General features: G+C 38.9%; 1 protein-coding gene and 1 pseudogene across 1 annotated transcript; one reads left to right on the top strand and one right to left on the bottom strand.

Moving 5' to 3' along the window:
• Nucleotides 1–3693: 3693 nt before the first annotated feature.
• Nucleotides 3694–10040, top strand: LOC117418342 (ectonucleotide pyrophosphatase/phosphodiesterase family member 7-like; annotated as a pseudogene).
• Nucleotides 10041–14371: 4331 nt separating this feature from the next.
• Nucleotides 14372–51290, bottom strand: LOC117417845 (cytoplasmic phosphatidylinositol transfer protein 1-like). Its single transcript, XM_034925743.2, has 10 exons — nt 50665–51290; nt 46927–47113; nt 39893–40041; nt 33528–33616; nt 33404–33411; nt 32225–32296; nt 30972–31067; nt 29970–30125; nt 24525–24588; nt 14372–18169 (listed from the first exon to the last, which is right to left on the bottom strand). Exons 2-10 carry the CDS (start codon nt 46972–46974, stop codon nt 17904–17906), a joined length of 948 nt encoding a protein of 315 aa, XP_034781634.1. The 5' UTR covers nt 46975–47113; nt 50665–51290; the 3' UTR covers nt 14372–17903.
• Nucleotides 51291–72089: the final 20799 nt, after the last annotated feature.

The raw sequence follows: 72089 nt of genomic DNA, 5'->3' as shown, positions 1-72089 counted from the left end.
TGGGGACAATTTCATCCTCCAGTTGAAATGACCAAGGAACTGCAAGACAACCGGAAAGCTTGGTTTGAAGACTGAGGCCTAGCGTACTACCAGATATCATATACTTCACATTTTGAGACGTACATAACACATGGAAGCTCACAACAGACACAAAAATCACTTTTCAGATAAATTCACTTTCAGGTGTCTACAGTTATTTTTTGATATATCTCTAAATAGCAAAACCATGATTGTGTTAAAAAAATATTGCAGATTGTGACTGGGTACGCGTTACCAAGGAGACTCAGGGACCAGAAACGCTGCAGTTTTAGTGCTCACGCGCATTTATTTACATTTCAAAAACAAAACAACAAATCCACCACACTCCACAGCACCTATTTATACACCCATGATCACCCTATTAATACACCCATGGTTGGAGACTTAATTAATCATTTAATCACTTGTTCAATTTACGGCTCCAGCCACATTCCTACATGTTTTTATAGCGAAGGATTTAACCCCCTCCCTGCCACCCAATTCCCCCCCCGCCACACACACACACCCTTGCGCCTGTAGGGCTTTCACACTGCCACACAGATACAATGGGAAAATAATTCGGGAAATTAATTCATGGCCCTAACTAGAATAATTTGTAATCATTTAGTTTGAACCCTTACATCTGTAAACAGCCTTAACAATGTAATATTTAAAGGATTCATTTTTAAGTATTTAAAAATGTAAAAATGATAATCCTGAAAGAACTGTATTAAATCACATATTTAAATGTAGGCAGTTTTATCTGTTTTTTAATAGTTGCTGTACCCCCCCAACAACTATGAGGTATTGCAGGTGTTGTATTGTTTTTTATTCAACCCATGTAAATGCTGGAGCCACATTGACACACATTCACACCATATTTGGTAAAATGACTATGGAAGAGACACATTATAGTGCTGATTTATAAATCACGGATGAGAAATCAACCAATCACTGTTAACGAATTGTCAAAATTCCAATCCATCTTATCTTCTGTAGAGATGTCTTCCTGTGCAGAGAACATATGACAATTCTGAAGTTCTAAAGGTTATAAGTAAGTAAAGGCTAAGTAGTTTCTAAGAACAGTCTTCATTTTGGTGATTTTATAATAAGCTAATACATGGTGTCTCTTATAATAAAATAAATTAATTTACCAGCTTGTGCAGCCAAATACAACTGGATGTTGTTTCATATGAATTTAATATGCCCTAAAAGCAGTCATCATTGGGATGGATGAACTCAATCTAGGTTTGGGGTTCTGCATTCAGGTTCATGCACACACCTACGCATACCATCCCACGCAATCCGCTTCTTCTGTTATACAACGCCCACTAGGAACAGCACCACACCACTAGGAACTAAACAATATGTTCAAAACTGTATTAATTAGATTCCCACAATGTAGTTCTGTCTGGCCGGTTAACCTTGGTTTCACACATGAGCAGCTGCTGAACACTTCCCAACTCTCACTTTGTACCTCAGAGCGTTCCTCGCACTTTCACTGTTCTGGAATTCAAATGTTTCCCTTGCTGTTGTTTATTTCTAACTGTGACTTATTTATTGGCCCACCCACTGATCTACACAGATCAAATATGAAACATTCTGCATTTCTGGTTGTTTCCTCCTCCAGGATTTGGGTCCATTACTGCCACTGTGGCTCTGTCACAAGTCGCTCCCCAACCAGCTGGAAGATTCTGACTCATACTGTTATACAATTTAACTTTGCAATCAAATATCAGTAAGGTTCCCTAGCAGCAGAATGAGAAACACAATACCATTGGGGTACAAGTGCATTACCCTGAAGAAACTCTAGCAGAACCACATCATAACCAGCAATGGCAGCATTTTAGAGGCTGTTCAAAAAAAAGCATGCTGGTGCTGATATGCTACTGGTATAGATCACTGCTGTGTTTAATATGGTATAATTCACCCATTTGAGAATTTACTTATTCACTGTTAGGTCATTACAATGTAAAAGTCTTATATTTTCCTGCATAATGGCCTTTCACTGGTTCATCGTTTTTAATATATCACGTTTTTTTTTTTTATGTGTATATCGAAATAAAGAGATAGCACTGCTGAAACAAATTTCCATTTAGCATTCTAATGTAAGCATGTCTCATACCAAAGATTAACATTTTTTTAAATGTTATGCAAATAGTATATATTCATTTAAACGTTCAACTACTACCAAGATAGCAGCTGTAGCACAATGAAACATGCCAGGTGTAGCACTAAGTGTTGGATTTACTTGTTTACTGTAAGACACTGAAAAAAAACATTACCTGACTCACGTAATCTGCCCAACATGCACGGCACTGGCTTTCAGAACATAGCATGCCAACCAAAGATCATTTTTTCAGATCCAGCATATTTGGATGTGAAATTGCACCATAACCATAATGCCTACCTTATCTGTGTTTTGAATAACATAAAATATGAATAAAATATCTATAGTCAGCGTTATTTATGAGATTCTGTGATAGCAGTTTTCACTGTGCTGACAGAGATGATACAACTCCAATTTATGAGTCTATGCTAAACATTTTGTTTTGCCAGATGTTTATCATGAGGTATGGGAGAGACTGATTTGCAGTGCTGACTCGTTTAGTGAAAAAAAGCAGTGTTCGCAAATTAGAATGTATTTATTGCACATTGGCAGTACATCATTGAATACACACTGCTTTTCTATTGCATTAACCCTGCAAGAACCACTGTGGGGTGTATGTGTGTGTGCATGTGCGTGTGCATGTGCGTGTACAATATCATTCCAGGCATACACAATTCTTAGCAAACCTGACTTGCAAGGAAAATTGAGCCTGTGAATTTCAGCGAGAAGGTGTGGGAAAAGAAGTATGTGAAAAACTATGTTTCATTATCAAAATGTTGACTTTTGTGGCCATAATATGCTACATAGGGTGTCATTTTGCTCTATCATATTTACTACACCAATGGGAATTACATGGTTAAAAGGTTTCTCTATCTGTAGACAAGCTTCTGATTAATTTCTATGGGCTGGTTTCTTTGGACGTCATCAGATCTATATGTAGAAAGATAAAGACATTCAGTTTCCATCTTCCTTCTGCCAGTACTTTACCCTTTAAGTGCTTTTCATGCATCAGAAAACTTATCACTCTGTAACCCCCCCCCCCCCCCCACCACCACCACCACCACCACCACCACCAAATAAAATCCATTCTGTCCTCAATACACTGACCTTGTGAATCAGATAATTGATCAGTCATATTGTATTAGAGATTTTGCAAGGCACGTTTACCAGAACGAATACAGAACACATGTAAACAGCTGAGGGAAATAAAGATGATGCCTATACTGTAAATATTAGCTGTCACACAACATTAATCTTTTTTATGACCAGTCTGTTGAGATAATCAAGTTGAAGAACAGAACTTTGGCCTTGGACAAGAACCATTTCAGATATCTATACAGAAACACCAAGCACGAAGTGACATTGACTTTTGAATTAAGTTTAATAGCCAATCCGATAGCTGAACGAAGGATGTCGAAACTGTTGAGGGAAAATACAAGTGTGCACAACATGAGGCAATATTAAGCAACAGAGCTAAACCACATGTGCTGTTTCATGTGATAAACTGTTACACACAACAGTACATGAGTACAGCTGTTTATTAGCTGTTTTTAGTGTGTCGTAAAATGGGTATAAACAAAGATCAGTTTGAAAGAGTCATGGGTATGTAGTACTTACCTGGCTAGTCGGTGTTGCTGCTATTTCTGCTCTCTCATTATTTAACTAGAAAAGCATGGCATATAATGTGTCAGGGTCATGCTTTCCAAGTGTTCCAGGTGGTCCTGTAATCCTCTGACTATATCTAGAGGAATGGGGCTTTGCATTTGCTGGTTGTGGAATCAGAATTCTCACCCCTTCAATTCATAGTTCATTACGCCAAAGCCTGCACGGTGGCTTAGTGCAGTTATACCAGCGAGCCCAATCAGTTTTCAATGTTTCCATTTACTTTAGTCATGTGTAATAAAATGAGCTCCCTTTGATCGATTTGTCTTGCTTTCCTGATCTACAGCATCTAATCCCCATGCCACAGCCAGCAGTAGCAGGAGTGCCTGTTTAGGTCACAGACTGGTAAGAAAGCTTCAAGGGAGGATAGAGCGTGTGTGCTAGCAGCTGAAGCTATATTTAGAGAATGCAAACAAACTGACTTGTCAACAAGGTAGGGTTTCTGATGAAGTAGAGAGACAGGAATGGATAAATATGCAGATTTCAACAGCCTTTCCCAACAGTTCCTATATTAAAGTATGTACTTTTTGTTTTGTTTTTAAATAGACTCCGATATGGCTACTTTGCAGTCATGTAAATTATCACTGAAAACTGTCCAGATATACTGTAATCCCTTATGAATCTGAATGAAAATCATAATCTGGCATTGCTGAAGGCCCTCCTCTGATTTATTACATGCAGAAAGAGACTCTGTCATGCAATCTTATCTTTCTGACTATAAAAAGAACAGCAAAGAACAAAAAGCTATTTTAGCAGGATCCCAGCCTCTGGAGACCCCACCATAATGGCTCTAAGTTGGTTCCTCCTGTTTCGCATGGGGCTGAGGACAAACCCCTTGAAGTCAGCACAGAGCGACAGGCCTACAACAAGCTGTTAGTGATCTTTGATGGCTTCCGACTGAACTACAATCAGAATGTGGAGACGTCAAACCTAGACTCCTTGGTGCAAGACGGGGTGAAGGCAAGATACATCACTCCACCAATGTTGACCATCACCTCCCCTTCACACTTCACCACAATCACAGGTAGGGCCTCTTATACAGTTGGCACCACTTTATCAGATGCCTTGGGAGAAGGAAACATATCCCTGATAAGCGGCTGTCCCAATTAAATGAGAGGCAGTTGAGATGGCCTTAGTCACAACTTTCTTTGCAAAAGCAGCCTGAGAAACCACAAGAGGCTCCAGCTCCTTCAAGAGTTCAATGTGGTTTATGCAATTTACACAAGTCACAGCGTAATCACGTACTCACTGCACTCACTGTCTTGCTCTGAAAAGCGATCTCCATTCATCATTTGAAAATACTGTATCCCAATTAAACTGAGTGATGTCCCAATTAAACAACATAAATAGCATTTAGAAGAACCGTCTCCCAGAGTTGTATCGCATTTAAGCAGAAATCCCGATTATCTGTATCCCTCTTAGGCGGCGCTGACTGTACTGCATTACTATTATCAAAACAAATCTTCCTGGAACAATGGGGTTCCTTTATGAACCCAATAAGTCTAAAGTCTGGTTTGTTTATGAGTATTTTAGTCCACAGTTAAACAAGTTTAACACAGTTTAACTATGTGTGTAAGTAATTGGAAGTAATTTGTGCTACTAATTCAAAGCTATCCAGCACCAGTTGTTGTAATGAGTCATTTGTTGTTGGGGCTACCGAATCCCTCAGTACAGTATACATGTTTAGATTCGCACTTGTGTTCCCAGCTAATTCACTGAAAGGGGGCATAAAGCAGCTACAGGGCTTTAAACCAAACCTGTTCTTCTAGAAACTGTGCCTCTGTTTTGTAAAAGAAAAATGTTACTGCTCTATTAACTGACGTACAGGTCTACTGCAGCAGTGGAAGTCCCCTCTGTGCTCTGTTACATCTCAGGAAATAGAACGATTTGTTATTGAGATAAGATTTTACAAGAAAGTCAGTACCAAGAGCCAGTTGTTAATACAGCCCATTTTTTTAATCGACACTTGCAGAAACAAATCCAAAATATACCATGAAGATACCACTAGGATAGCAATGTATTCTGTTAAGCTGAAGGAACCATAAGCAGACCACAGCTTTACCACAGTAGTGGATTTTACAATGGCAACACACTCGTAATGCAATAGATTACCAGTGTATATTGTGGTACCGTTCTACTCCTGGCTCATATCATTGCTGCCCTTGACTTCTGTACCAAATCCATTGACTGTCGCCATTGTGCCCTTGCCCCTTTTGGTCTTTTGGTAAGGGAACATACTGTAATGTTTACACAGTAATGTTTATTAAAAGCAGCATGTTCCGACAGTTTGCCTTGTTATTAAATAACTTATCTGTAATTTATTAGATTTTTTATAGATTTTTTAGGCTGTTGGAAAGCTGTTAAGTAGTGAAGAAAGAATAATAATAATAACAGAGCCTCTAAACTCATATTCCCTGATCCTCCCTGTGGTTTAAATATTTAGTACCCTTGGAGCAGTAAAAGGCTCTGAATTCTCTGCCAGATATTCTTCATTAATTCCCATCAATATGTTGTTTGTAAATTTTGATTGCTTTAAAATTTTAAAAGTGGTAACTTTCTGTTAACGTTTAAAACAAAGATGAGAATACATTCCAAATTCTGTTTTATACATGTTTTAAATAAATGTTTATTGAAAATGAATACCCAGCATTCATTTATCATTCTTTGGTGAATAGGAACCTTTTTAATAATATTGTTGTTGGGTCTGGTTTGTGTTAAAAAAAATACACGGACAGCAGTGTGTCTGTGAAAAGATGCATTACTCTGTGGTATGCATTTTTATTCGATAGAAATGTTAGTCTGACTTACATTTTCTAAGAAACTCCCGTCTTGCCATTAATATCAGTCTCAACTGCCCCAGATTCAAACTGAAATCCTCAATTCCCATAGTTCACCAGCATAGCAAATAAGTGCATGTAACACTAATCCAGTTTAAGAAGTGTACATACAGTACAAATAACTTGCATTATATTATACTGTATATTAAATGTTTGCTATTAGAATAAAAACATGTTTTTAGAACAAACATATTTTTTACACAGTAAAATTAACCCCACAGTAAATTCGATCAATTGTGACAAAAATATAGATATACCAGTACTTGAAAGGTGTATTTAATATAGATATTTAAGTATTGTTATTCATAAAGCATCTGTAAATGGTGTGATAACAGTTTAGAACTTTGTATTGTCTTAATATTGCATCTCACATAACCAGCATCAAGGTAAATAAAATGTAAATAAAATAGTTTAGTGGAAGACATGCTTGTGGTAACTTAATTTTGAAGAATATGCATATTTGTTTATAGATAAAAAACATGTGGTTATTAGTAATAATAATAATAATAATAATAATAATAATAATAATAATAATAATAATATCTTCTTCAGTTTGATTCTAGATACTGCAATTTACTTTAACTTCCCCTTCCCCTGAATAAGTTTGTTGCTGTGGTCAGTTATCCAGCTGGTATTATTTCTTGGAGAATTATTTCAATGTACTTATTGTGCAGTTCCTATAGTGTTCCACGCTGCTATACCACCAGACCAGCATTAGCCTGCCCTACTAGAACACCAGCGTTGTCCTTACAGCTGGAGTAAGTTTCCTCACAGCTGGGGATCATATTCCCCCTTTTTTACTGAGACAAATGCTGTACAAGCTACAGACACTGTCACACAAATCTTAATGGGAACCGCATCCATCTCGAATCGGATGAACAGTATAAGTAAAGACAGTGCTTTAGAGATGGATCTCTTTGGTTTGAATTCCCCCACCACACAGCACATAGACACTGTTCCAGCTAATGACAGGCCCCCATCTATCGCAAACAGTTATGAGCATGAGAAAGATAAAGAAAATCTAATAAACAGGCAGTTGCTGACTTGGCTTAATTGCTAGTGCTGGGTAAGCACTATTTGCTGTGGAAGATTTGTGCTGAGACAACCAGTATATAACACTCAGTATATCCATCTTAAATAGAAAAACAAAAAAAGTTTGTTTTGGAAGTAATCTGTAGTAAATAACCATTTGCTCTTTTCTTTTTTTTTTTTTTTTTTTTTAAGAATTAGAGTTCAGAATGTCAGGATTGTCATTCAAGTTGGAGTGCTTCAGTCTCTAATGCAGATACTGCTCAAAAACACCTTTTAAAACCCTCTGCAGCTAGAATCGCCTGATAAGTAATGGTTTGTTATACCTAACTGTACTGTTTCAGGTAAGGTATGGGTATTACTGCTCTAGAAGACCACCCAAAGAATTGGAAATCAAAATATCAAAGCAATTGCAAGTATACTGAAGTATAGCATTTTAAAAGTGTGGTATTCACAAACATGCATGGTAAAGCACTGCATGCACATAAGTAAAGCTGTAAGTCAAGTAGACTGATGTTTCAGCTAATGACTTCATCAGTGCTGTGAATGGCTACTCGTTAGTCTTTTCAAATGATTGTTGTTGTACACAGATACCTTACTATTCCAAAGTTACAACTTTCTGAAGTCACTGCCCTCAGCCTCAACATGTTCAGTTTAATATCCACTAACAATTTATGGTCAGCTTCTGAAGATTTTTTTAAAGACATCCACTAGTAACAATAACTGACTCCAGAGTCTCTTTCAAAACTGGAACCTACCTGAACATGCACTACTGTGCAATGGGAGTGTTGGGTGCTGTATTTAATGAATACATGAATAATAGTGCCACCTGCTGGCAGACACTGGATTTGAGTAGATGTGTATTTAACCAACCAAGGGGTCTGTTTTCACAAACGGCATAGCTCTGGGTTAAGATTTATTTCTGAGCAAAATGAAATAACCACTCTGAAGTAAACCCGATTCCAGTACCCGCTGGCTTAATGACGGTAAACCTGGGAACTGGAGAAGAGGGATGTAGTCTTCTCCTTAACCATTAAAGGTAACCTGAAATCCAATGAAATCTCAGTTCACTATGTAGATTGAAGCAATTTATAACCTGCTTAGCAATTAAGAAACAAAACAATTTATACCATTACATTGTAATTCTATTTGAAGCCTGTATTCTTGAAATCTCTTCATCTTGCAAGAGGCACTAGGTAGGCAGGGTAGCAGTGTGGAGTAGTGGTTAGGGCTCTGGACTCTTGACCGGTGGGTCGTGGGCTCAAACCCAGGTGAGGGACACTGCTGTTGTACCCTTGAGCAAGGTGCTTTCCCTATAAATGGGTAAATGTTTATTTATGTATTTATTTATTTCAGGCAGATGGGTTGAAGACCCCCTGATGAAAATGACCCACAAGGTCACTCAGAATAGATCAGAATGATGGGACAATGGGGTAAAGTCATTGTCGATTACAGCCCAGGACTAGGTACTGTATAGCACAAGATATGCACCCCTCCCAAAAAATACACCTGTTCTCATCTAAATTCACATAATGTGACCTTTAACGTAGGCACTGGGTATGTTATTATAAAGCCACAGGCTTTATTTAGTGACACACTGAAATATAAGAAACAATGTAGTGAGCAGGAACAGCTTAAATTATTGTTTTATTACTTTTCAGACAACAATCGGGCAACTTTTGCCCTAGTTTTGCATTTGGGGTCTTAGATTCCTTGGGGTTATGTCAACAGCCAAGCCTTTATAAGGACCAAGTACCAAAGTCTGATCCAAGACAATGCTGATCAAATAATCTTCAGTGCAGGTGTGAATTACATGTTCAAATCCTTTGAATTTTCACAGGGCCTGAGAACCGGCTGATTCCACTGTCCTGGAGGGGGTGCCTACAGCGGTCAGTCAGTCTACCGGTCTTTGGTGGAGTCGCAGTCTCACCCCGATGCCAACGAGACGGAGTGGCAGGAGAACATCAAGATTGTCATGAACTGGTTCACCAAGGAGAACCGCGACTTCATCACACTTTACTATGGAGACCCAGACACCGTCGGGTACGGATCAGGTCTGGAGACTGAGGAAAGATGTGCTATCATTCCCCATTTTTAACCGGACCATTGGCTTCCTGCTGGAGGTCATTGAGCACCAAAATCTGAAGGACAGCCTCAACGTGATCATCACCTCAGACCGTGATCAACATTTACCACCTGTTGATTTCCTTGTTTATCCTGATTTTGAGACAGCAGCTTTAAGTTCATTTAAATATCTAATGCCATGTTGTTTTACAAACTTCTGTTTAACAGGAGCCAAGGCAATTCTAACTAAACAACAGGTTTTCTCAATGCCTCTTCTTGTTAATTTGCACTCCACAGCTTTTACTGCTGAAGCAGTTTGATTCTCATGTCAGGACTGATTCATATACAACACTGTCTTGTACAACCATATATCTGTTTGCTTGTAATTAAGCCTGATAAAGGCAGCTATTAATATTTTCTAATAGTTTTTTTTTCTTATATTGTACAGAGGGTAATATTTTATATCAACAAAGGAGACCACGGTTTTACTAACGTGGAGATGGACATGAAAACAATTTTCTGAGCTCTTGGGCCGGATTTTAAGAAGAACTAACTAGCTGAGCCCTTTGACAGTATCCACATCTATCCACTGATGTGCAAGCTGCTGGGTGTGAAGCTCATCCCTACAATGACTTTCACCATTGCATGCTGATGGGCAGCTTCAGTCAAAAACCCAGTCCTAGCAAGCTAGGGAGAAGTCTTTGGTTTAGAATTGAAGTAGTTGTTGCAAACAAATTAACCCCATCCCATCCTGCACTTGCATTCTCCCTTCAGGTGCTGTTTTAAAGAAGCATACTGTATATAACAGCAAACATGCATTTTCATTTTATATCATGATATCTTGTACAGCACTCGGTTCATGGAATCTACAGCTATGGCCAAAAGTTTTGCATTACTAAAATGTTAGGATCGAGACATAATTAAAAAATAAAATTAAAACTCTATGAACATAATTTAGATCTTTTAGTTAACATCATGTAATCATAGAAACTACTAAATGATATCGCAAAAGTGTACCGGAAGCCATAATAGTAGTACAGTTTCATGTTAGATTTCGAAATGTTAAATTTTTCAATTTTTGTCAGTTTTCCGTTAAGTATATGGAAAACTACAAGGCAGTATGTAATTCAAAATGTTAACATAACATTATTCTGCAGGTTTCATTGGACTTTATGAAGCAAAATCAGTTAATTGTATAGGGTGAGGCAAAACCTTTGGCCATAGCTGTATGTTTGCAAGCCTTTTCGCCTGGAGAGTTTAATTATCTCTATCCCTTCAGCACCTTCTTTCCACCAATCAGCTACTTCCTTGATTGGCCAACATGCTTTAAAGCAGAAACCTGACACGAAGACACTGCAGAGGCAAAATTAATGAGGCAGTAAAACTGTAACAGACTTCCTGAGAGTTAGACAAGCAAACTGAAAACTCTCTTTAACCCAGTGGAGTACTAGATATACAATTAAAATACAGGTTTGCTATATCATGTCTTTCTTTCAAAACTGCACATTTGAGACCTATTTAACCCTTTCAGTCTGGAATTATTTTTGATGAGCTGAAGAACTTCTTTATTGAGTACACATGAGATGAGGATAACAAAAAAATAAGTTGTACATATATTTTGGTAACTGGGACTTTAAAGTCCTGTCAGTACTTTAAGAACTCTAAATGACACTAAGATGGACGCAACTAAGAAAATGGGTAACAGTGGCGGATTCTAATACCGACACCCTAAAATGAATATACCTAATTTCAGTGTAATTTTATTGCATGTGGTAAAACCCAGGTTTTAGATTTGCCACTGCTTAGTTCCATAGAGATACAATATGGCTAAAAGAACAACATCACAGTGTGGCACACTTAGCTAATATAGTATAACAGGGAGGTCCAAATCAAATGACCTCAAATGAATGTTGATGTCACTACACAAAGACAGCTTCTCTGTATTGTCATTCAGTGGCTTTTTATCAAAGTGAAGAGGGGAGGGGGGAGGGAGAGTACTACAAATACATAATTAAGAATAAAAAGGAAAGATCCATTTTAAAATTAAAAACCTCAAATGCATTAAAAAATGTTTTGTCAAAAAGATGGATTTTAGATTTAAAAAGCAGCGACAGCAGCATAGTCAAACCTAAGTGAAATATTTAGTCGGTACACATATTTAAATTCAATCTAAACAAGATGAAGTACGTCCCAGTACTCAGGTCGGGAGATTAAATTAGATTCAGCCAGGAGTCAGGGCTCCTGAGGAAAACCTGAGATGGTTTTTCAATCTTGTGCGGTTGTATCTTATTTACAATATTTTAACGCTTAATGTTCAAGTACTGAATTTGACTGAATATAAATCCATCTTTTTGATAAACCGCTTTCTTTGCAAACCATAAAGGACACTAGTAGCGATATGGTAACATGGATCTGCAATGGATTGATTCAAACTGTACAACCTTTACAAACTGGTCATACCATTGTAGCTGCCCTTGTGCTATCATTGCCCATTAGTGCACAACCATTGCGCTCACTGTAGTGCCAGTGTAAAGACAAGTTAATGAAAAGGTAGCAACATGGAAAGGAGATCTGGTTTGTTGGACATAATTGCTTTTTTATACTACGTGTCGCTGTTGATAGGTTGGTGGGCCAAAAGACTCCTACAGCATTTCCCAACAGAATAACCCAATCTAAACTTTTGTCTACTCTATATGTTTATATGGCCAGTATTACTGGACCATTCACATCCCCAATAAACCTCTTCCATTCATGCATGGGGCTCTTTGGAAATTAGATAACTGCCCTGTACAGTATAATCGTCTTCACAGGAACTAACAAAAACATGAGCAGATTAATACTAATGTTACAAATGTTTCTGTTTATTAATACAGTTGAAAATAAGGACAAAGACGCAACACCTGCAAGTTCCCTGGCTGTCGTTGCTTTATGTGCCTTTATGGGCTTAATTTTTAATATCTCACTTTGTAATGTTTTGCTAGTGATCAGGCTGTATATTATATATTTATTAGCTGATAAATGATGTCTCCTGTGATAAGTTGATTACACCAGACCCTCCCAAGCCTCTTCTAATATGAATTCTAGTGATGGCAAATGAAACAGGAAAGGAGGAGCGAGTTAAAAGCTGTTTCTAGATATAACATCCCCAAACCAACATACATTATAGCTGTATACTCAACACCCAGAGAAAAACATATTCTAATGATACTCAATAAAGGGTCTAGTCACTTTGGAATTGCTATTTCCAGTGCACAAGAAGAGCAAAAAGTAAAGACTGGTATAACCAAGTTCTGAGTCACTTCCGAAGGCGCCCTCTGGACTGGAAGCGTAATGGTCTGTACTTTATACCAATAACCAATAACAATGACAAAGATGATTACCACAAATAGACAGATGTTAAGAAATGTTATAGTGGCACCTAAGCTTTTACTTCTTTCTGGTCAAACAAACATCCAGAAACGGCACCTGGTTGTCAGTGATGACCTTACTGAATTTTATTTGAGTGAAAAGCTGGATTGAATTGTGTAACTAAAGCTAGGACATTTCTCTTCATGGGTTTACAGCGCCCTCTGCTGTTCTAATTACATTATGAACCACTCAGTAAAGAGATCTCTTGTTGGAGAGAACAAACCCCAGGTATCTAGGTATAACCAAACTTGATAATTTTTCAGTGTCTGTTATGATTTGAAGGGCTATTAATCCATCTGGATAAATGTGAATAGCACCTCTCTTGCTGACCAGGGTCGAATATGTGTATGTATATATAGAGTAGGGTTGTAATTTTTTTTTTTTTTAAATGTATGAACTTTACAATAAAAATTAGTACGACATTTACTATATGCGTCTTGAATTTCATTGTTTTTCACCTACATACAGATACATTGAAGTACGTAAATAAATTACAATTACAACTGACGGGTATATCCTTGGAATACAAAGACAGAATTAAATGATAACGACTGGGTGCATCCAGTGTACTGGGTGAAGTCATGGTTATTACACTAGTGACGATTGTCTCCATGTACACTCGATCTGTCTTCTAGTTACACAGTAGCTGTTATAAAACAAGTGTTTTGATTTTTCTGTGTTATGAAATTGTATTAAATAAAGATAGTTACTGTAATGCTGCTTTGTTTTCTAAGTATGACTTTAATCAATTCCTTTTTTCAACATACAAGGATTTGAAAGCCCAATTGTACAATGAGTGTAAATAACTAAAAGTTATCATTAATCGAAATATGTGGTACAATTTTATATTGTTTATTACTTCAACCATTACACCAACTATAATAATGAAGTAGTGAAAAGAGATAAGCCACAAAATGGCGTTAATGAGTAAAAAACAATGGGCTCAAATCAGGCTGCAATGCACACATTTTTCAGTTAAAAAAATGGGGGGAGGGGGGGTGTCCATGGGTGTGCAGTAATTGTTCATTAAGCAGAACAAAAAAAGAAAGAAAAAAACTGCCTGGACACTGTACTGTAATCTTACAACATTTTCAAGAACCGGATATAGGGATAGAAAATACTTTTAATCCTCAGATGAAAGTGTGTTCTTAGTTGACAAACCACTCAGCAGCCAACATGTGATCTTTTACAAAATGTCCAAATAAATAAACAGAGATAAATAACGAGAGAAGGAAACGTAGAGCAGGGTGGAAAATATCTTTAATAAAAAAGAAAAAGTACATTCTGCAGTTAACTGCTACAATCCATCTGATTTCTATTAGCAGTGCCACAAGCTAGTCCCTCCTCTATGTAATTCTTCCTCACCAATAAAGACAGAAGGAAGTGTAACTACTGGTTGAGTTGTCTTGGAAACCAGTGACCAAATAGGCACCACTGGGGTTCATTGTTATACCGCAAAGTGAAATAACAATAGGTCAGTTTCATAAAGAAAAAAGGGAGGCATATTTATGAAATTATTACATCAGGTGGGTTTGTAAATTTCTTTAGTGCAAGCATTAAATATATACAGTAGGCATTAGTCTGTGCATCATTCAGTATTAAACATGTGCAATGCTCCCTTGTTATAAGGTCCCTTATTGGAACTTATTACATTCTGGTTGTGCCCCATTGCCCACATAATGTATTTTAATAGCATTCTCATTAGAGCAGAACACAAACAGCTCTATCTACAGCTTTATAACTAGAATTATAATGAAACAACACTGTAATGATATATAAATATACATTAATCTAATGGATGCTGTCCAAAATTTGCTATTAGGTTTAGCCTGGACTGTTAAAAAAAAAGAAATTATAATTATATATATATATATATATATACAGTACTGTGCAAAAGTTTTAGGCAGGTGTGAAAAAATGCTGTAAAGTAAGAATGCTTTCAAAAATAGACATGTTAATAGATTATATTTATCAATTAACTGAGCACAGCAACAAGACACAAGGTAGTTATACTGCATCAACAAGGTCTCTCCCAGGCAGAAATTTCAAGGCAGACAGGGGTTTCCAGATGTGCTGTCCAAGTTCTTTTGAAGAAGCACAAAGAAACGGGCAACGTTGAGGACCGTAGATGCAGTGGTCGGCCAAGGAAACTTACTGCAGCAGATGAAAGACACATCATGCTTACTTCCCTTCGCAATCGGAAGATGTCCAGCAGTGCCATCAGCTCAGAATTGGCAGAAAACAGTGGGACCCTGGTACACCCATCTACTGTCCGGAGAAGTCTGGTCAGAAGTGGTCTTCATGGAAGACTTGCGGCCAAAAAGCCATACCTCCGACGTGGAAACAAGGCCAAGTGACTCAACTATGCACGAAAACACAGGAACTGGGGTGCAGAAAAATGGCAGCAGGTGCTCTGGACTGATGAGTCAAAATTTGAAATATTTGGCTGTAGCAGAAGGCAGTTTGTTCGCCAAAGGGCTGGAGAGCGGTACACGAATGAGTGTCTGCAGGCAACAGTGAAGCATGGTGGAGATTCCTTGCAAGTTTGGGGCTGCATTTCTGCAAATGGAGTTGGGGATTTGGTCAGAATTAATGGTCTCCTCAATGCTGAGAAGTACAGGCAGATACTTATCCATCATGCAATACCATCAGGGAGGCATCTGATTGGCCCCAAATTTATTCTGCAGCATGACAACGACCCCAAACATACAGCGAAAGTCATTAAGAACTATCTTCAGCGTAAAGAAGAACAAGGAGTCCTGGAAGTGATGGTATGGCCCCCACAGAACCCTGATCTCAACATCATCGAGTCTGTCTGGGATTACATGAAGAGAGAGAAGCAACTGAGGCTGCCTAAATCCACAGAAGAACTGTGGCTAGTTCTCCAAGATGTTTGGGCCAACCTACCTGCCGAGTTCCTTCAAAAACTGTGTGCAAGTGTACCTAGAAGAATTGATGCTGTTTTGAAGGCAAAGGGTGGTCACACCAAATATTGATTTGATGTAGATGTTTCTTCTGTTCACTCACTTTGCATTTTGTTAATTGATAAATATAAACTATTAACATGTCTATTTTTGAAAGCATTCTTACTTTACAGCATTTTTTCACACCTGCCTAAAACTTTTGCACAGTACTGTATATATAAAATTTACATTATCATTTGGACAACCTTAAGTATAAATGAGATTTAGCAAGAATTTAGCAAGAGCTTTATTTCCTATTAGAACAAACATTGGGATGGTAGACAGATATAAAGAATGGGAGAAGATAAATCACTGAATTATAGAGCTTCAGTCTGCTGCGATGCAGAGTCAACCAAGAAGCATGCATTTTAAAAGAACAAGCGATTAGAGGTTATTTAAAGTGATGCTTACTATTCCTTGTCTACTGAACAGTCTTTGAGGGGAAAAGCAGTCAAATGTTGGTGGAAAATGCACACACAACATTTTGTATCGGGTGCCTTAAAAGACATTTTGCACAGTTGCATAAGAGAGGATGCACTTGCAATTTATTCAGTTACATTTTTTATCAAATAACTGTTTCTCCACATTATACATTCTGTAGGGCTATTCAAAAGTCCTGTATCACACTAAACTAACATTACTGAGCCTCTATGCTAACAATGTTTTACAAGACTGAAAAAACCATTTGCTACTTTTTTTTTACTCCTAATATGCATGTACAGTAGGTTAAAAGCAAACTACATTATGATGCAGGACTTCTGATTATTATTAAATAAAAAATAACGTTGTTTTAAAGGATAAAGCAGTAAACACCAAGGCTAAAGAGCAAATGACATAATCTGGAAAGTATTAAGATTAAAATACATCCAAGAAGTTTATAAAAAAATATAAAAAGTTTCACAAATGCTTGGAATTACACGAACAGAAAAAATCTTGGAAGGTTACTAAGGTGGCGCGTTTCTTATGGCATCATTACATGCTAGTTAGCAGAAGATTTAGCAATGAGAGAAGTACATTATTTTTTTCTGATAAGAAGTGTCTACATGGGGGTTAGATCTAAAGTTTGTCTTACTTCTTTGAAATGTACAAGCAGCTGATTCAGTCTTCTGAGAAAATACGTGATACGATGATGGACAAAACCAGAACTGCTAACCTCAAGGGCAACACAATCTTCCGGGGAAGAAATGTTTCAGCTACGTTAACCGTTCCCACCTGAAATGGAATCCTACTGGAAGGACAAGTTGTCCAGCTGGTTTTATACGTTTCTAGTGTCTGAGACAGCTTATTTTTAAAGGAGTCTCAGACTGGGCTGTGCATAAAGAAGGAGAATCTGGTAAATTACAGTATAAAATGACCTTCACATCTCGTCTTCCATAGCTTTCTAGTACTACCATCATGGACCTCCAAAATCTTTGAAATGTCCTTCAGTTCTGTTTAATTTATCAATAATGAACACAATAAAACTATTCTCGGCTCTCTGGTGCTGTCATTCTGCACGTTAATAAGCACGGAAACACTACTCAGTTCATCAGAATTTGAACCTGCAATAAGAAATCACTATTCCCTACACTCAAGTGATCAGTGATACCATCAACTAATTGAGCTCCGGTGCCCAGTATTGTTTTACCCTTAAAGTCAGCTATACCCAACTGTCATCATCTATCTTAAAGACTCTCCAACTGAATACAAAATAAAAACCCTTAAGGTTCAATTTTCAAAAGGTTTGTTTGTGTGTGTGTTTATTATAGTTTTTAGGTGCTGCAATACAAAACAAAAAAAGAGCGAGTTTTGATGGCACACCCAGTTGGAACTCTACTTGGGGTGTGAGCGTTCCCTCAGCTCCGGGAGGGTAAGCATTTCGGGAGCGGATTTCTTGCGCTGCCGGTCTTTGGGCACATTGAGGAAGTCGGGAGGGTCTCCGTTGACGGGGGTGGAGGGAGCGCTGGAAGGGGCACTGCGGGAAGTGGATGGCTTGGACACCTCACTGACGCAGATTGTGGGAGCCACCGGCCCAATCTTCTCGTTGGTGGCTTCCTGTGTGTCCCTCTCATACTTGCGGACTTCATCCATGGTCATATCTACCAAGGAAAGGAGATTAGAAAAGCATTTAAAAAAATAAATTACTAGACAACAAGTACTGCAATTCAATGCATATCACAACTGACCCCCCAGAATATAAAAAACTGGGACCTTGGGTCCTCACCACACAATCTCCCAAACTACAGGGAATAGAACTATTGTCCCTTCATCACTTTCCAAATTCAATTATTAGAAGGGACACAAGTTGAAATGTAAAAGAAAAACAAAATCATGATTGTTTACCATGCAACATAACTCAAACAAGGTTTATCAACCTCTTCCACCGACATGGTTTAGTCTCGCATTGGCCATCATACAGTAAAGAGCTGCTTTATACCATTACATTGGCACAGTTGTATTACTATTAAGATGAGCACATCTGTATTACTACAAAATAATAAATAAAAAAATAAAAAACTGGATTTAAACCATTAAATTAAATTGCAAAGAAAATGTGTCAGTTAACCTTTGCCATTTAAAATCAAATCTGAAGCCCAGTCACAGACAATTAGATAGGATTTAACAAGCAAACACCATTTTTAAAGCTTAATAGCTATTTAAATTAGTTTGAGAACATGCTTCGCTCAACAAAATAAGTATCAAGTTAATCTATATGTTTTCATTAGACTTCATCAGGGAAACAGATATGAAAACACATCTATTTTTAAGTGCTGTGCTTAAAGGGGTAGCTTGTGTTTTGAAAAAAGTTTCCCTATGTTTAATTAGGTTTAGCAGCATATTCAGCCTGACATTCTGCAATACAATGAGGAGTCTATTACCGCAAACTCACCACCACGTGACCCAATACAGCGCAACCCCACCACCGCGTGACCCAATACAGCACAACCCCATCACCGCAGGACCCCTTACCACGGGACACCTTTACAGCGACAAACCACCACCACGAGCCCCGTTGCAGTGCATCACCACGCACAACTTTGTAGCTATACTTGCTGCCTGCCCGAGATGCATTCAGGGTCTTAAGTTATTGTGAAGTAGCTACATGGTTTGTTTCAAGTTATTGTTATTTATTATAGGAGGCTGTTATTGTTATTTATTATAGGAGGCTGTGTGGTCCAGTGGTTAAAGAAAAGGGCTTGTAACCAGGAGGTCCCCGGTTCAAGTCCCACCTCAGCAACTAACTCATTGTGTGACCCTGAGCAAGTCACTTAACCTCCTTGTGCTCCGTCTTTCGGGTGAGACGCAGTTGTAAGTGACTCTGCAGCTGATGCATAGTTCACACACCCTAGTCTCTGTAAGTCACCTTGGATAAAGGTGTCTGATAAATAATAATAATTATTTTAAATTTTTTTACACATTACCTTACAAGTTGCTCTTCTTCAGCAAATATGTATTTTCCATGCAGAGTTTTGATAAAGGACTTCAGAAGCAATCCATGTTAAAAGCACTTTTTTAATTTTTTTATTATTTGGCATACAGTACCAATATAAATAAATAAAGTCAAAACAAAGTGAAACGACATTCTGCTTCCCTCTCTAACTAATATCTGCTCGGCTGTAAAACAAAATTAAAAAAAAAAAAAATACATAAATAATAATAATAATAATAATAATAATAATAATAATAATAATAATAATAATAATAATAATCCTGGCTTCTTTTCAAATAAACATGGTTCCTCTTTTTTGTGCTACTTCACGATATGCTATGGTAAATTAAGATTAGGCATTGAACAAACGAATAACGAAAACAATGTAAAAAAAAAAAAATCTCAGAAGAATTCTATTTAACTGATAACTTTAGCCTACCCTAGAAGTTTTGACGGTCGGTTATGCAGGATTTCTTTTTTTTTTTAATTGTTAAACATTATTTTGTTGTCCTTGCTTCTCCACCACTACTTTTAAGCCTGGTCAACCCATACTGTTGTTTGCTGCTAAAACGGAATTTTCCCATGTGCTCTTTGAAAGATTTGCATTTAACTGCTAGCTTGTCAAAATGACAGTGGATGGGTAAAGGTGCTTTTGCATGTGATGTAAAAGAAGTCACTTTTTTTAAAATAAGATTTTCAAATGAACAATATGTCTATAGTCTCAGTGATTGCAAATTTCCTAAACATAAATCATAAATTAATATGAAGATATCTTGTGGAAAAATAGATGAATAAAATAAATACAAATGAAACCAAAACATACATTGTGGAGATTGATAGCTATGGATCTTGGCACCCCAGTTTTTGGTTTGTGGCCACCTGCATCTGATTCACGTATTTTCGCACGTCCTCCAATGTCATGTCTGTGGAAAATTTTACATTAGCTGCTCACTGCCAATTTCACTTTCATCTGTATAAACATAAAACTTGGTCAAGCCCTTATAGTCATGTGTATGTCTGTGTGGGGTCTATCCAGTCACTGTTGATATAAACATCATTAAATTGGCACTATCAGAAGTAATTGTAGGGATCTTCACCAATGGAATCACTAGCCTGCGTTGCCCAATGTTTTACACTAGAGGGCACAGTTTACCTTGAAATTCACAAAGAAAACCAGCATCTGTAAAACTTTAAGGACTACATAAAAAAAAAAAACCCTGCAAAACCCATTTGAAATCTTTAAAAAAGATAAAACAGGTCCATTATCAGCTTGCTAATAAAATTCAAATTGAGGAATAAATGCAAGGTCCAATCCATTTCAAGATCATATTTACTATTGATTATTTTCAAAGCCTCCAATAGGACTTTTAGGTTTTCCTTACAAAAGCCATAAGATATTTGCATAGTAATGTTGAAACAGAACTAATTTGGCATTTAGTTGGTTATCTGTACATGTGTTTATGTTACATATGAAGTGGGCTGCTAAATTCTAGGCTTACTTAAAAACAATAAAGGCTTGACCATATTCCTTTAACAAATGCAGATATACACATTATATGTGTCACTGGAGGCCACAATGGTAAGTATAGTAAATCAAGGCCAAGGTTGGCAGAGGCTTGTGCAATTCGAGACCCCATGCTTTTAACCTATAGCTGTGGCCAAAAGTTTTGCATCACCCTATAGAATTAACTAATTTTGCTTCATAAAGTCAATCGAAACCTGCTGTATAATGTTACGTTAAAATACTGAATTACATACTGCTTTGCAGTTTTTCATATACTTAATGAAAAACTGACAAAAATGGAAAAATGTGACATTTCAAAATCTAACATGAAATACTGCACTACTATTATGGCTTCTGGTAGACATTTGATGTTAAATAAAATATCTAAATTATGTTCATATATATTTATATATTTTTTAAGTGTTTAAAAAAAAAGAATCGCGATTAACCTTGCAATTAAAAATGTTAATCTTAGTTAATCTTGGTTTTAACCGCATATTTATATATATATATATATTATCACACTTCGCTTGATTCATGGGCTTGCAGCGATCCTGAATTTCTAAAAGCGTACTCTGTCTAAACTGACGGGTTTCATTTGTTGTTGTGTTGTTGCTAGAAAGTGTATTTTGAGAACTGAAGGCGTGTTTAACATGCAGGTGGTGCTTCAGATTAGATGTAGTTTACGTTTGTGACGCTGAAACTCAATTTGACAGTAGATACGTCACAAAGTCTTTTATTTTGTCAGAAAGTTCTTCACTTTCAGTACTTCGCTCCATAATGCAGTTATAGGACTAACTTTCTATGCAAATGCCGACTGCACTCATTGCGTTGCATGCGCTCAAGTATATTAAAATGGTGTCGCAGGGAATGAATTACGGTATGCCAAGAGGGTCAAGACAGAGGTGTGCGATTAACGCGTGTTAAAAACATTTATCTCCAAAGAAATTAACATCTTAATTCGCAGAAGTAAATTATGTCTCAATCCTAAAATTCTAGGTGACGCAAAACTTTTGGCCATCACTGTACACAGTATATGTGTCACTAGAGGCCACAATGGTAAGGATAGCAAATCCAGGCCAGGGGTCTGTGCTATTCGAGACCCCATGCCTTTAACCTATTTCTCAGCTGCAGGTTTATTTTTAAAACCTTGACATAGATTACCTTTCCAAATCACTTATGGACTTGTTATGACACTGATCCAACTGGAGTCTAAATGGTTGTATCCTATTCCCCTTGAAGCATACTAAATGACCTGTTCAACTCTAATAACGCATACCACCCCCAATGATATGTTTACCATACATTCTACCCTTGTGATTAAGTTATGTTTCGTCTTCAATCCCATAAGAACCAAGGACATGCATACCTGCTATAGAAATCACCATGAGCCTGAGTTACAAAGCAAAGTTTGCTTCCATTTTTTCTAAGTAAAAATGTTTCATGTGAAGTAGAATGTGTAGTAGCCCTTAATTTAAAATGTAGTTCTGAAGCTTTGAACTTTACTTAGAACAAGCTACAACACACTAGTACATCTGGCCCTTTATAGTCATAATATTATTATACCATCCCAGAGACTTAAATGGCTTATGAAAAGAACCTTGTTCAATGCTGATACCAACCCTGATATTAAGAATCTCTTCTCTAAACACTGTCCTGCATTAGATAATATTACACTGTACCCGTACTCTGTCTCAGGAACATCAGCTTAAACCCTTGCTACTGATTTAAGACTGTTTTAATGGTGGGTAAATATTGACACAGCAGGGAAATACTTTTTGGATGAAGAATGTATTCTGCCTGGATGTCAGTTAGTATTCCTGTATCCAGGGAAACAGCAGGCAGTGCTCACAGATTTTTAACAGCTCCTCAGTTTTACAAGCCACTCACATTATTTACAGGTTACACAGAGACATACTTACAATTATCTTTCCGTGTCATAGTTGAAGACAATTTATTTATTTATTTGCAGTTTTTTTTTTCTTTTTTTTTTTTTTAAGAAGCAGTAAAAGTAAATGGCCTTACAAAATTCTCCTGAAAATGCTTGTTTTTTATTTAAAATACATTTAATAAAGTCTACAGCAATATTCTAGATGTCCTTCTATAGAATGCTGATTTCTCTTTGAGAAGCCTAGCTCTCATTCAGCTAATATATAACTTGTGCTGTGAGAACAAGGTAAATGGAAAATGAATGACCTATCCACCCTGATACAGCATTTTGACCCCCCCTTTCCTTTTATTACAGTCTTTGATACAACCAGTTGGACCCCAACCTGGACCTCCTATTTGGAGAAACAAGGAGCAGCAGGCAGCACCTTTACAAATAAAGGAGTGTGTTAGTACTTCTCTAGAAACAGTTAGCTTGCAGATTGGAGTGCTTGTGAATTAGCATATTTTGGATTAAGCTCTGATAAAATTGACCTACAAGTCAGCTGTCCTGGGTAACACCAATGGTGTGGTGCTTTTTTATTTATATATCTCAAGTCATTAAGTTGTAGACACACCTTTGTGGTACATCAAGGTCAGTTCTATAAATAAATGTACCACAAATGACACTTCTTCATTTTAAAAATGAGTTTACTAATAAATGAACACACTACAATTTTTCCCAGGACTGTTCCTTAAGAAGACATAGACAGATCAGCAGTGTTCCTGTTAGCCAGCCAGTAAAGAAGTGATTTTTTAACCCTTTCCACACCATACACCAAAGATACGGCATATCAGCATTGGATGAAACAGCATTAAACTATTGGTATTTTCTGTGTGTGTATCTATGGTTTTATAACAAGTCCTTGTGTGTGATTAGTCTAAAGAGATTCCAAAGCCTGGAGAGACACAAAACAAATAAACGTATTGATCAGGCTGCCTCCAATTTCAATGGATCCATTTCACAGTATCAAGGATTCGTTTGACATATCACAAAGAATTAGATCAAAACATGAATTGTTGTGAATATACTGAATACAACAACCTTCTCTCTCATTTCTCACTAACTAATCTTCACAATTCTGTCAATTGGGGAGATGTACTGAACAGTATCTTACTGATTAATACCCTTTAGCATTATATATATATATATATATATATATATATATATATATATATATATATATATATATATATATATATATATATAGATGTGTGTTTTTGTTGTGCTTTTGTATGCACCAGTATACTAGTTTTACCTCTTTAAACACATGCACATACAAAGACAATATGTGATCATAAGATCCTTCAGCAGTTAACACAATGTCAGTCTCTCGTACTATTTATACCACAAAGACACATCAAACTGCGCTGTACAGGGTGCTTAAATAGCCAATGAAATATCTGGAAATGGAAAGGGCTAAAACATGTTAGTACATAGAAACCTGAGGTACGTGTTCCACAGCAACACCCAGGAGCAAAGAAACAGCATCTAATTAAATCCTGTGGAACCAAGTGGAGGGTTAGTGACAGAGCCAGACCCAGTGAGCCGAGTCTCTAAAGGCAAGCCCGTTTTTTAAAAACAGATACTTACTGTACCACTCGTCCACCCATGCAAACGCCTGCCGGTGTCCTATTAACAGGATATCCCGGATGACCTGAAAAAATACAAAGGGATTTGTTCATTCATCTACACGGCCCCAGATCGGCAGTAAATTGCGCTGTCGTTTAAAAATCATTTTCAAAAATATATTTCGTGAGTGTATGTTTGTCTTAAAATGGGGAAGTAAAATGACTAGTTGGGTCCTAATTTAATATTTAAACAGTAGCATTATTTAGATCAAGTTTGGATCAATTGAATAGACTGGTCATATTGTCCTAAAAATTTAAATAGTATATGTTAGCACATGGTATAAATGCACTGCCATCATATATATATTTTTTCTGTTTTATAATTAACATTATGGTTTCTTTGACTTATTATTAAATAAAGAAAAACAGTCAATATAACAGTGGTCATCACCACCCTTTCCTTTTTTAATTCTAGCCGGCTTTGCGCACACAAAGGTTTACACTTCGTTCAACAGCAGCAGCAGAAGAGGATGTTGACCAGATTACAAGAGATGGGGAGGCAGACTAAAAACAAACCATTATTTTCACACCTCCTCACAGAATTGTATACAGAGCTTACTGAGACATGAAAGCTTCTATTTCTAGACACGGCCCACTGACAACCATTCTCCTACATTGTATTTATATCAGCAGTTGCCTGCCCTTGTGTAAAAACACCCACTCAGCCGACTGAACAGGGCGCTGATGTGGCCTGCGAGGTCAGGCAGCCCCATCCCTAGTCTCCACTTGGAGAGAGCACATTCATCTTGAGAGGGGACACAGTTAACCTTGCTGCAAGAACAGGGTAAGCAAATAAGTCGGAGGCTCAAACAGTAACCCATACATCATGGGTATGATTGCACGCTCATTTGCAAGGTAGCCATACTGAAGCATCTTTAACTGCATTTCCCCAATGTTGCCTTTCTTAGGTGCACACTTCGCTGCATTCTTTTTGAGCATTGTGCTCTTGAGACTAGTAATTGTTTCCACTGACAGTCAGGCTTTCACTTGTAATCAGAAATCTGTGCATGAAATTGGTATTTAAATGTGATGCTTGATTGAGAGATAACATTTTTTTCTGATTATTACTTTTACTTATATATAATTATTAATAAATACATAAGCCTCAAATATATTTTCAAAAAAAAATCATATTGTTGTCTATTACTCCACAAGGTTACATTTTTATATCTCAACATTTCAAAAGAAGTTCAGGATTTGTGCCTGTTTTGAACCATGTGTGCTCACTTAACTTGCTTTAAGAATGCTTTACTAACCACTCTCACTGACACCTGAATGAACCTGCTTGCAGAGGGAGGGGAATCATTGTAACTGAGATGGGCTTCAGTGAGTTACAGGAAAATAATTCCATCTAGGGTTTCTGTGACGTCATAAATTATGAGACCGGTTGAGTAACTTCTAAACTGTCACAGAAACCCAAGATGGAATTGTTTTCCTGTAACTCACTGAAGAGGCCCATCTATTTATTTTTTATAATACATGGATGCCCTTGTGATGCTAATATTAAAGAAGTCGAGGTTCAGTAGTACAGCTGGGTTTTTTTAAACGTAGTGTTTCAGTGCTGTACAGACATTCTATGTCGTTATCCGTTAGTGCTTCAGCTTTATTTGGATGATTGCCTTTACCTTGTTTTAATTTCCTGTTCCTCTTCAGTTTCTCTGAGATATGAATGTACCAGCTTTACATCATTTTTTTTTTTAACGTATTCACACTATATGAACATAATTTGAATCTTTTATTTAACATCACATAATCAAAGAAACTACAAAATGGTATCGCAAAAGTGTATGGAAAACTAAAAAGCGGTATGTATTATTATTATTATTATTATTATTATTTATTAGCAGATTGTAATTCAATATGTTAACATATCACTATTCAGCAGGTTTCATTTGACTTTATGTAGCACAATTAGTTAATTCTATAGGGTGAAGCAAAACTTTTAGGTTTCTAATTACGCCAACAGGAAGATCTGGCATGCAATGGCACTGGTGTCTTATTTCTATCCCTGAAATATTTTGGAAACAGAAATATAAAACGTGCTTCTTTGAAATGATTTATGCGACATGACTGAAAATCATAGTAATAATAAATATGATCATGGGTAATCAATTCAAAAGAATAATTTGAACACAAGGCTGTCCAGGAATAACCCCATTTAAAGCAGTACACAAATCATGTGTTTTCCATGTGTCGAGCCTAGTATCCTGCTGAAGGTCATACACTGGAAGTGATAAGCATCAGAGGTCTCTTTTCTTTCCACAAATTAGATCACATTTTTACAGAACGTACTTTGTTTTTATAGCGTTAGGGTTCCTGGAATTCTGTTAGTTCATTTTCCAAAGACTTTTCAAAATTCCATGGCACCACTCTTAAAGCTTTTTGGCTTTCACGTTATATGACTGCAGTTAATGAATTTGATTTTATTGCCAACCTGCTGTTCCTGTAAACAGACGTTGTATCTTAGCTACCGACATGTCTGGCATAATACCTGCCTCAGGATCATATTGATTTTTGTTTTTCTCCCATTCCTTTGAAGATTTGAATCTTATACGACAAACAATGTTGTAAATTAGAAATCTATTTTTTTTCCCATATAATATACTGTATTTACTCAAATTTAAGTCACAGTTTTGTGGCCAAAATAAAAGTTCAAATTTGGGGGGAGTGACTTGGATTTGTGGTTTTTAGTTAGGGTTCCAATTTACATTTGCACATGTCAATTATTCTGGTGCACTTGAACAAGACCAACTGTACACAGTACTGCCCACTACAGGTATTACTCTCGGTACAGTACCGGTATATTAAAATGGCTGCACAGCGAACTCCATGAACATTTTTTAATGCAGCTTTTAAAAGAAAAGTAATTTTGTTTGCTGAAGAAAAGAGAAACTGCAGCATCTGATGTGTCATATTTTCTTTTTCCATTTGCATTTGTAATATAGTTGGTGACATACTTTAATGCTTTAATGTACAGTAATACAGTGTTCCCTGCTGGCACCCAGAAATTAAAAAGTAATTTAACCGTTAATTATTGTGTTTTTTTCATTAAGAGTTAAATGTGACTTGCATTCAGGGTCTTTTTTTTGGGGGTTGACTTAAATTCGAGTATACATTGTATAGATTCACCACTTTTAAAACAATTCTAATTCAACTGATATTCATTCAAAATGCCATAGCCAAATACCACAAATATCCACCTCTTTGCAATTAAACCCTCTAGCATTAACAATTTGGTACTGGTACCAGTTTATTTGTATAGGACACTCTGAATATATATATATATATATATATATATATATATATATATATATATATATATATATATATATATATATATAATTTTCAAAAAGGAAAACAAGACATTGACTACTATGGATTAGAGTACACATCCAGAGTTCTGTGCGTTCTCTTTTTTGAATTATGTTTTTAATTGAATTGGAAAATGAATCATCAGCTAAAAGGTGACATCATAGAATGAGAATTCTTTAAAGTAATGTTAAAGAGTAAGTAGCGGAGTTCCAAAAAATATAGCATTATACATCCCGACGCGTTGCTACAACTGTTTAAATAACGCACCTGTAATTTCTCTTTTCATTGTTAAGATCCTGACAACTTTTTACACTTATAACTTTAAAATCAGTTTCAAAGCTCTTTTTAAAATATCCGCTCTAGTGCACTGGGGTTTGAGATCTGTCCTCTAAATCACTGCAAGAGCGATTTAAAAAAAAAATAACAACAACAACAAAAATAACATAAGAAATGCTCTGGCTTTTCTGTTCCGTACCACATCATGGATCGTTATTGCTGTGTTACCTGTTTGACAATGTGGGCAATAATCCTTACACTATCAGTGCACTAGAGCAGACATTAATGTACTGTATAGTAAGCAACAACAGCAATACTGTTTGACTCACAACTGTGCTCTACATCCATTTAGTGGGGAATACCACTGGCCTTCCCACACAAGCATTAATATAGCAGGAATGATATCTATCTATCAACTGCATGGATGCTCTGAGGTAGCTCAATCATAAAAATCTGCAGTTAATTATCTGCGGATACAGTTGTTATCTTATATATTTCAGTGTAATGATAAGTTGGTACTTTTAAAAAGTATGCTTACATAATACATAGTTATTTAATTCTTATAAGACTCCTGACATATCATTACCTGAACAGGGAGCATGTGTGTGTCACAATGGAATTGTCTTAACAAGTGCTACTTTATTTATAAAAATTAACTGCAGTTTGTATCTTATATATTTTAGCTATTGGCCAATTATTTGTTCATTTGTTCGTTTATTTGAAATGGCTTTCAGTTCTGGCTCAGTGTAATTTACACTGAAGCCTGTTATTGGTTAACAAATTGTGGTAGTCATGGAAACTTTAGAACTTAAATGCAGAGTACAGGGCTCTGTGATGGGTTAATGCATTTGAAAGCTACAATTTAATGGATGTACAGTACCAAGTTCTGCATTTCATTATTCTGAATGCAGCCTCCATCTATGTGAAGCTTATTAAAATTAATTAACCATCTTTAACAATGGTTTTCTTTGTATTAGGGGAATCATAAAGGAAATTGTGCAAGAACAAGTGCAACCTTTCAATTTCTTTGTTTTTCCAAAAACATTAAAAATAGATTTATATTCAAATTGGTTAGCGAGAGTAGGTCAGGCATTATGAAGAAGGTCAGGTAGTCAATTAAGTTAATGTTAACCTGTTTTACATTATGACACACAAACATCTAAAACAAAAAACAGTACTTGAATGTTCATTATATCTGCTTAACTTACATTGCCAACAAAAAAAGAGTACCATTTGTGTGTGAACGCCTCTAGGTGTTTCAATTTGCACATGAATGCACATGTGTATTCTGTGCATGCATGTCACTGTACATGCATGCTTTCCATAAATGCACTGAGTAATCAAGGAAAAGTCTCAGTCTTATGTCTGCAATTGGGACATAAGCATGTCTATTGGAGCAATGCATAAAGACATCAGTATAGGTTAATAGGGCATGAGTGAGATGGGCAGGTATACATGGATGGGTGTTATACAATGCAACAAAGAAAAATAATGGTGTATGGGAATAGCAACCACCAAATCCATGCACATTAAATAGGCGAGTCCAAGACTATTCTGTATCTTTTCAGAACCATTTACTGTCTGCATACAATCTTCACATCCTTACCTTTAAATCCGGCTAAACTTCTCTCTCCCAGTCTAGATCCTCTTCACTAAACTGTTCATCAAAAGACCCTTTTCAGTGGTGCAGACATAAGGCTTTCATTCAAAGGAATTGCCGAGGCTATCTTAGTATGCCACCCATTCAAACTGATTGATTAAAGCTGCTCAGGAGGCTTCCTAGAACCCCATCCACTTCCAAACATCTTAAAAATCCTACCTTGTGCACAAACTGCTCCACCCTGGTCTGGAGCCCCCACACCTCAAACTTGACGCTGACCAGTTTGTAGGAACACATAACTGGCTTGTCTTTCTCTCTCCAGCCCTCTTTCAAGGGTCCCCGTCCTGTTTTTATTGACGCAAAGCAACGGAGGTCCTGCCACAAACAGAAACTTGCATCTTAATAAGTCATTAAAATGATACCTTATTGTGTTTATTATTATTTACAAAACTTTTTTTTGCCTAATTTTCAGTTGAACCCTTTCATATACTCTGAGATGCATAATCTTTGTGTGCATCCTGCAACGTAATTAGATGTGTAAAGTGAATAGTGTAGTCCAAACTGTCTTTGCCATATGCTGGTGTGTAGGTTAGCCATGCCTCAAGATCACAAAGAACATTTATTTTCAGTTTTAATTTACAAATATAAAAACACCTTGACGGCATTGTTCACCTGCAAGCAAATAATACAGTCATTTACACATTTGTTAAATCAATAACATAGGCATTTCAAATGGAAAGGTTTTTTGGTTAAACATGCTTAACGCTTGGTATCTGGTGAGATCAAGCCAATGCTTAATCATACTCGGTACCAATATAAGTAACACCCTAATGCAAGTCATTTAATATTACCAGGCATGATCCGTGGAGATGCTGTGTGTCAGTTTATCTCAAAAACCAAACCTCCATAGATTGGATGTGCTGTTCAATATGTAATTTCACTCTCCAGAATCAATTTTTACTCTGTGATGCCCAGTAATTTAGGATGATTGTTTCTCATATGTATCAATCTATAAAAAATGTGGTTGTTTTATTTTAACTTGTTTCTGCCTATAATAGCAGTTTGGGAGGCAGCTCTTCATATTTACACCGGTGGAATAGATCCCAGATATCATGTTATGTTATAACAAGGCTCTTAAGGAGGTCTGGGTACCACTGCATTGAAGCAGACCTGTATGGTTCAGTTCATAATATACATTATTAGTTATATATAATAACTTACCTCTGAGCTTTTGTAGTGTCTGTCTGGGATATCATCATATGCAATGTCCAGAAAACACACCTCACGTTCGGAGTTATTTTTATCTGTATTAAAAATCTGTGAAAATATATATGAAAAAGATATCAAATGTGTGTTTAGTAATGAACAGATGGGAGAGCATGGATTAAAATAATCAGTTTAAATATGTGTGCAATAAGACAGGTGCTTGAAGGACTGAGCACACACATTTAAAAAAATAAAATAATAAAGTGCAGAGAAACATCATCTGTAATTGACAAACCCAGGACTGGAAGACCCAAAAAGCTAACAAGGATGAGCAATACTTGAAGATAATGTCCTTAAGGAATAGAAAGAAGACAGGCATTGAATTGACAACAGAACTGACAGAAGGCACAGGTGTTGTTGTCCATCAAATCAACAGTATGAATGTCACTCTTGAAATCAGGACTTAAAGGATGTGTTGCAGTAAGAATACCTCTGTTAAGAAAGGGGAACAAGACTAAAAGGCTAAAATATGCACAAGAACACAGAAATTGGACTATGGAACAATGGTCAAAGGTGCTTTGGACTGTTGATGGATGGACAACGACACCTGTGCCTTCTGCCAGTTCTGTTTTCAATTCAACACTTGTCTTCTTTCTATTCCTTAAGGATATTATCATCAAGTATTGCTTTTGGGTCTTCCAGTCCTGGGTTTGTCAATTATAGATGATGTTTCTCTGTACTGAAAATCAAGTGATGTGAGCTATTTCACTCAATGTTTTTACTACTTTATGCAAGTCACGGTTGTATAATAGTAGAAAACACCAGTGGAGGCTTTGAGTAAATTGTTGACGCTCATAATGCATCAGTGTAGGAAAATGCAACACGTCTAAAGACTTAATAAACTGTGATATAAAACTGGTTCATCTGTGTATGTGTGTGTGTGTGTGTGTATATATATATATATATATATATATATACACAGATGAACCCGTTTTATATTACCTCATTTAATATCATACCCCGTTTATTATCACGATTTTTCAAAAACTACTCGCCATGCACCACAGATTCTTTAAGAAATGACCTCTCTAAATATCATCTCACAAACCCGCTTTTTGTCACGTTTTGTGCAGCCTGTCAAACACTGCGTGGCCGGGCCTTACTAAGTAAACACAGGATATCATATGATTAATTTCCAACGCAACGTAAATGTAAAGAACGACTAAATGTACAGTATTAAAACACTGCTATATTCATGCAAGACTTACATTTTCATTATCTCCACAATTGTCTTCATATTTTGTTTCTATATGAATCGAGAATTTCGGTAAAAAGGAACACTGCAAAGGAAAAGCAAAAGGCAATTAATATACAAATTGGACTGTATCCAAGACTTCTAGCACATTATTCACAGTAGTACATTATCACCACTCTTTGCTGCCCCTACTGTGCTACAAATATTCATAGAGACACTTCAACTGTAATACTGTTAAAACGTAAAAACATTTGCGGTATTGCCATGAATAAAATTATCTTTTTAGTCCGTACACATAACTAAATATAAATTAAGAAAAAAACTTCAGATGGTATAACACATCAAAAATATCTGTCAATTTTTTGCAAGGCTTCTGCATGCAAAAGTCATATTAAATTGACCATTAAAACTCTTGAAAAAGGTAATTCCTAAAATAATTTGATGGTAAAACATGTTTGCTTAATAAATTATGCACACCTCTTTCAGCACAGAGCTGTTCTGCAGATTGGAAAAATGTTAAAGAAATCACGCTGCACACACAAAGTACACTAACTCATTGCCTTTCCACATCTCTGCTCAAGTTGTGAGCTTTTTTCTGTGACTAGAGTTAAATGAAATACAGCCTAATATTTTACAAGCACACGCTTGACATCCTGCAATTTCACTACGCAGAACTCTGCTCCATTAGAGACTGCTAAGAGAGAGCTTGTGCAGCCCACACAACAATGACTGCTGCACATACTCACTCACATTAACGGAGGAGCTTAGCAAAAAGGGAAATCAATATATGACACCGGCTGATGAAACAAGAAAAGGAAGTACATGGCTACATTTCTCCAGACCGAACACATACTGTATATTTAGTTCAGTTTGACAATTTTATTGATGGGAAAGGATATGAGGCAGTTGTGTAAATAAATATAAGGTACATATATTCTGTCAGAAGTAGTCAGATTTATCTTGGTATTTTGAAAATGCCTTCCTACCTGTTCATCCCAGTGGAAACTGTGGGCCAGACAATCACAAGCACCTTGTGATAAACTATCCACAACATGTAAAACAGCAACAGGTTACCAGACTTTTGTCTTCAATAGCTAAGGTTCAGTTGGTTGGTTCAGTGTAGAAGTCACCATGACCATTTACAGAATTAGGTTTTAGCCCTGTCTTCATGGTTAAATGTATGGAAACTTACCGTATATTCTAGAGTTGACAGAAAATCCACAGCAAACATAGAAAAAAAAGAAAAATAAACAAAGGTGAAAAATATAGACACATCACAATTCAATGTATTAGTTTTATATGAGCCACCTCCATACCTGTGATTGTGTAAGGATAGTAGTTCCAGGCCTTCTCTGTGATATAAAATATCCGGGGAACCACAGCTCGCGCCCAGCTGGGAAGCTTACTGAAAACGGCAAGTAAACAAATCATGTGCTAGTTAAACAAAAAAAGTGTATATACATAGAGTGATTATAAAGTCAGTTTGACACTTCGCTCTGCTGTTGTGGAAAAGAACATTCACTTTGCAGGGAGACATGTAGCTTGAAGGCACCAATTGATTAAGAGCTTCACATGGCCACCATGTGTCTCAGAGAAGAGTTCCATCATCAACATTAAAAATTGAAATCACCCTGTATTCCTCAGCAGTACAAACAAACAAACAAAAACCTCAGAAAAAAAATGGACAAAATTAAGACATACTACAGTATACGGCTTATAGGCATGGAAAAAATAGAAATACAATCTCAGCATCTCTCTCTCTCTCAATTGTCATACTTTTGCATGTAAAATAAAATCGAAATAGAAGAGAAGTTACAGCTCAGCTTGTACATCAATCCCCCTGAAACTCACAAGTGAGGGGGGGCGGGGGAATAATGGTGAGCCCAGAATAGAAGCCGATTCTATGTGGGATTCTATAAGTAGTCTGCATGATTGATCCTGAGCTGCTATATTCAATAGCAAGATGAATGCTTTTATCTCGAGGGAGTAAGGCATTGCTGTGTCATTAATTACAAGCAGTTAAAATCTACGCTATTACTGGAAGAAATTGAAAGCTAGGAACAGAGGTGTTATTTCCTGGAATATTAAAAGGCTGATTAAAATACCACAGGCGAATATTTTTAAACTTGTAATAAACCTTAGCTGTGATGTAACTGCGAGCGAGATCAAATGTACTATGATTTATTCCCAGACTTACAGCAGGTTATCAAATAGATACTGCATAGTACCAGTAAACCATTTTTTTTAAGGTGTTAGTTACCGAGCTTAAGGATCAAATCTAAATGTTCTGAACACCTCTAAACCAGCTATTTGTGTGATACTCAGATATTCAGATAGTTGTCCAGTATTACGGTAAAAGGCAGTCAGAGATGTTTTGTTTCCATGTCCAAGTAATGCATATTGCAGCTAAATAAGCTTGTAATGTTTCATACAAAACAGAAAAGTGTATGAATAAATTAAATTAAATGTTTTAATTGTTATTCTGTTTTTGTGTGCTTTAATGACTTGTGCAGACCTACTTTATAAACATCTAGTTTAAAGGATTTCATTAAACATGCAGACATGTAACACTGTACAGACCCCTTGAACCTGAATTTCTCTTAGTACAAGTATTCATGTTACCATACTGCTGCAAAACTTGTTTGAGTTCGCTACTCCACACACTTCTAAAAGCCATCAGTAGACAAAAGTGAAAAAAACTCAAATATGAGCACACTTGATGAAAATGGAGATTGGTTTTTTGGGGGGGGGTTTTTAAACCTATGAAATCCTATTAAGATATGACATCTTGTGTCAAGGAGATGAGTTGTGAAAACATGAAGAGCTAATGGACACTATTCTTCACCACAGTTCTCGAATTTGGTGTTTCATTATCATCTTTAGTCAGCATAATAGTTACTGTGTATTAGTGTTACTGTGTGCTTTTGTTCCTTGGAATGGAAAATGAGGTGTCATGTCCACCTCACTGTACTCTTTTCTTTAACCATTAGGCAAAACTGCCTCCTGAGGTAAATTACTATGCCATTGGAAATGACTCCATTCAAACATTACCATATGTATAGAACTATTTTTGTACAGTGCTCATGCTTAAATCAAAGGTTTGTTTCACCATGAGATTGGAAATACCTATGCGGAAATTGCAGTCATATATGAATCAGAACAAATGTTTGACCTATTCTGGCTGATGCACGTGACTTTGGACATTATAAACCCAAATTGTTCCTGTCACCTCAGTGGCATGTTACCTCAGATTTTTAAAAGAGTAATGTCACACAAAGAACCGAATCTGTTTAATATTCTCTGCATTCTACTTTCTGATTACTCATACTGCACAATCTCCTCATAGGAACAGCTTTTGTGGCACTGGAAATAGGCCAGTACATATTTTCTGCTTTTTTGTATGTAACTACTATGAAATTGTGTAAAAGCATATTTAGTCATTATGCACGTGTTTGTTTTTCTTGATCAAACAGACCTGCCTGTTGCTGACCGCTAACCGGATGGAGTTGATGGCTGATTTGGAGTGCTGACCACACTCTCTTAAATGTCCCAGCATATGGCTTATCAATCCCCAGACTCTGTAAAAGGGTTGTGTCATGCTGTAGTCAGTGACAGCTTGAACCCATGCTGTGTACTTTTCAGCCTGCTTGAAGCCTTGAAGATTAAAATAGGCTCTGTGGGAGACAAAACCCATCTAACAGAATCCCAGAATACCTCTGCCACTGTGACTTCTGGTAAAGTAATCAAAAGAATCAACAGTGGAGGCAGGCAGCAGGATAAATAGAGTTGGGGACTAAGCAAAAGGAGATCCTGGGTTAGACTCCTTACACGGTCACTGAAACTGTGTGAAATGCGTTCTCTCCTTGGTACAAGCTGTACACACACAATAACTGCCCCCCTGCATGCTGTACCTATCGTATTACTTTATTTTGTATACTCCCCCATATTTTTCACCTTTTGACATCTGTCCAAAACCAACAAGCAGCAATACAATCTCATTTGCAACAGTACTGATGGTATGCATTTGTTCCAGAGGTTAGTCAGCAGTATTGGAAACATGGGATTTCCTGCACAATGGTCTTTTCTCCTCTAAACACCATGTCAGGTGCCTATGTATGTATTACGTCCCTTGCTGTGGCCAACTTTACAGCAAAGACCTAAGCCAGTGTATGAATCACTTGCATTAAGAGTGTTGGATATAGCTGAAGCAATGGAAAACCGTGGCACTCCAGCAGAGCGGCTATCGGATGGAGTGGATAAAGGACCTGAGGAACATAATCAAGCTCTCTGGCTAACAGTCTCATCGTCAATGAGAGCAGACTTATTAAAAATGGACTTCATTACAAAGACTTGTGGGAAAGGGTAGTAAAAATAGCTCTTGTTGGCAGATTCGGCCCTTTTGCTTTTTCAGCTCGAGAACAATCTGAAACTGGAGTTCACTTCACAAAGGGTTGCCTGGCAACTGCAACGGCACAATATGAAATCTCTCAACAAAAAAAATAAGAAAAAAAGAATCATCAAAATACAGAGTGAGAGGCTTAAAGGGAACGAACCAGTGGGCTAAAAAAGCCATGGGTTCCATCCCCAAAAGATACGACGATACTGTATACGTATGGCAAGCTGGCTTGAAAGACTAAGCTATGAGTATCAGGGTTAGAGCTTCTGAAGTCCCATAGCTCCCTGTTAAGAAGGAGTGCCGATAGAAATACAATCCCAATGAGACTTTACATGGAAGGCTGCTAAACCTTTACAAGGCTGAGCAGTGTTAGTACAACCTACTGTGGACTGTCTAAGGTTTAAAACAAAACTATTGTAATAAACAGCTGACAAAGGAACTCTCAGATAAAGCCTTTGGAGATTTTTTGAGTCATTCGTCTTCATTATCATCATCATCATCATCCTCCTGAGATTCTGATCTTGAGCTCTGAAAAATATTGGTTTCTTGTCAGTGTAACGCTCATTATGGTTCCTATTGGCGCAAGGAAGTAAGGTTCCTCTCGATACTGGTTGATGAGAGTAACGCTATTTGTGGTCCCCACTGGACAAAAAGGAACGTACATTTTTCTGAGAATTAGCTATGCTAAAGGATAGCTTATATATTTGGTAGAAGTAAAACATTAATAAATATTGAAATAAATGAATATATAAATCAATACAAATACATTTATTTGTTTCTTTATCGATCTTGATATTTATTTATTTATTTTTCACTATCATATAAACACTGCCATTTAATACTGTATGAAACGAAAATAAATACTCAACAGTTCTTGTTCAGTTGTATATTAGTGAAGATTGTTGTACATAAAGGTTGTCATGTTTTCATATATTTTTACTTTCAAATAAAAAATATATTGTAACGACCCGGACAATTGCTTTGTTGCAGGACTTGTTGTCTGTTCAGTTTGTCTCGTCTGTCTTTTATGTTACATGTATTGTAAGGGGAATGGGTCATGCCACTACTTAGCATGGGAAGGGGGAGTGAGTGAATGAGTGGGGAGAATGTGTGTTGCTGTTCTCGGGGGTTGCACAGCATGGATGTGACTGGCTGATGTGCCAGACAGCGGCGGGAAACGGTGGGAGGTTATATAATAAGGGGATGCATGAGCCTTGGGACTGGAGACAGTCCAGTGCTGAACTTGAATGAGACACTGTGGGTGCGAATGAGCGAGCGTGTGAGCTGTGACTGGAGAGAATATGCAGTGAAGGTGCCAAGACTAAAACGTAGGGTTATTATTTTGGTGCCGTGAATTCCGGCCCAACAGAAATTCTCTGTAGTTTCAAATAAAACAAACATTTTGAGAATTCAACGCCGTCTCCCTGAGTACTACTTCCTAAACATATAAAAGTTACAATATACTAAATGAACGGATCAAGCTTATTATGATAGTTTGCAAAATCAAATGAATGCTTTCAATACAATCGGGATAATACATAATCATTATTTACAAAATTGTGTTTGTCTCGTTACTTGTTAAAAACTGTAACTTTACTGCTATACTACTTGCAAATGTTGATGGAAGTACAAACTTTGTGGTGTGAAAGCAAGGGCGTCTGCATTGCAAGCTGCATTGGAAGCATGTCTTGGGTTCGATTCCCACACAGGGTTTATATTGCAAACTTTATTTAAGCAATAATATCATTATTGCTATTATAAACCATCTTTATGGTTTTAACAGCAATAACATTAAGATGTATAACCTTTTATTATTTTTTTTTTATATGTCCTGCGGTGCTCGTCCTATGCTGCTGCAGCAGTTCTTCAACGGTATAATTCCACCTGTGAACAGCGAAGGGAACTAAGTTTTCTTAACAAACCAACCAAACATTAAAAAAATCAAAAAAAGTTTTGTTTTTAATTTATTTAAGATGGAAAACACTTAAGACCATTGTGTTTAGTTTTAAATAGGTAAATATAACAAATTGATTCTATAACTAAAAAATATTATTAAACAAATTAATTTATTCTTAAAAGAAAGGAATTAAATTAGTAATTTAAATATTTGAGTTATTTATTTCAAGTTGAATTGCTGGTTTCCTGTGAAAGTGCAGTTTTGAAACATAGCGGGTATGTTCATAGCTGAGATTTCTGAGGGTGGAGCAAAGCATTGGGCTTCGGTTTTTGAATGTGCTTTTGCAGGTTTGCAGTTTGTTGGAAGGTTTGCTGCTGATTTTCAACTATTAACAGCTGGTGCACATCAATAATTGCAGGAGTTAAGACATTGGAAAGATGTGAAAACCATTCTCGTTTGTTGGTTAGAGATGGAGCCAGTAATTTTGTATAGAGGACTCGTTTCTGTGACCTGTATAGCCATTATTTCATGGGTTTGTTGTGGTTATGACAGTTGCCAGTTATACTAGATGTTCTTTTTGGCAGATTGATACCTTTCTGTACTTTATCAGTCATGGTTGTGTGGACATTCTGAGGGCATTTCCTGGCCATTACTGCCCTCTACATCAACCAATCAGAAGACAGCATTCCCCTTCTATTCATCTGACAGGTTCATAATTATGTGTAACAAACACATTTTTAATGTGAAAAAATGTAGTCGATATGAATAACACTTTCATTGAACATACATACTTTTGCACACATAACTTTAACAAGCATATATATATATATAAATATATAAATATATTTGAAATATATATATACAAATAAAGGCAGGATTTGAACCCTAACTAGTCATACTTTCACTCCAACTACATAACCGCTATGCTACACAGATTCACATCTTAAACCTTTCAACAGACTACACTACTATTTACATTTACCCTATCCAAACGGCAATACATTGCCTCATTGGTAAATCCATCTCAGTTACATATGTGAGAAGGAGGACGATGGGAAATGTAGTTCTGAGAGGTTGATGCGGGTACATGGGAAGCCATCTTGAGGTAGGGAATGTAATTTAAAAGTTTAAAAAAGTGGTTAAAATGTAAAATTTAAAAAAATTTAAAGAATACACACACCTTACGTAAACAGTTGTAGCAACACATGGGAACATGTAACTCAAAGGTCCTTATGTACCCTTAATGTCCTCCCACAGACAAATGAGTGGGCTCAGAGTTAGTACAGATTAAAACTGAATATCATTTTAGTTTAGATAAATATGACACTAAAAATAAGACACCCACGGGATTCTAATGGGAAGAAATGCCATTACTGGATTCTGTATACCTGGACAGGTGTACCCTCTTCTCTGTGAACTGCCCCTCTCCATGGACGGGGTCTATATGTGGCTCGTTTCGCACCACCTCCACGCCTTCCCCCTTGTCGCTCTCCTCATGGCTGTGTTTGCTGATGGTATACAGCTGGCCAATCCTGTACTGGATTAAAACAAGGCTATTCAGTGACCAGTACTAAAGAACAGATGAGCCCAGTGCAGAAGCATGTCAACCCATTTTCAGCACCGCTGTCAGGTTTTAGAAATTACAGCACCAAGACAGTGTACATGGTCTGCTGTAGACTCATGCATGTTGGAGACAAATTGGTACATAGAGTAGTGGCAGATCAAACAAACTGGACTGTAAACAAACTGATGGAAGAATATACGGAAGAACTGAATTTCAGTGTAAAAGTAGATAATCAAGGCCACTTTAACTAAGCAGTCTTACCATAGAATCAAACATGAATCCCCAAGGGATGAATCTGATTCCAACATATACGCAGTCCACAAATGAACCCTTATTGCACACAAGGATAGCTGTCAGATCCCAATCAATTTGATAAATTCTCAGTGACCATTAACTAATACAGACTGTCTACAGCCAATTAATTAGCTTCTAGTCCACTGAAGCACAACAGCTGGTGTATTTGCAGGCACTGTACTGTAGATAAGAGTTTATTGGGCAAGGGGATTTTCCCATTACAACCTGTCATCGGGAAGAGGTGCTATGGTGGGCAAGAGAGATTTTAACAGAAGACAAACATGGTTTGTACTCTCTGTTCTTTTTCCATTTGTTTGTTAAGAATTGAATTGACTAGTCTTGAATCTGAAAAAGGGACACAATGATCAGGCACATAATCAATGGACCACAAACCTTGCAGTCTTTGGTGCCTGTTGTGCATGTCATCTTACTGTATGGAAACCTGCGAGTAGTTTTTCCTTGGTGATTCTGTACACAGCTTGGAAAAATACTTGTATTTCTTATTAATATATCAATAAAGATAGCAAGAAATTAGTCAGTTAAATGGGCTGTTAGCAACCAGCAAGGTTAATCATGAGTCACACAAAATGTATGGGTGTGTATGTATGTCTGTATTGTGTGGAACTGTATAGGTACATATATATAAAGATTTAATTTCCATTGCATGACAGTAGGTGTTAGAACTTCATGCTTATATTGGACTCAGCTCTCGCCAAGATAAGCACCAACTAAGACATAGTTTCTTCTACTGTAAACTAATGTGATCCATCTGCGTTTCCTTCCATCTGATGATGTAGAGATCCTTCTGCCTGGTGTTGATGGCGGATGTGTAATGCTGGCTCCAGGGATCAACCACATATAATATGCATTTTTACAGTCTTTAATGCCTATGCAGTTTCTATAGTAACATGCATCCTCAACCAAAGATGTCAACAATAACTCCAAACAAGCTGACTGGTGGAAGTGATTCAAGGAAGAACTGAGAGGAAATAGTTCAGTGCATAAATGGTTGAATCAGCTCTTGTGCCCCAAACCCCACCCCAACCCCTGGAGTTCTTACATCACTGTCTCCCGCTCAGCCACCAACGTCAGATTTATGTCAGGGGTAGGCTAAGAATAGCAGCAGTATAGGAGAAGTTAATGATCTGCCATGGATGGTGTTCCTGGAAACCTGCATTTGAAGCCCAGTTCAGCTGTTGGCATGTGGGCAACCTAGTAAGTAGATTACTTCCTTTACCTTCTCATGCCTCCTGTACCTCTCCCCAGCAATACTGGGCACCAGCAGGGCTACAATGTGCAAAGTCTGTGCTTAACTAAACCAAAAAAATTACAAGGGCTGGTGCTGCTGGTGGTGGGGGTGTGGATGCATTGCAAATGAGCTGAGCTAATAATGACTAATAAGAACATAAAGAAAGGTTACAAACAAGAGGAAGCCATTCAGCCCATCTTGCTCGTTTGGTTGTTAGTAGCTTATTGATTCCAGAATCTCATCAAGCAGCTTCTTGAAGGATCCCAGGGTGTCAGCTTCAACAACATTACTGGGGAGTTGGTTCTAGATTCTCTGTATAAAAAAGTGCCTCATATTTTCTGTTCTGAATGCCCCTTTATCAGATGTCCATTTTTGACCCCTGGTTCTTGTTTCTTTTTTCAGGTCGAAAAAGTCCATCTCGGTCGACATTGTCAATACCTTTTAGAATTTTAAATGCTTGAATCAGATCGCCGTATAGTCTTCTTTGTTCAAGGCTGAATAGATTCAATTATTTTAGTCTGTCTGCATATGACGTGACTTTTAAACCAGGAATAATTCTGATCGCTCATCTTTTCACTCTTTCTAGAGCAGCAATATCATTTTTGTAGTGAGGTGACCAGAACTGAACACAATTTTCTAGATGAGGTCTTACTAATGCATTGTAAAGTTTTAACATTACTTCCCTTGATTTAAATGCAACACTTTTCACTATATATCCCAGCATTTTGTTGGCCTTTTTTATAGCTTCCCCACCTTGTCTAGATGAAGACATTTTTGAGTCAACAAACTCCAAACTCCTAGGGCAGCAGTGTGGAGTAGTGGTTAGGGCTCTGGACTCTTGACCGGAGGGTTGTGGGTTCAATCCCCAGTGGGGACACTGCTGCTGTACCCTTGAGCAAGGTACTTTACCTAGATTGCTCCAGTAAAAACCCAACTGTAAAATGGGTAATTGTATCTAAAAATAATGTGATATCTTGTAACAATTGTAAGTCGCCCTGGATAAGGGCGTCTGCTAAGAAATAAATAATAATAATAATATATCTTTTTCATAGATTACTTCTTCAATTTCAGTATCTCCCATATGGTATTTATAATGGACATTTGAATTGCCTGATTGCAGTACCTTACACTTTTCTATATTAAATGTAATTTGCCATGTGTCTGCCCAGTTCTGAATGCTGTCTAGATCATTTTGAATGCTGCTGCAACGGTGTTTGTCACTCCTCCTATTTTTGTCTAGTCTGTAAATTTAACAAGTTTGCTTACTATGCCAGAATCTAAGTCATTAATGTAGATCAGGAATAGCAGAGGACCTAATACTGATCCCTGTGTTACTCCACTGGTAACCTCGCTCCATTTTGAGGTTTCTCCTCTAATCAGTACTTTCTGTTTTACATGTTAACCACTCCCTAATTCATGTGCATGCATTTTCTTGAAACCCTACTGCGATCAGTTTGAGAATTCATCTTTTATATGGGACTTTGTCATAAGCTTTCTTTCCATGTCATATGCTTTGCAATTATCCATTGTCGATGTTGCATCCACAAAAAAATCAAGCAGGTTAACTATATATAATTGTGATAAAATGAGGCCAGTTCAATGTTACTGGAGGTTCATACTGTATGTAAACCTGGTAAATGTTGTTTCACAGCCAGCAAGTGAGCTCATTAAATGTTTTCATTAATGTGATTCACAAATGTATCACATGTCCAAAATGATCAGTTCTTAATTTCCATTGCCGGAGTTCCCGCAGCACAAGGAGATCAGGGAGTGAGTTCCAATGCAGTGAACTACAAGAAAAGTAAGGAAAGTTATCACAGCTACGCAACTGACAGAGACACACTGCAAGAAACATGATGAGAATATTTTACAAGGGCACTGCTTAAGGTACTTTGATAATATAAACCTGGAAAATCTATCAACTATGCATGAATGTTATTTTTGTATTCATGTTTACAGATGGAGGATTAGATCATAGAGGCTACATTCTACAAACCCTGGAATTGTCTGGTTATGTGTGGTCATTTCCACAAATCACTATTTAAAAAAAAATTATATATATATATATATATATATATATATATATATATATAGATAGATATAGATATAGATATAGATATATACACACACATAATGCAAAAGGAAAACAAATCTGCGCAATGCAGAACTCACAAAACCCAACATGCTTGAGCAGCATTACAGTGCAGTGTAACTGACGCCCACACCTATGCATCAGCTGAAGGTTTAAATCGATCCATCCTTTAACATTGCTGAGACAGCTTTTAAATGCTATCCTAAATCCAATCATTAGTCTTAAGTGTCAGAATTCAAATTTGTTGTAGTTTTATTTTCTGCAGAAAGCTTATGGAAAAAAGAATGCCCCAGGGTTCAAAAGAATTGGGCTATAATATCCTCAACCTGTAGACATTATTGTCCAGCCATCTGGGTTTAAAAATAGTCCCAATAAATTACTTTAATATACCTGAAGTGGGGGGTGGTTGTTTCGTAGTGAAAAACGAGTTTGGATGACGACATTCTGGGCAAAATAATTCTATATAATCCATCTCCAGAAGCAGGAGACGATTCTATTAGGGTGCTGAGCAGCTGCCTCTATTACGGAGAGAGGCTGTCAGAGCCATTTATTGTGTACCTTCCAAACTAGATCTGAGAGCATTGCCTCCTAAACAACAAAAGGGCAATAGAAATGTGATCAGCACTCTGTCAACCAAGGCTGATTATGTGTCCAGGTGAACCAGCTCCACAGTAGGTTGATATATTTGTTTGAACAGGCATGTACCATATTAGCTTTTAAATGTGAATTTATCATGAACAGGAACCAAGCTGTTCTTTCTTTTTGAACAGAGGACCAGTTCGTCACAAACATCTGCCCCCCTAGCCCTGTCATACAGTAGTTCTTGTTTCTGTAAATGAAGGAGGCCTAAAGAATGCTTTTTTCAGAGTTGGAGAATATATTAATGTAATGCTGGCAGTTTTTTTGGCTGATTAAAAAAGACGTACTGTTCAGTTTCTGTGATGTCTCGTGGATATGGCAACGCAGCTTGTTCATAGAGACAGGAAGTTGGGTTTGACATTTCCTGCGATATAGGCCTGGGCCACATTAGGCAGGTCCATGTCTATTCTGAGAATTAGCTACCGTAATGTTACAGCACAGCAGCACTACATTTTCCATTGTTTGAAGACATGTACCTGTACTTGCATGCAGTAGTTCCAATGCCTCTTTACATAGAGAAGAACAACATCTCTCACGCCATCACCCTGCACCATAATACACCAAAGGCTTTCATTGTGATTTTTTAAGGTGTTGCTTAATGAACATGACTACTGTACATTCTCAGCTTGTTATTTTAAAGACAGCAAAACCATTATCCACTTTTTGTGCATAAAATATGCATTCTCCAGATCCATCACCTGCTCCTACTGATCACTACAGGCATGGAAATGTTGGCACCAAACCCCCTCCCCATGGTAGAACAAATTATATCCCTTAATTTAACCTTAATGTAATAGACTGCAGGCTGTTGCATATGGAAATGATGGCTGTATCAAATGTAAACGTATTTGAGAAGCCAGTTTCCATGGCAATGACAATGCATTCAACACTGCCATCAAATTATTCAAGGTCTACTATGTGCAGTATTTAATAAAATCTATTACATTACATTTAATAAAAGCGATTACATTACTGTACAGATAGTACAGTTCATACATTTTGGTTAACAACGTAGCTAAATACGACCGCCACCGCTAAGAAATGGGGGCCATATTTGAATCCCAATATTACAGAGAACATTTTTAAACATACCTGTCAACCCCAATCCCCCCTTCCAACCCTTCCCCTTAATCAGTACTAAAATACCTCATTCTCAGCTTTCCAGAGCTATATATCACCTGGTACCTTAATGAACACTCTTTACATATTTCTCAGCTTCCAATCAAACCTGTACAGCTCCTTGGTGAGCAACAAACCACAGCACAGAATTTTTATTAAAACCATTGATCTCATTAAAAAAGAAAACCACTGTCACTTAAGACTGATAAGGTGTAAAGACTGAACATCTCTCACCCATGCAGCAGGCTTCAGGCCAAGAACAGGTTACGATATTCAGTAGCTCAAAAGTCCATAAAACTCCCTTATTACTCTGCATATAAGGAGATTGGCAGGACATCCAATTCTATCTAAAAAAAAAAATCCTAATATAACTTACTGAAAATTCACAATGTCCCGCTTTCTATAATATTTAATAACATCCTCCTGTAGTCTTGGATATCAATACAAGTTTTTTGGGGAACCATTCTTGAAGGTTTTATTGACAAAATCAGATAACTCTAGTTTTCCCTTTGTTGCAAATATTGTCAGAGAAGTTCTAATAGACAGAGATCTATACTGATTAGAAACTGTTCAAACTGGGGAAACAGCAATGACAGCAATAACAGATTATGTCCAGTAAAAAACAACTAAGCACACAACTTAGCCACTCAGTTGAACAGCATCTGCTGAGAGAGGAAGAGGAAAACCCACCAGCAGTGTAAGCCCATAGCACAGCATGCCAAGCTGCTCCCTTTACCATCAAGGCTCACAGAAACAGACCCCCAAACGTTCGATCAGGTGCCCCCTGTATAATTTGATACCCATGGAGGTCCAATAGGTGGTATTTTTTGGAACAAGCAGCACACAGCAGCAGTAGCCAGAGGGTCAGTAACTACAGGAAGTGACTCAGGGAGGAGTCAGTGTTTGTATCACAGACTGCCTGCCAAGTCGGCATTGGGCCTGCAAGGTTCCTCTCCCTCTTGGCTGACGAAAGGCGGAGAATGAAAAACAACAACTGCTAACCTTTTAAACCAGAACAGCATGTATAGCGCTACAAACCGATAGGCTGACATCTGTACTGGTATAGCTGCTTGAACCTGCCTCCATGGGGCATGACCTGGAAAGTTGTTGAGCGGTCTTTCAGTAAGCTAACTTATTTTTTTCACTACAGGGTTTGTTTGGGATACAAGGTTTTCCTAAGCAACAGATTAAAAAAAAGCACTTTTTATTATTCATTTTTAAATACAGTACCCAAGTCGAGTAGGTACTATAATACTTATATATTGTATGCGTTAAAAAAAAAGAAATACCATCAACATGTTCAGAAATGTTTTGTTATATGAAATCTTCACATCTGTCTTTGTGTGGTCCATTTTAAGTAGTTCTCAAACTATGCATGGTTAATGTGTACTGTGTTAAATAAAGTAAAAAACAGACAGATATAGTATGATAATACAATAGCTATTAAATGTATAAGATCCCTTACCTCCTCCACTGTGAGAGGCATACAGATCCGGTATTCTTTCAGTAGCATGGCTGTGGTACCGGGAGTCAGTATATAGATTCACCAAAAGTACTCAGTAGGAGAGAGTGGGCTGGTGCAGCTTGAGGATGCAGATAAGAGCTAGCGCTAAGTTCCAGAATCACAAACTGCCAGAGGACACTGCTGTTGTCTGAAACAAGAAAAAAACTGCATTAGAAAAAACTCCATGTCCCAAGTGGCTCACCTGGTAAAAGTACAGGTGCATGATGTGGAGGGCAAGTTATACAGTCAGGGGAGGTCAGGTTCACGTCCTGACTGTGCAAAGTCGCATTGGCTCTGGCGTTCCCGTGGGTTAGGGAGGCAAAACTGGCAGGGACCGTTCCTCTTCATCGCGCTACAGCAAACCCTGTTGGCCAGGTGCCAAGTGAGTTCCGGCAGACACCTGCAGGGCTAGCCTTTGTCCTCCAGAGGCCGGTAGCTCACTGACATCTGCTCTCGAGTTCCTGGATGTAAAAAAGGAAGCTGGCTTGGTCGTGGGATCAGAGGATGCCCACTGAACCTTCAGTTCTAAGCTGTGTGAGGAATTGCTGCGGGGAAGGGAAAAAAATATGAGATATGCAAATTGTGGAGAAAATCGGGGATAAAATAATTGGGCACTTTAAATTATATATATATACACTACCGGTCAAAAGTTTTAGAACACCTCCATTTTTCCAGTTTTTATTGAAATGTACGCAGTTTAATGTCTCAATGTACTCTGAAATTAAAGCATAGAACAAATAAACAATTGGAGATAAAAAATAAATCATGGAATCGTTTTGTTTAACAAAATTTAATCTAAATTTGACTCATCAAAGTAGCCACCTTTTGCAGATATAACAGCCGAACACACTCGTGGCATTCTTTCTACAATGGAAATCAAATATTGTTCGGAAAGTTCTTCCCAACACGGTTGCAAAAGTTCCCACAAATGTGTTGCACTTGTAGGTTGCTTTGCTTTCACCCTTCTGTCCAGTTCATCCCAAACCAGCTCGATGGGGTTTAAGTCTGGAGACTGTGCTGGCCATTCCATGATTTGAAGCCTACCGTCTTGTTCTTTTCTTCTAAGGTAGTTCTGACATAGCCTGGAGGTATGTTTTGGGTCATTATCTTGCTGTAGGATGAACCCCTGACCAACTAGGCGTACACCAGAGGGTATTGCATGGCGCTGCAAAATGCTGTGGTAGCAGTTTTGGTTCAGGGTGCCACTCACTCTGTGCAAGTCGCCGACTCTGGATCCAGCAAAAGAGCCCCAGACCATCACGCTTGTGTTTGACAGTTGGTGTCACACACCGAGGAACCATCCTTTCGCCTACTCGACGGCGTACAAAAACCCTGCGTGATGAACCGAAGATTTCATATTTTGATTCATCGGTCCATAAGACCTTCTTCCAGTCTTCAGTAGTCCACTGGCGGTGCTTCATGGCCCAGGCAAGCCTCTTTTTCTTATTTTGCCATCTTAGCAATGGCTTTCTTACTGCCATTCGACCTGTCAAACCTGCAGCTCGAAGTCTTCTCTTCACAGTTGAAACTGAGACTTGCTTACTTCGACCAGTGTTAAGCTGTGCTTGAAGCTGTTGTCCTGTGAGCCGCCTATCACGCAAGCTGTTGAGTCTCAGAAACTTGTCTTCTGATTCTGTTGTGGCTTTGGGTCTGCCAGACCTCTTCCTGTCAGAGTTTCCTCCAGTTTCCAAGTGCCTTTTGATGGTGAAGGAAACTGTACTCACTGACACCTTGGCTTTCTTTGCAATTTCTCTAAAGGAAAGACCTACACTTTTAAGGGTTATAATGGTCTGTCTGTCTTCCTTTGTTAATTGCCTTTTTCTCACCATTATGAGAGCAATATACTACTTCCTGCAGTACAATACTGTCCAAATAATGCTTAAGAGGGTGTAGTAATACAGTCTGTTCCAACACTGCTTTTATACAGACAGAGGGTTTGTAAGTAATCAACAAAAGTTGGGACACCTGTAGGAATTGTTAGCATCAACTTTCAAGGCTTTATTTACTTCCATTGCTGCAGAACAGCCGTAAGTTGTTAACCCATTACTTGTTCCCTGAAAAAGTCCTTTTTGTATAACTCTGAAATGTACATTATTTTTCAGTTTTTGGTAACCTAAACTTTTTTTTTAACCTCTGGCAGTTTACCGCTTACCTTTGTACCATTTCAGGTTATTCACTGGACTTGAACTGCTTAAATTTCAATAAAAACTGGAAAAATGGGGGTGTTCTAAAACTTTTGACCGGTAGTGTATATATATAATTGACAGTAGGTAGACTGGCCATTGAACTCGTCACACGAGCTATCAGCACCTTATTATTATTATTATTATTTTATTACCTTGATTGGGTCTTACAAAAGAGATGCTAAATTGTGGTCCTATTTGATTCCGTGTGATAACAACAAGATTTAAGAAGTATAGCAAAAAATAAATAAATAAAAATCAGACTATACCTGCTACAGAGAACGCCTAGAAACTTGACCTCAAAAATGCCCGTATTTTTTACTTCGTTTAGTACCTCCAATTGAATACAAGTTTGAGACCTTTATTGTGTGCCTTACTTGCAAGTTATCTGTACAAATATGCACTGTGTGTCTAATTAAGATCACCTTGAAAACTGAAATGACTCAAACTGCTATGCAACAGGGAATGGAAAATTCTACCCTAGTTTGTTTATGTGTTATAGGAAGATGCCAGCTTAAGCCCTTCCTTGAATAGTCACTGAACCAACATGTCAATCTCAATGTCTGTTTAAACCGGTGAAGACATTGAAAAATACATTGTGTCCAAACATGTATCAGCTTGACTTTTTACCTCAGAATTTATGATTCATTGCTCAAGTTACGGATGATCAAACCCAGTACTGTTCTCACTGCAGTATTCAGAGAACAGCACTTAACCTAATGCATGACTGAGATGCTAGATTTCACTTTACTACTGCAGTAAGCTGACAGAAGGTCGTCCCCCCCACTCACAATAAAAATGTAGCAGACCAGTTGCCCTAAATGTATAGCCTTTGCCTACATTTTTTTATTTTTTAATATGTGAATGTTATTACAGTTACAGTGAGGTACTACAGTACACTTACTACAACAAATCAGACTGACTTTCACAGCACAATGGGTTACAGAGAGCGCTTCTAAATAAGCATGTTTATATGTACAACAGACACATGCTAACTACTCCATACACACAGCTATCAGTTACTGCTAAGATTAGAAATGTTCCATGGTCTGTACCTACGCGGGAAACTTCTGTTCCTGGTAAGAGTGGTATGGTCGCTGGAATGTGAAAAACAGCTTTACTTTGTCTGCTTGTGTATCGTCTTTCCAAGAACCAATTCATGCGGTTTTTCTTTAAAGATGTATAGTTTTCAGCTCTCCATATACCACGTCTGAGTTGTGCACGACATGCATATAGCAAAATCATCTGAAACTTTACATTCGTATGTGGCTGGCGTTATTCAATAATATGCAGGTTTAATTGTAGATGAGTTATATATATATATATATATATATATATATATATATATATATATATATATATATATATATATATAAAAGAAACGCCAACTAGTTTGATTTTTTCAATAAACCAATAAAGAAACATAAAAATAAATATTTGAACGGAAGTTGTTTTATTCACCCTATAACGTAATTTTGAATAATTCTGACATTTCTTGAATTTTTTAAGAACTTACCCAAAATGTTCCGATCTGTTCCATTATGTCTTCATCACTGACTCGTGTTTTAATCCACAGAGGACTTACAACGTTTATATAAACTTAACGCTAGATAAAAACAAAAAACAGATATACAATGAAAAATACTACACTATGGTGAAATGTATTTGTACAGTTTTAAAACGAACGCTGCTCGCTGTGCACTGTTACCAAAGTATCAACTCTGCGCTGAAGACATCTCCGTGGTACTGAACACTCCTGTCCGCTCAATTTCCTTAAAAAAATTCTTTTGTCTGAGGTTCTTCTGATACTAGTCTAAAAACTTAATGCTTGAGACATATATAAAATGATGCGTTTCGCTATAGCCGCGCTGCCTGTTTCGCTTTGTTTTTGTTTTGTTTTGCTTTTTCCAGAATTAAATACAAATAAGACACCCCTGCACAAGTAGTTCCTGGAACGCCAGTATATATGATTTGTAAAACACCCCCTCCTATACGTTTCAACGTTTTGATATTTAGCAGTGGTGTACAGTACTTCCAGCCCTTCAGGTTTTAAATTCACCACACTGACATCTAGAGGGAAATTAAATCACCCGGAATTAACTCTTTCTGTGAGACGTTCTGTAATTGGTCGTAACGTAAGGAAAGCAAAACTAGTCCGTGACGATAATAACCCTTAGGACAAGAGGGCGGGGCAATGGGGTCGTGTGTCAAACTCGTCTTATAAAAAGTTGTTTAACCGGTTATTTAAGAAAATGCAGTAAAAATATTAAAGAAAAAATATTTTCTTTAATTATTTTTAAAATGTGCTGTTTTTAAACTGATATATTTTGTTGCAAGTAGGATAAAAGGGGAACTTATTGAGGAGGCAGTACCATATTCACCCTCCTAGATGACACTCTTCATTCGAATGGTAAAGTAGAATAAAAATGGACAAAAAAAAAAAAAAAAAAGATTTCATTTTTGCACCTGGATCGGACAACAGATTGTTTTAACAGTCTGTGTAACACAGTCTATATTTAGCTGCACTCACAGTATGTGCAGTATAAATTATCTTCTTAGGTAACTTACCGTTTACATTCTTACCCAGATCCCAAGCGTTTAGCTTGGAGTTTGGCAATAGGGGGGTTATTATTATTATTATTATTATTATTATTATTATTATTATTATTATTATTATTATTATTATTAATAATAATAATTAATTATTTATTTATTTATTTATTTATTTATTAGCAGACGCCCTTATCCAGGGCGATTTACAGCATATTGTAGCTAGTCTAACTTTTTTTTATATAGAAAAAGCACTATAGAATAATGCATTTTGTGTTTATGTTTTCCACTAAATAAACAACAAAATACAGACGCAATCAATGTTAGACAATAATAGGATAATGCACATTCTTTGGAGTTAAAGGCACAATGCACCACAGAATGTAAAAATGCAGGAGGCAGTCATACTTTGATTTACAGTAATCACACTTGCAGTTTTAACTATATTATCATTACCGATCATCCAGATTAAACAGTGGGATTTCTATGATAGGTGGTGAAGCCTATGTTTCTTTGTTATTAATTCCAGTCTACACAGATGTATAACTAAACATTTCACAGCGTGCATCAAAAACTGCTCGGTTTTATAGTTATCTATTACTTTTTCTTAAAAGTGAGGTCAGACCCCTTTAGGGTTGGTTTGGATCTGGATAGTAATGTTACTGCCAGATCTGGCTGTGTTTAGGTCCCTTGCATACATGCAGAGCTGAAACATTCATTGAGTCGATTGTAAACCGAGTTCAGATTGTTTAACTCTTTAAAACAGTAGGTACGAGAATCAGATACCACTCTAACTCCAATGTATCCTTTCAGAAATGTAACATTGAAACTTACTCTGTCTTAAAAAAAAAAAAAAAAGATCCCCAGTAAACATACTGAGAATAATTTGTCTTTTTTTCAGCATCAGGGCTTCGCATAATTTATAGCAAGGATAATTTATAGCAAGGATAATTTTAGCGAGTGTTTCGTTAGAACATGCAGTAAATACGACATTGATTAACACCAGGATCTATTAAACGAGGGCTGCAAAGTTAAAAATAAAAGAACGGTCACTGGCTGCACGTGTTCCAGAGGAAAAAGATTAATGGAACCCCCTGCGGAGGTGAGGAGCAAACGTTTCCGAGGGAAGAAGAAATTAACTTTAGCGACCTTCCACCTGCCTCAGTGCATGCCCATGGAGCCAGCATCTTTAATCATTTGACCTATCATTGATCAGTTGGCCTCCAGAACAGTTGTTCTGTATACTAATGTTCCAAAAGAATGAACAGTTATGGTTATGCACTGGATAGAGTGAAGATCCCTTACAAAAAACGTAGGGATACCGTAGGGATTCCATTCCATTATCCGGTGTATTGCCCTTACATTTTAAAAAAACACCCTCATTAGCAAGTGACGTAATGGAAAATCCCATCCTTCCAGGCGCCTGGGCCACCCTTGATCCCTGTCTCTGGGGTGCTGAAGTGAAGGTTACTTTAAAAGGTGACTGCAGCCTGCATACAGCATCTGCAGTGGAGTTAAGCAAGAAAGCTGTATTCTAGCTATCTATACCAGGGCTTCAATTATAATTACTCACTTGCTATTCCAAGACATGCTGTGAAGTTCTGCTGATAAACTGTAATCAGATATAACAAAGTGATTACCTTGTCTAGGAAACCAACCTTATTATTTTTTTTAATGCATATTATTATAAAAAAAAAAAGACTATTCATATGCAAGTAATATATGTAATCCCTAAGGGGGGGAGGGGGGGGGGGAGAATTTATTTTGGCTTTATTGCCAGTTTTGATTGGATTGCCAATAATGCTTCCACCAATCAGAGGGTTGCATACAACGATCCCGCCCTCTGGCAGACTGGTCTGCAGAACAGGTTAAAGAAGAGATGGACGACGAAAAGAATGTCAAAGTGGATATGAGAATGGCTGTGATGAGCCAATTTGCTTGCAAACATTAAAGGTAGACCGGACATTTTCATCTATGGATTTAAAAAACCTGGCATTGATACGATCAGAAACTCTGAGGCAGTGTAAACAGCACCTGCCACTGCAGTAGGACTGTTCTTTTTTATGTTAAACATTGTTGTTTTTTTTAATTTTAAAGGGTTTAATTAAGTAACAGCCAAAGTTGTTTGTGTCATACTTGTTAGAAAGTCTGTAAAACAACGGTTGATTGTTATTCAATTATTGTTGATACATTGTAGATACGACTAATACTGAAGACACCCATCGTGCAGGTATCACAAAGTTCATAAACAAAACAAAATGTTACAATAAATTAATTCTGCATTGAGCTGATTTTGTCAGTGCTTGCTAGTCTATTAACCAGTTTGAAATTATTTCGAAACAAATGAAAGCATTTCCGTTTCGGCTTTATTGTTAAAGATTTCACACCTAGCAATAATGTTCTACAATTACTGCATGATACCGTGACCATTCCACTGTGTTATGTTGGGAACCATGGAGATGTATTAAAACACAGAGATAGCAAATGCTTATCGTAAAAGTTTACCAGTACCTTAAAATTAAGGGCCATGTGAGAACGATAAATACTGTAACTGATTTTTAGAAGGCCTTATTTGTTGTTCTCCAAGTTGCTGTAAATGAGAGAACCACTGGCCTAGACTGTGAATGGAAAATCTGCAGTGCAGTGTAGATGTATTTTTTAGTACTATTTGCTGACACTGGGACAATTCCCTCTTGGAAATTCCAGCAATGACCGACAATGGTTTATGCTGGACAAAGCCGGTTGGTGTGCTAGTTTTCAACTGGTCAGGAAGGTTCAAGGAACTGGTTGAAGAGTTGAGCTGATTACAGAGTCCTGGTTAAAAAAAAAAAAAATCAATTTAAAATTGTTGTTGTCTATATACTCCATGTTGTTGTTGTTTTATAAACAATGCCAGCTTGATATCCAGGAAGAAACCAGTTGAAACAGTCACCACACCCTTTCCAGTTAAGTAATTATACTGGTTCAGCACAGTCAGACAAATAGTTGAAGGTAAAATATGCTGTAAAAAGCTTTTCACCCCAGAGATCATATTATTGAAGTACAGTACAACGTCACATATCCAACCCCCTGTGAACTGGGGTATAGGCGGATATGTGAAAAAGTCGGATTTGCGAACATCTATAGAAAATTACATTTACACATGCATAAATAAGTTAGTGAACAAAAACAAAAAACTGCTTTAAACACGGGGAAATTCTTTGCTTTAAAAGTAAGCAAATGTAAACGAGATTAATTAGGCTACAATACACAGTGTTGCTATGTGGTTTACTATAAACCATCTCCATGGAAAGCTTTTTAAAAAAAAAATACAAAACAGACGGTAAATGTACAGTAACCTGCTACTGATGGCTTATTTCTTAACTCTAATTTTTTTTAAAAATGTGAGTAGGGGGGGTTTCCTTACCTGAGTGCTGAGCGGTTCGTATTTAGTTCTGCGGGGTGAGTGGTCGGGTTGGACAGGCTGGGCTCTCTCCCCCACCGCAGTCATGCTCTGAGGGACGGGCCGTGTCTCAGCTGCTCATTTTCATTAATTTTTCAATATTTTGGGGGGTAGGTGGAATGCGCCACTCTGGGGTGCATTAATCATTATTATTTTTTCCATTCATGGTTTGGCTGCCTCGTCTTTTGGGGGGGGGGGGAGGTGGCCCATAGCCACTTCCTAGCTGCGGCACTGGGATGCATGCAACTGTTCATGTATTTCCAGCCGGCCTCACGCAGGTAGCCGTTGGGCACCCACAGATGAGGCCTCCGGCCAAATTTATCTCACTCGGGCCCTGAACACCCATCACAGTAATCAGGCCCTGAGTGCCCATCACAGTTCACTAAAACATCTGCAATTGCAATCAATAAATCTCATCCATGCCGGATTCTCCGTGCTGAATAGGAAGCTCTATATTGATACCTGCAATTTCAGTGGTTCATAAAAAAAAAAGATGGGTAAAATAACAGGGTAGCATAACCCTATTTGTAATCTGTGTTGCAGCTCTAATTAACTTGAGCAGCCTTGCATTGTGAAGTGAGACAGACAAGGAATACAGCAACCCCCTAAACCTCGATCATGTAGACCAGGCATAAACATATCCTGTCCATCTTCAACTTGAAGAATCTCAGACCCACTGTTTACAGTGCAGAAGTGTGTTTCTCTCATTGCAGTTCACTCCAGTGTACTCTGTAATGCAACAGGACTTATTAACTCATAACTGACCTTGAGATGACCTCAACAGCTGGTTTCAGCTGTATTTCCATGCTTGTAGACAGAGAACTGCAATGTTTGATTTGTAATGTGTCCCATACTCACATTGTTAGCATATCTGTACTGAAATTACCAGCTTTCCATACTGAAATGTAAGTTAGAGGATGTTTGTGGATGTTTGTTTTGACATGTTAATCAGAAAAAATGTGGTACAGCATATTAAAGCATTTTAAATTATAAAAACAAAAAGGAATGGAATACTATGATGAATGTAAAGCCAAGCTTCAGAATAATAATAATAATAATAATAATAATAATAATAATAATAATAATAATAATAATAATAAATTGTATTTATAAAGCGCCTTTCCAATCCCAAAGCGCTTAACATAGTTGATAGAAGACAAGATAACAAACGACAGGGCAAAATAAAATACAGTAATAAAAAACAATAAAAACACATTCAACAAAGTAAGAGACAGCATTAACACAGATCCTTCAAAGCTAGTTTAAAAAGATGTGTTTTGAGATTGCGGATTTTAAAAATCTCCAGTCTCTGAGTCTCTTATGGAGCTGGGTAGTGCATTCCAGAGGTAAGAAGGCTCGCTCTCCCATGGACTGTAGCTTGGTAACAGGTGGTTGAAGATAATGAGTTGGAAGACCGGAGAGTGCGGACAGGAGAGTAGAAATGAAGCAGGTCTCGCAGGTATCCCGAACTAGTAGCGACTTGTACGTGAGGTGCATGATCTTATTGGGAGCCAATGTAGTTTAAATAGCACAGGTGTAATATGTTCCCAAGATGCTGTATGGGTTAAAACAAAGGCGGCAGAATTCTGCACATATTGCAGCTTGTATATAACTCTCGTACAGACTCCAGATAAAAGCGCATTGCAATAATCAAGCCTAGAAGTAACAAAAGCGTGAATCAGTGTTTCAACATCAGAGAAAGATGAAATAGAAAATCATGCTTTTATGTAAAGCTGTGTGTTGAGTTATAAGTGACTGTCTTTTTTTTTTTTTTAGACACACTGAGTGAAATGTTACTGAATCACTTTAAATTAATTCAGCAAATAAATCAATGAAGTGACACTTGCAGTCTCCTCAGAGAAAGCCACCAATCAATAGCACTGCAGTAAAAGAAAAATAACAACAATAATAATAATAAACACCCAAGCGATTGAAAAGGAATCTGGAAGGGGCTGGAAGGGGCTTGTGGTGTGTATGTGCCAGTATGCGTGACCTATTGCATCCTGCAGAGGGATAGTAAGGGTACTTCACAGTCCAGTCAGATAAGGCATGTTCCCATGCTGATCACTGATCAGCAAAGCAGGGGTTCAAAAGAGTTTCTCTGCTAGAATATGTTGAACACCTCAATGTAAAGACATTACTGTGGCTGACGTTACCAATTCTAGAAAGGGCAACATGACTGGTTTTGAGTTCTGTCACTGTCTAAGGGTAATGAATTAGCCCCTGGAACCTTTATGTCCCCAAATACTGGATGTGTTTGAGCATCCATAGAAAATGAATATTAGAATGTTGATTTACAGTATTTAACTGTTTTAATATAAAGGTGTTATGTGCTTGGTTTTATTCATTTTATGGAAAAGCTTTCTGCAAATACGACAGCCACCCACATGGAAGAAGTATAAAAATGATATATTTTAACAAGTGATGCAAAATTCATTGTATTTTATTCTGAAACATTTAAAAATATTTATCAATGTTTTAAAAAAGCATATTTATTATATTGAAATACTGTTTATTCTGATATATTTTATTAATATCGGTTTAGGAAAATACATGGAAGAGGATGTTCACATTTTTTGGAAAGAATGCAAGATAAATAATGTATTTAATTTAGGTTGATCATCTTGTACAATTAACAATGTGGATTAAAAAAATTAAGTGTTCTTTTAAGACGACGCTTGAGCCATAACCAATAGTGCCCCTATTTTATACATCATAAAACACAATATAATAATAGCAAAATAATTTACATAAGGAGAGTGGAATATTAATAAGAACTAGGCGTTTTCTAAGCAGAATTGGAACACTTAACATCTTCCACTGACGTCAGTACATTGACACTGAAAATTCAGGAGGCGGGGGTGGGGGAGGGAGAGAGAGGGAGGAAAGATGATAAAGCTGTAATCTTTGTAATATCTTTTTTAGCTTTAGATGCTTGTTTTGGGGGCCAAAATCCTCTTTCTGGAATGAAGCCCCACCTTTTGCTTTGTGTCTCTTTGTATGTGTATTATTTTGTATTGGTGTTGTGTTATTATTATTTCAAAGGTATTGTTTAAATGTGTAAAAACTAAATGTTTTATAATTTTTGTTTGACAGCATGGATGGGGTTAAAATTCATGCAGAATGTGATAATCTCCAGATTTATTAATTTATTACTAATTTGGAGAAATTTAAAAAAAAAACCCTGCAGCTTTGGCTGATTGAGGTTAGTGTGGTCAGAGGCGGAACAGGAGTCGTGACTAGAGAAAGAAACTGAGGGAATAAGCAATTGCAATGCGTGCTGGGTATACACCACCATGATACTTGTTTGTTTTGTTCCGTGTCTGTTTCTCTGTCTGTTTTGGCCGACGTGCCGTTTTCTTTTGTGTGCAGTGTTTTGTTTTTGTACGAACTGTTTATTTATTATTATTATTATTGTTATTATTTATTTATTAGCATATGCCCTTATCCAGGGCTACTTACAATTGATACAAGTTATCACAGTACTGCATTATAAAATATCATATTACAGGTTATCACATTATAAAATATCACATTACAGAATATCATACAGATAAGTGCAGATATGAAAGTACAATAAAATCAATTCAAGTAAGAGCAAAATAAAGCATACAGTAACTTATAAGTAAGAGCGAATTATTAAACCCGCAGCAGCGCTTATATACCCCAGTTGAGAGTGTGTGTCAATTCTCTTTTTCGTCTGATGTCACCACAAAGCCAATCTGAAAGAGTTTCATGTTTACAAATCTAACAATCTTTTAAAAAGTGCATTAAAAAAAACTAAGTACTTGCAAAATAAAAAGACAAACAGTTTCCATCATACAGCCCCAGATACAGTTTTGGAGTGTCATGATCATGTTTTAGTACAATTAGATTACTGGTCAGATATGACTGTAAGTGACACTGTACAGTATGTCATGCTTGCACATATGTTTACAGCATGGACACATCTATGGGTGCCTCTTCTGCATCCCTGTAATACTAAGGGTTATTATACTGGATGTTCTTTTTTCATGGACATCCTACTTCACCCCCACGCTGCCTGCTGTAGCAGCAACAGTAACAAGTATCAGTCAGCAGAATCTGTAATGAAGGTATATGGCTGTATATAAATAATGCAAGAGAATGTCGGTGCAGGTTGAAGTAGCTTAAATGAAATTGTGAGTCACTGGCTGGTGTCAGCTGATTTAACCCAGGGATGGTGAACTGTATAGCAATTTGAAACATTCTAGTTTTTATCATAAGTTTAATAGACACACCTGAAAATGTTACCAGAGCCATCATCGAGAGGGCACTATCGCTATTAGAAAACAATTTTTACCATTGTTTTCTTAATAAAAATAAATAAATAAATTTAAAAAACCTTAACCCTAGATTTACCTTGAACTTGTACTGATTCTTTGGGTACCTTTCCTCTGGTAAAGACATTCTTAGAAAATAGTCCCAAACATTTTTTAAATAAAAAAACAAGGATGACATACATATAAAGAGAAAAACAATTCGTTTTCATTTTGTATTAACTTGTTAGGGTTTAAAACCCCTACTTATAATCTGTACATTGCCTGAGAAATGAACGGAGCAATTACTGAACAGTCTGTGTACGATGGAGTCTGAACTGCTTGCTATTGGAGCATCATTTGAGCTGACAGGGAGTGGACTGGCTGGTGCGGTAGCGATAAGCACAAGATTCACTGCTTGAATGGATGGTTTTGAGTTTGGAGGATCCAGCCTAGGATAGTACTTTAGACCAATTGTGTTTTTGCTGAACATTTGCTGTCCAATAGCTGTGAATTGAGCTTTCATTATGGTGTCCTGTTACAGACATGATTTTTCTTGTCTCCAGACTTGCGTCAGATAGAATGTTGTCAGTTTAGCTGTAAGCAGGAATGTAAGTTAAAAAGCCGGTACACACGGACATTGATTTTAAATTTGATTCACAGTTGGTGCTGAGACGTTCCAGGGGGGGTTTCACCCACGTGACCCCAGCACCATACTGGCGGTCAAAACAGCGATGGCAGCTAATGCAAATTCTGTATCTTCCACACTACAGTCTGAGTTTTTTGCCACAGAACACACTTCTCACCTCCAGTGTCAGGAATTGAAAAGATATAGAAATAAGTGCCAGATTCTAGGAGTTTGTGATTCCTATTGAGCCATGAACTCCCTGACCTCGACTTGGGCGATATCTGGTTCCCTTTCAAGTCGAAAATAACCATCAAGGTATGGGATATTGCCGTCAGGCAGTAGGGATTGGCTGAGCTTTTATAGCAAAGCTGCCGATAGGGCTCTGCGTGAGCTGCCACGTAAGCCCGTCCCCCTGGGAGCTTACTATACGCAGCGCGCAGAGACTCTCTTCCTCTTTTGCCTTCAGCCTATGTAGGACATTGAGCTGGTAAGTTTTCTCTCTGAGAGATTTACATCACTGATTGTACTCGTCAGCTTTGAGCTTGAGAAGCTGGCTACCGCCCCTTCTCTGAGTTGATTTCAGTGTTCGCTCTACTGAGCATTATATATATATATATTTTATATATATTGTATTCACCTTCACGCTTTGCTTCGGCATTGCGTTCTTTCCGCGTTGGCTCTCCGTCTTTCTTACATATTAATATTTTATTAATATTGTTTAAATTTTTTGTTATTGGGTTTTTGGTATTGTCTATTCTCTCCGTAGGTATAGAATAGAGTTTAGAGGACACGTTGCGCGCCTTGCTAGGCCACGGAATTTTTTGCAGCCTCGGTCTCGCCTCCGCTAGACCTGGAGGGCAGCCTGCTGCTAGCAGCCACTCCAATAATACCACCCGCGGATTGTAACATCACACCGCGTGGTTGCTGTACGACTGTAGCTACGCTACAAATATAATCTGCACTTTAGTGTGGCTGCAGTTCCTCTAAAAAAATATATATATATTTTTTCCCCATACAATATACTAGGAAGACTACCGCCAACTGCACTTTTCAGTTGCCCCTTTTAACAACAGGTAAGTATAGCACAACACCTTTGTCATTTAGACTGAGACACTGTACTAGCACTTAGTGTCTCCGCTCTGCGGGTCAGCTGACATTTCGGCGTCTAGTGCATAGCGTCTTCACGCTCAGTACATGCGCTCCGGTGCATAGCGCTTCGGCATTTTTTAGTGTCAGCGCCTTGGCGTTTTGGTGTAGCGCTTCGGCGCTTTGTGCTTAGTGCCTCGGCACTTGGGGCTCGGTGCACGCACCTCGATGCTCGGCGCTTCGGTGCTCGGTGCTCGGTGCTCGATGCACGCACCTCGACGCGTCGGCGCTCAGTGCCTCAACGCTTGGTGCCTCGGCACTCGGTGCTCGGCGCTTGGTGCTCGGCGCTCGGTGCCTCGACACTCGGTGCACGCACCTTGACGCGTCGAGGCTCAGTGCACGCACCTCGACGCTCGGCGCATCGACACCTCGACGCTTGGTGCATACACCTCGACGCTCGACGTTTCGGCGCTCGACGCTCGGTGCATCGACGCCTCAGCGTTTGGTGCACGCACTTGACGCTCGAAGCTTCAACGCTTCGGCGCTCAACGCAACCCATCGACACGCGACGCTTCGGCGATCGGGGTGTTTAAGAATGTCTGGGTTCCACCATTGCGTCACCTGCGAGGCAAAATTGCCGGCGAACGACCAACATGAGGACTGTGTAGCATGCCTGGGACCAGAGCACGCCGCGTCTGCCTTGGCAGACAGATCTTTTGCGCATTGTGCGCTAATTTTCAACTTCGCCAGAGTGCGAGGAAAGCAGTTGGGAGCCACTCCCCCTCCTCGGGGTCGTCTTACACCCTGTCTGTCCCGCCGTCGTCTCCGCCCGTCAAACTGCGGATATACAGGAGCCTCTCCCAGCTTACAGCTGGCCAGAGATCTCCAGACCATGGACGTGCCCGGGAACGCTCTCGTAGCCCGTCTATCCGACCCCGAGGCCCCTCCCCTCGCAGGGAATGCCCTCGCCGGTCACGGTCTTGCTCCATGTCTCCCCGCCATAGGGGACACTCCCGTTCCCCTCGTCGGGACAGGCGTTATAGGGACAAGTCAGGCGTGGCAGAGCTCACGTCAAAAATGTCCCAGTTTATGGACGTGATGATGGGTCAGCAATCGCTGCTCATGTCTCTGACAAACATGGCACCACGAGCCACTGACTCATCGGTTGGGTCGATTGCCAATCAGCCGGCGTTTCCACCACAGCCTCTGGCCGCCCCGGTCGTCCAACAACCCCAAGAGATGTGGGACGTAGATGCCATCTCAAGGGACGCTTCAGAAGGGGAGCCTCTCCTTGAGGAGGACAGTGTGGAAGCTGAACTAACCTCCCAGCACTCAGAGCAAGACACTGAGTTGGAGGTGCTGGACACCAATGATCCCTTGTGGTCACTGGTGGAGCGAGCAACTCGCCACCTGGGGATTGAGTGGCCAGCCGTGGAATTACCTCGGCGGTCACTGTTTGAGTCGCCATCTGTACGGTCTCCACAGCCCAGGACACTCCCAGCCTTCCCTGATTTTATTAAGGAGGTACAGTCCACCTGGGGGGCCCCGGCTTCTTCACCGGCAAATTCGCGGAAGGCTTCCGTGTTTGCCATGCAGGGGAGCGAGTGAGGCTGGTCTGGCGTCCTTCCCTCCAGTTGATGCTGCCTTTGCAGCCCTGGTTAGAACGCCGACGCTTTCGGGTCTAACTAAAGACCCTGCATGTCCTAATAGACAGTGCAGGACCACGGAGGTTCATTTAAAAAAAGGTTACTCAGTGGCTACAGAGACGGTTAGGTTGTCCAACGTGGCCAGCCTCCTTTCAGTTTACCAGGCGTCGCTGGTGAAGGATCTCCCGGAGCACCCATCAGTGTTTCTCAGGACGGAATTGCCGTTGGTCGCTCAACTCCTCGTTAAGATAGCCCAGCTAAATGCACGGGCTCAAGGCAAGAGTATTGCATCCCTGGTAGTCGCCAGAAGGCAGCTCTGGCTCTCGCAGGCGAGAGTTCAAGAGCCTGACAAGGCCCCATTATTAGATGCTCCTATTACACCGGGGCACGCGTTTGGCCCAGCGGTTGAGGAGATGCTACAACGCTCTGCTAAAGCCTGGGAGGCATCTCAGCAGATGGCGAAGATGTGGCCGCATAAGCCCTTCCAGCCTAAACGTCAACAAGAGCACCAGTGGTGTAGAACACCACCGCAGCACCAGCCGCGGCCAGGGGGTACTGAGACCTCTACCTCAAGTACAGCAGCACGCGGTCAACCTCCATTTGCAAGACCGCAGCGTGGAGGGTGGCGTCCTAGAGGAGGTGGCAGACCACGCCCTCGTGGCTCTGGCCAGGCCCCTTGCGAACGAGCGCAGCCAAAACAGCCCTGAAAACTCCAGGCAGCTGTTAACCCACCCCTACACTGTCCCACAGCTCCAGTTCTGGCAACAATGCACCAACGACATCTAGGTGCGCAAAACTATATTCACCGGGTACACCCTTCAATTCCGGTTAAAACCTCCCCCCTTCCGGGGAGTGGTGGTAACTGCAGTGAAGGACTCGGTTCAGTCCTCAGCTCTGAATGTGGAAATACAGGCATTGCTCAGGAAGCGTGCCATTCAACAAGTAGACCCTGCTCTGATTGACCAGGGGTTTTATTCCAAATACTTCCTGGTGCCCAAAAAGAACGGCGGGCTCCGTCCTATTTTAGATCTGCGAGTACTGAACAAATAGCTGTGGGTGTTATCGTTCAGGATGCTTACGCACAGGCACATCATCCAGTCAGTCCGACACGGCGACTGGTTCACCACCGTGGACCTGACAGATGCGTACTTTCATGTTCCCATGTGCCCGGGTCACAGGAAGTATCTGCGTTTCGCATTTCAGAGCAGGGTATACGAGTTTTGTGTCCTTCCATTCGGCCTGTCACTAGCTCCTCGAACCTTTTTGAAATGTATGGATGCCATTCTAGCTCCCTTGCGGGCTCAAGGCGTCCGACTGCTGAACTATCTGGACGACTGGCTTGTCTGCGTGCAGTCGAAGGAGCAGTTGGCACAGCACACAGTGATGATTACAGACCATCTTCAGCGGCTAGGTCTGAAGGTCAATTCAGAAAAGAGCCGCCTCGTGCCGAGCCAACAGACCGAATTCTTGGGTCTGCATCTGGACTCACTGTCCATGGAAGCGACCCTGTCGACACAAAGAGTTGCCTCGATGGAGCGGTGTCTCTCCCTATTCAGGCTGAGAGAAACAGTCAGCATGGAGCTGTGTCAGTGCATGCTGGGGTTGATGGCTGCCGCCTTGCAAGCCCTTCCTTTGGGCTTACTACACCAGAGACCTCTGCAGGCCTGGTTCAATGCCTTCGTGTTGCATCCGTGGAGAGACAAACACCGCAGGCTAAGGGTATCCCAAGCCTGCTGGGAAGCGCTACGCTGGTGGAAAGTTCCGTCGAACATCCGCCAGGGCATACGCCTGGGTCCCATTTTCCGGAGGGAAGTCATCACGACCAACGCTTCCAACCAAGGTTGGGGAGAAGTCTGGAACGGGACAGGGACCCATGGAGTGTGGTCAGGACCCTGGAGGTCAGCCCACATCAATGCTCTGGAACTCAGAGCGGTGGACCTCGCCCTTCGGCACTTCTTGCCAATGCTTCTAGGCAAGCATGTGTTAGTGCGGTCAGACAACACCACAGTTGTGGCATATATCAACCGCCAGGGCGTCTTGCAGTCCCCCGGTCTTCACCGGATGGTAATACAGATGTTGCTATGGGCACAACCGCGTTTAACCTCTCTGCGTGCGGTTCACCTACTGGGCAGAGTCAATTACGCAGCAGACCTCCTATCCAGAGGAGGCCCTCTTGCCGGTGAATGGCGTCTTCATCCTCAGGTGGTACAGCACATCTGGGAATGGTTCGGCACAGCGTGAGTAGATCTCTTCGCTTCGCGAGAGACCACGCACTGGCCCCTATGGTTCTCGGCGAAGGACCTCGACAGCCCCCTAGGAGTCGATGCACTGGCTCACGAATGGCCACCAGGGCTCCTATATGCATTTCCACCGATTCCGATGCTCCCCGCCTTCTTGGAGAAGGTCAGGGTAGAGCAAGCGACAGTGATTCTGATCGCTCCTCGGTGGCCCCGGAGAATATGGTTCCCGAGTCTGGTGCAGTTGCTGCACGGTCACCCGAGGGAGCTCCCTCTGTGAGCGGACCTGTTGTCCCAAGCCGAAGGAGGACTATGGCACCCGAACCCCAAGCTCATGCAGCTATGGGCTTGGCCCCTGAGCGGGAGCGCCTGTCAGCCTTAGGGCTTTCTACGGCGGTGATTTCGACCATTCAGAGTGCCAGAGCGCCCTCTACCAGGTCGCAATACACGTACAAATGGCAGCTGTTTCAAGATTGGTGTCTGGCGGAGGGCCATGACCCAATATCCTGTCCTATGGCAGTGATATTACAGTTTCTACAGAAACTGTTAGATGAAGGGAAATCTCCCTCTACACTTAAGGTGTATTTAGCCGCCATATCGGCATGCCATGTACGCTTTGACAGTTTATCACCAGGTTGCCATTTTCTGGCATCGCAGTTCCTGAAAGGCGCAAGACGCTTGCGGCCTCCAAGGACGACCAGTTTACCGTCATGGAGCCTTGACGTGGTGTTAGAAGCCCTTACCAAGGCACCGTTCGAGCCTCTCCACAGCGTGGATATGAAGCTCGTGTCCATCAAAACTGCGTTTTTTGCTGTCAGTGGTATCAGCCAAACGCGTGGGCGAGTTACATGCACTGTCAGTGCATTCATCATGTACTCGTTTCGCAGGTGACGGTTCTAAGTTCTCCATACGTCCAAATCCGGCCTTTTTACCCAAGGTAATATCCCTGTTTCATATGAACCAACCAGTCGAGTTGATGGCGTTCTATCCTCCTCCTTTTTCTTCCCCAGAGGAAGAACGGTTACACATGCTCTGCCCCGTGTGGGTATTGAGGTGTTATATTGACCGTACAACGACTGTGAGGCAAACAGAACAGTTGTTCATATACCATGGTTCTAGGACTTTGGGTCAGCCGTTGTCTAAACAACGCCTTTCCCATTGGATAGTGGATGCTATTAAATTAGCTTATGAATCTGCAGGCCTTCCGCCACCAGGGCAGTTGAAGGCGCATTCCACTAGGGGTATGGCAACATCCTGGGCCCTCTTTAGAGGGGTGCCGGTGTCTGATATTTGCGCGGCAGCCAGTTGGGCTACACCGCATACTTTTATGAGGTTTTACCGGTTGAACGTACTGGATTCCTCTGCTCCACTATTTGGAGCATCTGTGCTACACTCTATGACGCCTCAGGATGCGGACATATAGAGTGGTTGACAATATGGCGTTCACTATTCCACCTTAGGACAGGTGTCATTGCGAGCATAGATGCTGAGGCGCAGCTCCACATATGCGTAGATGTATTGCCTACGCAGCTGTGTTATGACGTAAGTCTGTCCTACTGCCGAGAATCCTCCCTCGCGACGGCTTGGGTACACTGTTCCCATACCTTGATGGTTATTTTCGACTTGAAAGGGAACGATAGGTTGCGGATGCAACCCAGGTTCCCTGAAAGAGAAAAGAACCATCAAGACGCAAGGTCGCTCCGGAAGCCTTCACGGCCTGAAGAGCAAAAGAGTCTCTGCGCGCTGCGTATAGTAAGCTCCCAGGGGCGCGGGCTTACGTGGCAGGTCACGCAGAGGCCTATCGGCAGCTTTGCTATAAAAGCTCAGCCAATCCCTACAGCCTGACGGCAATATCCCATACCTTGATGGTTATTTTCTCTTTCAGGGAACCGGGGTTGCATCCGCAACCTATCGATCTCCCTACACAGCTTCCCAGATGAAGGCATATAAAAGTAATTAGAAGTACTTCATCTCAGGATGGGTAAACAACACGATTGTCTGGCATTTAGACAAAAAGTTTTGTAGTGTATCATTTTATCTTTTTTCTCTCAAGGCCCAATGTGATTTCTGATTTGAAAGCTGCAAGTTTGGCTTTGCGCTGTTTTAATGGGTAGAGATGTACATCATATAGCAATGTAAATTCAACACCCGTGTTAACTTGTGTTCTGATCCCCCAAGTATATTTAAAGAAAATCAACATGCATATAAGTTCATTCAAGAGGCACAGTAATTTTGTTAATCCGATACACAACATTACTTATTGCTTCAGGATGAGGACATTGGATCCCCTGAGATATATTGAAGCACATCTCCTTTTGGTACTGTGTGTACAATTCTACAGTTATGCAGTGACCAATGGGGATAAAGTTTTCTGTCCATACATACTGTATGTACATACTTGTGTATTTTTAGATATATCAAGAGAACTGATACTGTAGGAAGTTCCTTTCTTGAGCACATAGGTGATGGTGACCCATTAGTTCTAGCTAGTGTTTGGCGGGGATAATGATGGTTTGAAGCCAGTGCAATGGCACATTTTAACAATGGAATAAAATAATTTCAAATAAGTTTATAACCAGCAATAAAACTGCTAAGATAAATGAACGGCTCATTCCTGCAACATAGTGGGGTTACTGACAACTTCAGTAAATCACTGTTGATAACATGCTGGAACTAATAAGGTGTTATTCCTCTCATTTACCTTTGCCTTGGTATTGCCTTTAAAATGGGGCCAGTGCACAGCCATTTCTTGTTACATCAGTGCACAGCCATTTCTTGTTACAACACAGATGTATGCTCTGTTGTAAAGACCTTCAAGATGTGGGTGTACAACGTTTCCCTTTCTCTGGTTTTCATCTCTCATGAGCCCCACAGAACCCCTTGCTCCCTCTCCCCTTCTATCGTCACCACTTCCAAATAGACTCCCAGGCTCCCCAGCCCCTGCACTGCACAGGCCGCTGTTATCAATTTCTCCAGACAGGTTTATCGAGCCACACCAGTTGGCCATTCATCAATGCTTGCTGCTAAAAAACGTCTGCGTCCCGTCTCGGAGTGGAATATCCTATGAAAGCGAGCTTGGGCTCAATAAATTAATCATGTAGCCCTGCCTCTCACTGACCTTTCTCAATATGGCAGGGGGGAAGTCCTTGCAGCCTCCCTTCAAAGTGACACTTATACTCGGAAGCATTGGGCAAGCAGACGTCCTTCATTGGTATTGTAAAAGTAGCAGAAAGCACCCTGTGTGAAAAAAAACAGCTAAAGGAACAGGGGCCTTACTTTCCACTGTGCTGTAATGATAAGGCTTGACTGACTTAACAACGACTACCCTAAAATTACACATGGTGTTTATACCTGTTTTAAATATGTATGTATATATATATATATGGATGAAGGCTATATCTGCATCCTGAGCCATTCGAAAAAAAAAGGCATAATACCACAGTAGTGACGTCAAAAACTTATAATTCCTCTAGAGGAAAATATACTCAAACTTTGACCCATTCGACTCCTCGAGACATCCTTCTAATGGATGGACAGCGTAAATTATTCATCACAGGGTGAACTTGTGTTCTGTCACCTAGATGCATTTAAAGGGAAGCACCTTGCATGTAAGCAAATTCATAGTTAAATAAATAAAATGTATCCGCAGAGACTTCTAATTTCAAAGGGAAACTACTCTGACGTAGTCACCGACTTATCGATAACTCACAATGTTCAAAGTTGTTTTTATCACTGAGTGATTAGTCAGAAGCCTGATGTTTCATTTTTCATTTTTTTAGTATTTCAGTTCCCAATGCAGTTAAGCCAAAAGCATTCACAAAACAGCTTCCTGAAATGATTCTAAAGTTAGCTTCAAAACAGCTGAGTTCAGTAGGGGATCGGTCATTAACCTTTATGTTTTGGCTGCCCTGGCCATTATCACCTCGGTCAAGTTGGGCACTTTTGCTGCTGTTGTTTTTAGAATAACTGTTAACAACTAGAGTACTTTTTAAACAAATACTTCTAACCGTTATTTAAAGAAATAAAAAGGTCAATATTACACTGTATATCTTTTACCATATTATTATGAATTATTATATTATTATATTACAGGGCAGTCTCTCTGCTCTAAGGCATTGTGTAATCAATTTTGAATAGACAACTTATTCTGATACAGGGAGATGTTCACATGGTCTCTGAATTGAAATGAACTGAGACAGTGGCCTTAATAGAGTTGTTCTTTATATTGTGTTCTGAAGAAGGTTTAGTTTACACAGTGATTCTTTGTTATATCACACATTTTGTTAAATCACTGTTAGGCTATGCTGTATTGACAGTTGATAGTACTATACTGCATTTACTGTAGAAACAAACCTTCACTAAGTCAATCCCCTTGATATATATATATATATATATATATATATATATATATATATATATATATATATATATATATATATATATATATATATATATATATATATATATACACACACACATATATATATATATATATATATATATATATATATATATATATATATATATATATATATGTATATATATATATATATATACACACACACACACATATATATATATATATATACACAGTATATACTGTATATGTCAAGGGGATTGAAATAGCAAGGGGGCACTATACAGATATTGCTGTATAAAATTAACTAATTTTGCTTCATAAAGTCAAATGAAACCTGCCGAATAATAAAAAACTGTCAAAAATGGAAAGATATGACATTTCAAAATCTAACATGAAACACTGTACTACTATTATGGCTTCCGGTAGACTTTTGCAATATCATTTTGTAGTTTCTTTGATTGCATGATGTTAAATAAAAGATCAAAATTATGTTCATATAGTTAAAAAAATTCTAAATTCTCAATTCTAAAATTATAAGTGATGCAAAACTTTTGGCCATAGCTGTAGACCTTTGCACTAATATTCACTAATAAGCTGTTTCTACAGTAATGTCACGGGATACCTGAAGATACAGTTTCCAAGCAGCTACTGTTTGCACAAGCTCCTGAACCTAAGGCCCTCTGGCTTCTGTCAATGTCTTCCTTATATGCCTGTACAACTCCTTATAATAAGAAAGCTGCCTGCAGCTCGAGAACTTTCAACCTTACTGTACCTGAATCTGTACAGAGGTCTTTCACAGATGGCACACATACAGACTTCACTGCATGTAACCCTGGCAACTAACATACCAATCACCGTTTACCGCAATTACAAATAATGTTTTTCAGTCTGACCTTCAGTGTTTGATTTGCCCTGTTTGCTGTCTATGGCTCATTTTTAGGTATTCATAATGAATTTCCATCATTATTATTATTATTTATTTCTTAACAGACGCCCTTACCCAGGGCGATTTACAGTTGACGACTTACGACTTACAAAAAATACATATCAAGAATTACAGTACAATTGAGAGCAAGATACAAAATACAATGACTTCAGTCCTAATAAGAGCAAATACAAAACACAGTATGATTTGATAATTAGGACACAGGAGAGAGAAGCAGCATGGGCAGAGTTTAGCGAGTTAGTGACAGACAGGAGAGCAGTTTGGGTGGAGTGAGCAGAGCGGAAACCAGATTGGAGAGGATCGAGCAGAGAGTGGTTAGACAGGAAAGCAGAGAGCTGGCGGTGTACTGCCCACTCGAGGGTTTTAGAGAGGAAGGGTAAGAGGGAGACAAGACGGTAGTTCTGGAGGGAGGTGGGGTCAAGGATAGGTTTTTTGAGGAGGGGGTGATAGAGGCGTGTTTGAAGGCAGAGGCAAAGAGACCAGAGAGAGGTGTTGAGAAGGGAGAAGATGAAGGGGAGTAGAGCAGGAGCAGCAGCTTGAAAGATGTTTGTGGCCCTGTAGGAGGGAGGAGAGGTCAGGGTCTGAGAGGGGAGAGAAGGAGGAGAAGGAGGGTGAGTTAGTAGGGGAGACAGGATATTGGAGTTGGAGCAGGATGGGGTGGGGGAGGGAGAGGTTTCAAAAAGTATGCACATATCAGAGATTTTAGAGGAGAAGAAAGGGGCAAAATCATCAGAGGAGATAGAGGAGGGAGGAGGAGGGAGGAAAAGGTAGAGAATAGTTTCCGGGGGTTGTTGGTGGAGGATTGGATAATAGATTGGAAATAGGAGTGTTTAGCAGAGGAGAGAGTAGAGGAGAAGGAGGAGAGGAGGGAGCAGTAGAGGTCTAGGGCAGCAGGGAGTTTGGTTCTCTTCAATTTCTTTTCAACAAAGCGCAGTTTGGTTCTTGCTGAGTGGAGCACAGAGGAGAGCCAGGGTTGGGGAGGAGAGGGGCGGGCCGGTCAGGAGGTGAGGGGACAGAGGGAGTCAAGGGAGGAGGTGAGGGAGGAGAAGAGGGTGGAGGTAGCAGAGTCTATAGAGAGTTGGGAGAAGGAGTCGATAGGAGGGAGGTGAGAGAGCGGTGGAGGCAAGGACACAGGGGGAGAGAGAGCGGAGGTTACGGCAGGAGGTGACAATGGGGGTGGGTGGAGTAGGGAGAGGGGTTTAACTTCTCTGTTGAGAGAGTCCTCAAAATCGGCAAGTTTAATCCCTATGGATTATTCAGATACACTTCAAATTAAACAACCTTTAAGCAACTTGCATTCAAATAAAAATATGTACCTTTTTATCCTTCATGGCATTTCTGCCTGCTCTTGTGTGGCTCTGAAAAGGGAAGCACCATTATTTTTTACATATTACACATTTTTTATATTTGGAAACTATTGTACTTAACAATGATAGACAGCTATGTCTTTTTAATTGAAAAAATAATCACATATATACGGGAATGCACCTTTAAGCACATATGCTGTTTCATTAAAATCAAAATGATGAGAGACAACTGTAATTTAAGACGCAGTAAAACAATAAGTTATAAGTTAAATTCAAATAAGTACAGTGTTATTATGATACTGTACAGCTTTTAGGATTTTAGGACTGAGACATAATTACAAAAAAAATATAAAGCACATGATTGATATATTTTATTTAACACAGTGTAATCAAATAAACTACAAAATGATATCGCAAAAGTCTACCGGAAGCCATAATAGTAGTACAGTAGTTTGTGTTAGA

Source organism: Acipenser ruthenus, chromosome 13 (genome assembly GCF_902713425.1).
Source record: "Acipenser ruthenus chromosome 13, fAciRut3.2 maternal haplotype, whole genome shotgun sequence".
Classification (NCBI taxonomy): Eukaryota; Metazoa; Chordata; class Actinopteri; order Acipenseriformes; family Acipenseridae; genus Acipenser; species Acipenser ruthenus.
Note: the sequence above shows the minus strand (reverse complement) of the source record. Positions and strands in the feature narration are given on the sequence as shown.

Bases quoted from the DNA above. Each gene is read 5' to 3' on its own strand.
- LOC117417845 (XM_034925743.2), bottom strand. From the start codon at position 46,974: ATGCTACTGAAAGAATACCGGATCTGTATGCCTCTCACAGTGGAGGAG. The intron at 24,589-29,969 runs GTAGGATTTTTA...GTATTTTTTCAG, and splicing joins TGGAGCAGTTTGTGCACAAG to GTCATCCGGGATATCCTGTT. The intron at 18,170-24,524 runs GTAAGTATCTGT...TTTCCTTGGTAG, and splicing joins ATGGGTGGACGAGTGGTACA to ATATGACCATGGATGAAGTC.